At 36.7% G+C, this 60,948-nt stretch overlaps 2 protein-coding genes and 1 pseudogene across 2 annotated transcripts in view; 1 reads left to right on the forward strand and 2 right to left on the reverse strand.

Moving 5' to 3' along the window:
* LOC132544107 (cytochrome P450 2J6-like) overlaps window positions 1–840 on the reverse strand; it is a 6,282-nt gene extending 5,442 nt beyond the window's left edge. Inside the window, exon 1 of the mRNA XM_060207678.1 lies at window positions 495–840. Coding sequence (XP_060063661.1) covers window positions 495–840 — 346 coding nt within the window. The remainder of the gene's footprint in view (window positions 1–494) is intronic.
* An 8,472-nt stretch (window positions 841–9,312) lies between these two features.
* On the reverse strand, window positions 9,313–14,184 carry LOC132544118 (cytochrome P450 2J4-like; annotated as a pseudogene).
* Window positions 14,185–49,089: 34,905 nt separating this feature from the next.
* LOC132543822 (heat shock 70 kDa protein 12A-like) lies at window positions 49,090–57,499 on the forward strand. Its single transcript, XM_060207342.1, has 6 exons — window positions 49,090–49,398; window positions 50,684–50,766; window positions 53,092–53,422; window positions 55,502–55,738; window positions 56,008–56,158; window positions 56,427–57,499. The coding sequence occupies exons 1-6, from the start codon at window positions 49,090–49,092 to the stop codon at window positions 57,497–57,499; spliced, it is 2,184 nt and encodes a 727-aa protein (XP_060063325.1).
* Window positions 57,500–60,948: the final 3,449 nt, after the last annotated feature.

Consider the following 60,948-nt stretch of genomic DNA (forward strand, 5'->3'; position numbering starts at 1 on the left):
GCGTAATGTAAATCACATGCGCATTGGTATAAAAATGAAGGAATGGATACAGAAAAAAAGTCTCATAATGACAATGATTTCCAATGAATGATTAAATCAAGACTTGATACCGAGTAATAGCATTGTTGATAAGCAACATGTTCCCTCTAGATTTCTTTTAATATATATTACTCATGAAATCCGCCAAAACTAAAACTACAACTTAATTATAATATATCACACAGACAAATGAATAGAAAGATTAAGAGTATCCAAGAAATTAACGACACTTAACCCCTAGGAAAATGAAAGAGGTTATTAATAATAGCGCGTTTTATAGACTTATAGACGTACAAGATGAAAACTGGTTTATCAATACCATATACTAATTTTCTTTGCTTTTGACTAAGACATTTTACCTCGAATAGATTTAATACACATTAACCGCCAAAAACCTCAGCGAGAAGAAATATATACTCTATTACTGTATACACTATGAGCTCTCTGGTACTTACCTTTGCAATTATGGGATCTTTTAGAAATGAGATCATCTACTGGTCGGTCAGAAAAGACATCAGCTCGTTTCACAAACGCTTCCTTCAAGGTCTCATAGCCATTGATTACCACCATTCGTTTGCTACCTAATTGTAGACTGAATACGTCACCGTAACACTGTCGTAACTGTTCAAATAATTTTGTTTTGCTTCCAGACAAAAAGAGTGGGAAATTTCCCACAAGTGGATATCCACGAGGTCCCGGAGGACCGTTGTTTGGAACATACACAAGCTTCAGAAGAAACAATAAGCCTAATATAACAAAGGCTAACGTGAAGAGATCGAAATTAAATAGAGCATCCAACATCCTGGACTAGTGATGTTCAGTGAGTGTTCCCCACATACATACCAACCCATATGATGTGATTAAGACTTGACGCCGATACGGCTTGTTATTGACCTTGACAAACACATTATCATCTGATATCTTGTTTAACACGTGACTGTGGGTAAATAAAAACAAGACTATGAAGAAATGACTTTACACACAGTAAGATTACTGTGACTATAAATTTCTAAACTGATATGCCGCTTGTCATACTATCAACATAATGCAATGTTTTAAAAAATTGGTACAAAATGGTACAAATATTATTTTAACGTAATTAATATATAAGTCAGTCTAAATAAAAGCAGTTTCTTTTTCCATTCATATATTACTATAGATGTTTCCTCATTCATTATATTTCATTTGAAATGCAACACAACATCTGAACGGTCAATGAAGATAATTTGCGACAGTATAACCACTACATGTCGTTCGTTAACTTTTCATCAGCAAATCTAGTCAGTGACCTAGATTGATCACAAGCTTATTGTGAAATTTTAGTGACGGTATCCAATTGAGTTTTACCATCGACGCGTAATGGAAACAACAGAACGGATATTTCCGAATACTTTGAACGTTATGCCCCCTTTTACACTATTTCATGTTAAACGACTCCATGTGAACCGTAGATATAATCAAGTATTTATCATAACAGCGGTTAATATTATCCTTGGATGACATATAGATTAGATAGCACTGTGTAAGTACAGTGACACAGAATATCACTTTATCTGAATTCATACAGCTGTTGAAGGACTTCCTTTTTCCTCCGATTATCATTTTCAAAATAACAGATATTTTTTATTTGAGTTTATAATAAATACTTCCAATCTGAAAACAACATACACTTATTTGCATGTTTTGCTTGTTCCCAATTAACGTATTTGGAATGCTATTGTAGAAGAAATACTAAGGAACACGGTTACAGTCGTACAACATTTTCCCCTTCTTTAAATTAAAACTTTATTGGCATGTCGGTATTTTTTACTAGTTTTAAAGAAAATTATGTCAGTACGGGAGAACCGTTTTATCTAAAATTCATTGAAATCAGTCGAAAGTTTATTTTGCCCTTGCTTTGTTGAATACAAGTTCGTATTATGATTATGTTGACGTGTTGGTATTTTCTAGAAGGTTATTCCGTCACCAATTTTGTACTAACATCTTCATTAAATACTAATTCCTTTTTCTGTAATTCTGATTGCCATTTTTTTGGTTACACATTCTGAGATAATAGTCACTTCAAAAATTATGTATGCAACTTTTACAAAATGGCAAATGTGTTGGTGTTACAAAGTATACTTACACATATTCCACTGGACTTCAATTACAGTTGATCATAAAAAGTAATAACGAAGAGTATTCGTCGCATTCAGTTCTGCAGTTGATTTATCTATCACGTATTTGAATATAAAAAAAATGTATTTTGAACAGTTATACCTTTCTTGCAATGATGTCATAAACAGTTGTCATCCAAGCATCATAAAACTATAATATGAGCACGAGAAAAAAAACATACCACGGATTACATCATGAATTGACGATTAAAAAATGTTCATGTATAATTACGCAATTAAAATAGCGGTTTCATAGATATAGCTGTATGAATGTTACTTTGTGATATTCAAAGAGTATCGATTGGTCACATAATATTGTATAGTAATTGGATTGTCCCTATATATATATATATGTATATATATATATATATATATATAGGAAAATCCCCTTCCTTATATATATATTCAAGCGTTGGAAGGTTTTTCTTAGTCCTCGGAAAGAAGTTTGAATCGTTGGATTAGGCTTAGAGAAGCAAGAAAATCTCTATCCTTCCTAGACTTCCACCAACACACACTCGTCTTCCTAGTTTATAAAATAATATATAATTTCCCATTCACGGATTAATCTGATATAAAGTTGTTATCATTGAATTGATTGCTTTGTTTTTCAAATCTTGGAATGCCGACATATACATTGAGTGTGATGTTTATATAAGTACGATTTTACAGTTGAGTTATGATAGTAACCCTTGATATCAGTATCAATATTATAACTACAGCAAATAACACCATGTATTTCTGTATATTTATTGATTTATCACCAGGAAATTTTGCGAAAGAAAGAAAGCATACCTATGCATAATGGGTTGAATATGTGGGGGTCTTCAATAAGGATTCGTCAAACAAAACAATCGAGGATAGGGTTAGTACTTCCTCTTTAAGTCAGGTGTACCGATTTAATGTCAAGTTGTGTTTGACTCCGTGCTGAAGGGCTAAAGGGGCAATATTACCCATGCGCAGAACCTCGTTAACCAATGCCTCGACATGTGTCATTTTCGGTTTGTCAGTCATAGACGAAAGTCAACCAAATCCAATAATGTCTTCTATCTCTTGGCGTTTGGTCTGAACATCCGGTTTGTGAAGGAGGAAAAGGATCGCCCACTTAGTAGCTGTATTCTTATAGCTACCTATACACATATTTATCAGTATGATCTGAAAACAGGATATATTAATCACCATAGGTTATCAATTACATTCACTTCAATTAAATTGCAAGAACAGTATGTATTTGTGATAATAAGCAAGAGAAAAACATGGTGTGTTTTAACAGCCAATAGCACATATACTAGCATTACATGTACGTAACTAGGCGCTTACTAATATAAGCAATAATGCGCCCTTTCATCATCATGATGGAGGGATTGATCAACCACATTTTTCTGATAAGGATGGCAAAGATTTCCAACTCATCAGTGCTGGGGAAATTCAAGCTAGCGAAGTCTTTGGTAGACTCAAAGGGTACGAAATTCAAAAAGCTTGGACAGTGCTGGAAAAGTGTGCCAAATGATATGGAATATTGAAGTTATCTGCATACACTTAAAAGGGGGGAATGAGGTATAGAATTGGGTAAGGTTACAACAACCGTGAAAACTGACTGAGCTGAAATCAGGAGAAAAGATTAAGAAGACGCCAGGGAAGAACAGGAACACTAATGTTGTGGAAATATGGGCACATTGAGCACGAGCAAGGCGGAGACAACAAATAAATATAACTATATTGGACACAGTTCCTTCAGAAGTCAGTGAATGACCTGCTGCAGAGGAGAACACACCCATATAGATCGCAACTGAGAGAATCCTTTAATAGTCCTTTGTGTACTAGGCAAGACGCCGTCGTTCTATTTGCAAGTAATGTTTCTCTCACTTAGAAACGATACTAGAGGGAAGGTGCAGATTTGTATAGTCTGTGTAGAAAAGACATCAAAATCCTTCTTAGATGGTCTGACAAATTGAATGTAATTGAATTAAAATATGAGAATTCTGCTACCGAACAGAAATTTCTTTATTTTGAATTTTGAAAAAAAAAAAAAAAAAAAAACATTTTTTTAAAACAAGTAAACCGATCTTCATATATGACATTTTATAACCGCGCGTAACTTATTACTATCGTTATCATATACCGTTTGTCGCGCTTTAGGGCATTGTCCTTTGTGTATGTACCACTGAAAATATCAGATTTCTCTGTCGGTCAATCTGGCTCTCCTTCCCATTGCTTTGAAATGTACCATATCTTTCGGTAGAAATCTGAAAATTGAATAAAATCAGTTGAATTTGACGATTGCATGACGAAAAAGAAAACAAGCCAGACACACCTGCAATCAGTTATACAAATACATAAATGTTATGAGCGAATAAGTCTCAATATTGAAAAGTATTGATTTTATCAAATCTATGTTAATTTTCTGTCAACTCAAGCGGATAGAAATGTATTCTTATTCACTGTGCCATAGGGGAGACAACCTTATTTCTACTAAATCTAGTGCAATAATAAAAGCTGTTTCTTTCCTATTATATGGATATTTTGTGCGTAATATGTGGCAACCAAACTTGTTTTCAATTTCATTTACTCTATCAAATAAAGAAGATGTTTGAACTCCTTGTCGACAGCTTCGCAACTCTCTCTAAACGAAACACTGTAAATAATGTTCGATATACTGGTCTGTGCGATGGCTCCGAGAAAAATGGCGCTCCATTTTTTTTCGGTTACAACATCTAGAATATAGATACTTCTTCCATTCGAGAGATTTCTTCCCAAACTCCAAATACTCTTAAGGAAAACGACAGAGTGTGTTTCCAGAACTCCCCACTACTAATGGCAATACTTATGAAGACAGATGTCTGTATAACTTGTCGGGCTAATTCATAGGAAGTTAATCATTTTTGGCATATTTCATATTTTTCTTACGTTTTTTACCAGATGTTGAAGCGCTTATGCTTCCGTTTATACTTTCATATTTCCTGATCACTATTAAAAGAAAAAATGTTTCATTGGGTAGCTTATTTTATCAGATGCATGTCTTGAGGTATGTGGATATAAATTCGGGTTATTTACAGGGTTAGTTTTGGCTGTCTACAGAGGCCAATGGATAGAAATAGGATTATCTGAAAAAAAGGTATTACTAAGATAAGACAAGTAGAAAAAATATCTTACTTCCAGTAAATGGTTGAAAATTGCATAAGACGTCTCAAATATCAAAAATAAAAGTAGCCATTCTTTTGAAGATTCTTTTTTCCAAGTTTCAAGTTTATTGATATCCTCGGATACATTACAAATGCATTACACTTAGTTATATACAATATAAACACAGACAAATGACAAAATAGATGATAAGTACACTACATAATGTTTACACGATTTTTTGCAATATTTTGGTTAAATTGCTTAATATAAGACAAATAGAATATATTTTTGTACATATTAACTCGTTTACTATTTCAGTATATTCATCTGTTTTAATTTGATCCTATTTCACGAATTCAACAGATTAAGGTTCAACAGGAAAATATTCTTTCGCAATATTTCCAACTTTTAATCAATACCAATATCCAATCAGGAATGGACATCAGAGAACATTGGGTTAAAGTCACAAATTTCAAAACTTCTTATAGAAATAACCATATCTGTACTGAACAGTAAATAATCTACCACACCCACTTCTTAACAAGTGGATGTTCTAAAAACTTTGCCTTTATTTAGCCTACTCTTACTTATAAATAGTGAATATCTTTTACACATATCAATAAATTTAGTACCGTACTTAATAGTGCGATGAACATCCTTGTTAGCTCTTTCAACAGGACTGTTATTGGATAATAGTTTTTTGATAGACCTGGATATTATCTATTTATATTTACCAACATTCATTTGATATTACCGAATGCCTTAATGACTACTCTTCCTCTATATTTCTACATCTTCTGATGACCTTGATCTTCTTCCTAATACCACAAACCGTCTTCCTTATTCTCTATAAAACTTAACAGTTATACAGCAAGACATGAAAGATCAACTTTTACTTCTAAATGGAAATAATTCAGGTGGACCTGATAGTGTGGTATCGAGAACAGTTTAAAACTCCAATTCCTTTCACACTTTACTCTGTAATTAGATGTGGAGTTATTCCCCTTTATTCATAATGTTTATATAAATGCTATCTACAAGCGGAAAGGTTTATTAAATTATTTTTTTCTAACTAAAGACACACATATATATTATTTCCTGTTTTAGGAAAACGTTTTGCAAATATATTTTAATGCTTGCACAAATATCCAAAAAGCCATGATATCATTAGTAAGTATTAATCAGGATCCATGCCTAGAGATTCTACTGTTAATCACAGCATGTCTATTGGTCACACTATACTAGAATACCCTGGCCAAAATAAAGACAACAAAACAACTGTATGACATTAAGCGCTTGTATGTGATTAACAATAATATGACATTAAAGGGAAATAACTCATTTAGCTTATAATCTCTCTAATTGATAGGAAACAAAGGAGTTTAAACACGTTAATGCAGGGATGCGGCAAGGCCAATTCCTCGTAAGAATAAAGGAAGGGAGATAACCCATCCCTTTGCATCAGGCCTCGTGAGCATGTAAAGAAATCAGACAACTCAGATGTATAACTGTGACTAACACAAAACTTTAAACCATCATTGAAAGATCTTACAATTTTCTACACTTTTCCTCTGACTCCACTATGAAAACAATTCAAAGACAATTTATTTCTATTTACACTATCAAAGGCCTTATAATAGTCAACAGAACAACAGTAAAGCTTTCAGTTATTTAAAAGCATTTTTTTTTAAATTACACCATGTAAAGCAAAAATAGCATCATAAGTTCCAAAACCAGACTTAAACTCGAATTGAGCATCGGTAACAATGCTGTACATCTGAGATCATTCTAGTAGTCTATTATTTGGTACATGATTGCTGTATTCACCAGTTTTCTTACGAATACTATTGGAGAAAAAATACATAATATAAAAATATCCTAGCTGAGCTTGGAATCCTTCAGTCAGTGTCCAAGCCGGATATAGACCGCCACTTACATCTAAGTATGTCTTCATTTGGCAATTACGTCACTGATGCAATTACCTTGGATAACATTCATAAGGATTATACAGGTTCTGCGAGCTGAGAGTACTTCTGAACAACAAACATTTGCTGGCGATTCACTGTTCAACATGGGCACCGCCATTTTGTACGTTTGAAAAACGTAGCAAACGTAGTTTCAGCATGATTTTGGAACTAAAACGTTATTTTGCAAAAGCGTGTCTTCGTGTAAAAGAGAAATTTGTTTGAAGATAAACCATATAACGTAAACATAATGAAAGTGAGAAAAAATGGTCGGAAACATTTGATATTAAATCTAAGCTAAGAGAGTTTATCATTGGAGCCTGATTGTCTAGCAGCTTTCATTACTGACACTTTGAAAAGCATAGTTAGCTAATATGTTAAGAAAGAAAACAGATGATCACAATTTAACTATATATTCCAAAAGGTAAACCTTGTACCAGTTAGCTATACTCGGATTAGTTGTTTGTTAGTGTTTACGATCATTATCATAACAATTTAGGTTATCATATTGATGCTAATTCGATTAATATAATAATTAAATAAAAGATAACGAAACATGTCATTTCAAAAGAAGAGGAAACACTTTATGCCAGGAAACGATTTTTTACCTGATTTATGTGTTCACAGGTTTCATAAGAAAAAGGTAGTAAGAGAGAAAAGGAAATGAAAAAGACATATAATAACAGAAAAAGCACAGTGTCCGGTGAAATATCAGATTGTTTTCTGAATATAGTCAATATAATTGGGGAAAAGTAAATGTTGATTTTACGCAAATGTCCATGTGCTTGCTCAATTTTATTTTCCTGTATTCTGACGGTATGTATAATACATTGTAATACAATCGACGAAGGAAGACAATTTATCTACGCCTCGAACTCGCGATCTACGGTACCATTTGTATAGCCAAGAAATTACAAACTGCCCACCTATGATGTTTGAAGTTGTACTGATAGATAGCTGGAAATTCTCAACATGATCGTGATAGCAAATTGTCTAATTACGTGATATGGACACATGGATTGCAAAGTATATATACATAACTATACAAACAACATGCATTCAACGCGGGTACAATTACGACAGATAATTCAAACACTGGAGTACAATTACATCTAGCATGCACGTTTTATTAAAGTTTCAACATTGTAAACATTCTAAAGTAATATTGCAATTGATGTAAAACTACATGTCTAAAGTAGAGAAAATAGGTTTTAGCACGCATGCGCCGATCACCTAGTATTTAGCGAGACGGTGTTTAAGTGAGACTGTATTGAAGTGTTTGAATTTAGACACAAAACAATTAGTGGTATAAATACTTGTCCCGCTTCAGTCCGTGCACGTATCAAATGTTTTAAAATCATTGTGTTTCCATTAAAAATCGTATTCATCCCCGCGGTATCATTGAAATCACCGCACTGACAAATCACAAGCTGATACGCTCCTTTGGACGAAGATCAAGGAGCGACATCCAACTTTAAAGCCATTACAATATATCGCTATGCCACCTCGAGATTCATTTATGTAAATCAAAGGATCAAATTAGTCTTTTGGTCTTTTCCACAAAGTGTGTCACACATGGTACCTTCAATTTTGCCAAGACACGTTCCAGGGGTTCAAACAGTGACAGTGATCGTGACCCCTGGAGTATCAAGGATGGGTTCATTGAAGAGGTCAACGGCATTTAAGCATTATAAAACTACTATGATACGTATATTGGGAAATGAAGTAAATATAGAGAATTACATATATATAATACAATCTACATACGTTTACGGTCCAATAAAACATATATAACAACGCAATTGATAGAGCAGTCCCTTAGTACCGTTGTATGAATATTGCTTGTAATATTAATAGAATATTACTTCATGTTGAACATAGGTACCGCAGATATGCATTCGTATCATTCATATGATTGGATATTTTGTCTTCGCCTTGAATTGGTCCTCTCATTATCAAGCGATCTGTTAACCTACTGATGTAGATATACAGCGATCTGACAACCTGCTGATGTAGATATACATAATTAAACATTATTTCAGCTTGACTGCTTTAAACTTGAACTCCTGGGGAGCGTTCGAAATAGTTACATTCGGTTCAAGCGTTGGAAGATTTTCGTCGTTCTCGGGCAGAAGTTGAAATTGTTGGACTAGACTCGTAAGAAACAAGAAAATCTCCATCCTTGCTAGACTTTCACCAAAACACACTCGTCTTCCTATTTGATAAAAAATACAATGATATATATGTTTCCGCTCTCAAATTAACGTACATGATTTCACATGAATAATTAGTTACTGTATCAGGAATATATACTGAACAAAATAAGTTAAGGATCATAAACTTGAAACAGTGCAGTTTTACATACAAATAATAATATGATTATATTTTAAATTTTAATGACAGAACATTCATTTTAGTCTTTAATTACACAAAACAAATTCATTTGTGGTAATTGCTACCAAGAGCAGATAACCCTGAGTAACAGCACCCTTGAAATCAAAGTGTAAGAGGAAGTAGAGCAAGTTAATCATGTAGACAAGGAAAACTCATCAAACTGCAATTGGCAGTTTAATAGGCAGTATGACCTCCGTTGACATCAATAACTGCCCTGCAACGTCTGCACATGCTCCTTATTAGTCGTCGGTGGCTGATCTGTGGGATGCGCTGCCATTCCTCTTGCAGAGCAATCATAAGCTGTTGGCGGTTCTGTGGCGGATTAGGTCGAGCTGAAACCCGGCGTTGCAAGGTGTCCCAAGCATGCTCGATAGGGTTCAGATCAGGAGAACGACTTGGCCAGTCCATGCGAACGATTGCTTCACGTTGAAGATAGTCGTTGACCACACGAGCACGGTGAGGACGAGCATTATCATCCATCAGAATAAAATCATGGCCAACAACTCCTGCAATGGGCCTTACTATAGGGTGTAGAATCTCGTCCCTGTATCGAACAGCTGTTAAAGATCCATTGTCTATGATGTAGAGGTCTGTATGGAAGTCAACACTGATCCCTGCCCAAACCATCACTGACCCACCACCAAAGCGATCATGCTGGACAACACAGCAGTCTGCATAGCGCTCTCCTTGGGTTCTCCATACCCTCCTCCTACCGTCATGGAAGTCAACACAAAACCTAGACTCATCTGTGAACATAACATTTCTCCAATGACGTAATTGCCAATTCAAATGATGAGTGGCCCATTGATGTCTGGATTGTCGATGACCTCTGGATAAAATTGGTCGGACTGCTGGTCTTCTAGCTCGTAAATTAGAGGCATGGAGTCTGTTTCTGATTGTCTGGGATGAAATCCTTAGATTTGTAGCACGCTGAAACTGAAGATTCAAGACAGGAGCACTCAAAAACCGCTGACGTCGTGCCGTGATGCAAATGAATCTGTCCTGTCGGGCTGTCGTACAGCGTGGTCGTCCAGATCTGGGGCGTTGACGGACGTTATTTGTCTGTTGATAGCGATTCCATAGCCTACTAATCACGCTCTGAGAAACATGAAGCTTTGCCGCCACATTTCGTTGAGTTTGACCAGCTTGAAGGAGCCCTATAGCTCGCGCGGCTTCCATATCATTTAAGTGTCTTCGCATGATTAGTTTTTCAAGTTTTCGTTACAAATTCATTAAATGTTTCCAAATTCAACTTTTTTTAGCTTAGAAGTAACAGAATCAAAACCTGCAAGATTCCTCTGTAGTAATAGACCAGTCTGTTTTTCACACCACCATAGTTAACTAGAGCGGAACGGCAAGACCTTCAGATGCACGTGCTTTCACCTTTGACATGACTTTAGGTACATATTGGAGAAACTACGAGTGCAATTACCGGCAATACATGATTTGAATTTTTAAAGATATTATGGTCACAATTTATGATCCTTAACTTATTTTGTCCAGTATATATAGAAATGCATTATATCGAGTTTGATATCTATCATAATACGAGGTTTTAGTTTAATGATAACAAAAATTATAAATTCATCAAATTATACAATGCATTTCAGTTTATTTATTGATTTATCACCAGAAAATATGCTAAAGTAAGAACCTACCTAACGAAAAAGCGAGAACGTTTCGCTCTTTTCCGTTTAATTTCCCATCCTCACCAATAAACCTTTCGGGGTTGAAGGTGTGGGGGTCTTCGAATAAGGATTCATCAAACATAACAGAATCCAGGTTCAGTTCCCCCTTATGTAACGTTAAGCCAGAATCCAGTGTTCTTGTTTGACTCCAATGCATTTCAGTTTATTTATTGAATCACCAGAAGAGCTAAGGGGGCGATATTACCCATGCGCAGAAACGTGAATATGCCATTTCCAGGTCTTGTCGTTCGCTCTTTTGTTTAATTTCCCATCCTCACCAATAAAGAAGAATAAGGATTCATCAAACATAACAGAATCCAGGTTAGGCATTAGAACGTCCCCCTTACGTAACGTGTAGCCATTTACTACAGTGTCTTGTTTGACTCCGTGCAGAAGAGCTAAGGGGGCGATATTACCCATGCGCAGAACCTCGTGAATGAATGCCTCGGTATAAGTCATTTCCGGTTTGTCGTTCATAGATGGTTGACGCCCGAACCCAATAACGTCTTCAATCTCCTTTGCTAAATTTGGCTTGAACATTCGGATTGTGAATGAGGAAGAGGATCGCCCACTTGATGGTGGTGGCTGTCGTCTCGGTGCCAGCTATGTACAGATTTGTCAATATTATCTTTAAGTTGTCATCTGAAAAAGAAAGTAACACCATTCATATGATGATATGCTAATCACTTCCGCTAGGAGATAGTTTCCTTAAAGAATCACGCAGAATGTAAATTGTGTATTTAAGATGACATTCTGCCATACAACCACTGGTGAACAGGAACATATACTAACAGAACTAATATAAACGACAATTGTATCACTTCGTACGACGAGACACGTTATTCGATCACTTTTTCACACTGATTTAACCTATAGTGTATCCTGTGTTTCGTCGTTATCATATGTTGTTATATTGAGCAAGCGAGTAGAGTTATTCAAGTATTGAGTGAAGTAAATGCACTGGTATTTGTCAATAATAAAAGGTGGAGATAGATGCAAATCTGAAATGAAAGTAATATCGTCTAAAATCGAATGTCGAAATTAAGTTAACAAAATAGATTTTTCTTCAAATTATCCACTGCATCGATCATGAAAAGCTATTTCGTAGTACATAAATGTTTTAGATTTTCAGAACCGGTACCAAACTGACCAAGATTTTTCGGGCGTTATTGTATACTGGCTGTTGTGCTTCAGGTCATTGCACTTACCGCACAACACATCAGATTTCCCCTGTGTCATCTCCTCCTTCAGGAAGGCATCAATAAAGTCTCTGATATTCTCTTCGTCAAACGTGGCCCTGTGTTGGTCAATCTGGCTCTGAAGATACGTTTGAATTTCTCTCATAGTCCTTAACATTTCTTTAAAATATGTCATATCCCCCGGTAGAAATCTAAAAATGATGAGAAAATAGGCAATGTAAGGCAAAAATACACGTGTTAAATAATAGTTGTGTTTGCAAAACACTAGATGCGATCGTTCGTGATCGTACACTTCTACTTACCACTTCATTCTCACATTTTCCCCACCCTTTACATATAAAAGCTGTCCAACTAAAACATACCTTAGAAATGGAAAGAAGTTAACAATCGAGGCCTTGGCTATAAAGAAAAAAGCCTGGTCAAGCAAATGCAGAAGATGCTTGAATTCCTTGTCGTCATGTTCGTATCTCGCTCCAAACGAAATACTGCAAATGATGTTTGAGACACTGGTCTGTGCAACAGCTCCGAGAAAAAAAGGCTCGCCATTTTTCTCAGAAACATTCTCCAGAAATACCGTTACTTCTTCTAGTACTTTTGACTCAAGTGATCTCTTCCCAAAACCAAACTCTCTTAGTGTTCCAAGGGAAAATGAACGAGTGTGTTTCCAGAAGTCCCCGGTACTAGCGACAATACCTGTGGATAAGCACACAAATGAAAATACTATTTCAACAAGATTGTATCTGATTGTTCCTATTTAATAAAATACTGCGTATATTACATGATGAATCTGGTTGTAAAGCAAGTTTTAAACTTGGATAAGCATACTAAAGATAAACAAAAACCATAAAGCTGATCTGGAGATTTATGTTTGCTTCATATATATTACTAATTAAGCTGTCATTTTGGAACCTCAGCACGATTTGAAATTAATTTTGTAAGTAAATCTATGTTAATGTGTCTTCCTGTTTGTAAATGAAATAAAGTCAAACGAAAAGCTAAGAGCTGATATAGACAATAACTGGTTATTTGTGTCCAAAATTTCGATGATGATTTTAGAATTTTTAAAATATCACGAATGGCGGGCTCTTACAACAAACATTGGTATGAGTATGCACACGCCGGAGAGAGAATGTGAATAAATAAACTAATATCACAACTTCAGTTCAAAATGCTGACCATCAGCCAAGGTCTCCGTGAGATTTCTCTCGAGTACAGAATATATTATAACACCAGACGCAAATTTTAAAACCCTCGATATTGACATTGGCGTACACCGACCTTTTCTGTTATTGCTAAGATGTTGGAAGACGACGTCCTTTGGTCTCTCTGACAAAGTATCACCATGCTTTACAAACGCTTCCTTCAGTGTGTCGTACCCATTAATAACAACTGCATTCACCCCTCCAAGCTTTAGACTGAACACATCACCATACTGCCGTCGTAGTCTCCTCAAAGTATTTGATCTGTTCCCCGACAAGAAAAGTGGAACGTTTCCCAACACTGGATATCCGATTGGGCCCGGAGGTCTGTTCCTTGGAGTATATGCAAGTTTCAGGAGTAACAGAAGCCCTGAAATCCCTAGGACGAAGGTCAAAGGATCCATGGTAAGGAGTACATCCAGCATTGTGATTGTTTGAATACTACCTGTACGTGTGCAAGATCCGCTAAATAACACTCCCAGTCTTAAGGGTCATGACCGATTGAGGGGGGAACAGAGACTTCTTATCACGTGGTACACATTCGTAAACAGCCAATGGATTAATGGGTGGTCGTCAAAGGTGTACACACAGCCCGATGAATGACATAATATGGTTTGACGCCTAAGGCAGTTCGATGGTTCATGTCATACAAGTTGTTTATCGTAGCATTTGGTCAGGGACCTAAATATTAACGTGATATCTACAATATCTACTCAAATCATCACATTTTATACGAGTTTGACGAACACAGAATCAAATAACACAATCCGTTAAAATATTAAAATCCACAAAGAAACAAACCCAAGCAATGCATTTACTTTGAAATGAAAACTGTGTATAAACACATATACATACATGTGTACAATGTATACAAATAAAGCGAGGTCACTCAGTCACCACGTGTTGTTTTGCTGTGATACGCGGGGTAATGGTCAGTTATGTGTCCAAGGTCAGTTAAGACCACTTGTCAGTACTGCTATCAGTTCACAGTGTGTACACGCTAAAAGGGCTGATAAACAAAACAAGTTACCTTGAATGATCCCAGTGGAATTCGCATTCAAAACGAACAAAGTTACTGATTACAATCTTACCTGGTGGGAGATACTAGACGGACACAGGTATTAAATTCGATCTTACCTTTGTCGATGTTGCTATGACAGATGAATGTTTCCCCTGAAGACGGGAAGATTTGTGGTTAGTCTCTGCTTAAAATTTCAGAAATTGCATCTTTAAAGGTACAAAATTCAAATGAACTGATTCATTCTACTTAGAAAGTTAATTTACTCTACGGATTTCATGTTTTTTAAATATTTTTCTTTTCGCAAAACTTTTCTTCTTTCTAATGAAATCTCTTATTTGACACTTAAACACTTTTGACATTTGAGGTCGGCATCTGATCAAGTGAAGAAATTATCGGTTATTTCCCGAAGTTACGACTTATCAACAGGTACAGGACTAATAGACCGGTTTGGTATTATAATGACAGTTCATTACACGGCACTATACAGACATCCATCAGAGGTCAGTCATCCATGAATGCCGTCTTCAGAGGAACTTGACGATGACAAGGATGTATACTTACAAACAACCCTGTCATTATTCTGCAAAAAATGAAGATGGAATGAAATATGTCATTTAAGAGAATATTGAAAAGATGAAAGAAAGTAATTACACGTTTGTGGAAAATTATGACGGAAATATTCTATATTTGATTTTGAAATCTTTGAGGTTGTAGTAGGCAGACTGTGCATGTGGATTATGGCATGTGATTTTTATATGTATTTTGTTGTATCTCGCTCTTGTATTCTATGACTAAGCCGTCTGTATTGTAATAATAATTACTTATTCCTGTATTCTATGATTTACATCACTATCGTGTCCCGTTTTATTTATATCCAATGCATGCAATACACACGGAATAGTTTTTAACTCTGGGTTTAAACTTATTCCGGTGTGTTCTTAAGCGTGATGTCATTTATATCGTGAATTGCCTTCACAAAGCAAGAATTCCCTTTCGTGTTGTATATAATATCATATGATAAAACAGTTAAGAAAATCGGTAAGATGTCTTTGCAGTCTTACATTGATAAAGAGTGTCATGGTTATATTGAAACCAGTCACACCCGAGTAGTTTACGTTCTAATCTCCCAGAGTTACTGCCCTTCGTTTTACTCTGTCAGACGGTATAGCGATAAGCTTGATAGCAGGTGAGAGCCGAGAATGGCCAGTATACTGATTAACACGAAGAACTTTATAGAATTGACCCCCGATAATCCGGACACCTTTGCCCCCGATCTCATTACGAATTTCCTATTTTAATCAACCAGCCAAATTAGGCGGAGTTAGCTCTCATGAGTACTTGAAAATAATGTTGCGATTGATTGTTTTCAGAACGTGTATGTAGCTTTTACCGTGAGTACAAGTGTTTAATAAATGTCTCCCAATGCCTAATTATGAGTGTTTTTCATATGCCTAATTATGAGTGTTTTTCATATGCCTAAGTATGAGTGTTTTTCATATGCCTAATTATGAGTGTTTTTCATATGCCTAATTATGAGTGTTTTTCATATGCCTAATTATGAGTGTTTTTCATATGCCTAATTATGAGTGTTTTTCATATGCCTAATTATGAGTGTTTTTCATATGCCTAATTATGAGTGTTTTTCATACATAATTGTAAATGAATTAAAATTTGCGAAGTGGCAGTTGTTATTCTTTGGATTCCAATATCGCGGTCGGGTCATTGAATGTGTGTTTTTTTTTTCAAAAATATTTGATAACCTTGCTTTCCAAATATGATATGCACTGTAGCTATATCACTATCAGTTTTCCATCAAGGTCACTGGCAATGAAAATAAAAAGTTAATTCTACATGAGCAATCATTAGATCATGTCTAAGAAAGTGATAGGTGTATTGCATGATGTACAGGTAGTACAACATCCACCTGTAAACACCCGAGGAAGTTAAAATATCTAGAGTTATTTCCTTTCTAAAAACGTTATTTTCATTCTGAAAGCCAAGGACAAGCATTGGTCGATCACTTGTGATGTCAATTCTGACACTTAGCGCATATAAATGAGAATCTTTTTATGAAGACTGTGTACTTTAGATCGGTTAAATTTTATTAGATAAGCATGCCCAGCGTTGTAAAAACGACTAAGAGATTGACTTTGTTATCAGATAAAATTGCGAGCCTCACGGTAGATAAACGATGTCCAGTTAGATGACTCAGGCGATTAATCGTATCGTGTCTTGGCAAAGATAATAGGCAATCGATATTTTGATGAAAGTCAAGACGAATTTAAGTTTTTTATTATATCTTCTGTTTGTTTACTGAACATCTACATTTACATATAAGTGACGACTGAAGACAAAATATCATTCCATACAAATTTGATCGTTTTGCGATTTTTGTCGTGTACTTAATTCAAAGATGTGAATCATATTTTCACTTTTGATTTTGTTTTGAAAATAAAAGTCGTTTTAATCTAAACACCAGCGTTTGGTAAAAGCAATATTCATCGCATTATTCATCTGTGTTAGGTCCCGAATACTTGAGGCTACCTAAGTCCACACCTACACCAGGTAACCATTGCCGGAAAACTGGCGGTCGGAGGAGATTAGTGGTCATGACAAGACACTAATTAATTGAGTGGACTGTGAATTCACTGGATTAGGCAATAAGACATCAGGATATCGATATATCAGTGAACTCATTCGGTAGGAAATTAATATCATTAGGCAAATCGACCGGGTTCAGAATAATGAATGGATGAATATTTTTTAACATTTTCTTCAGGTTGGTAAGGTCAATAGAATAGAAGTTCTTATAACACAACCAGTAGAAGATTAGAGTATGACGTTTCGACGACAATACGGTTTTCTTCATCAGACAAATGACCAGTGTGGAGCGGACTATTGTACACAGGATTATAGTGCAGCCAAAAAGTTGGTCGATTCCGTAACATCTCGTACATTAAATAAGCCAATGCTCCACATTGGTCATTTGTCAGGAGAAGGTGATCGTAAAGTCATCGAAACGTCACACTATAAGCTTAAACAGGTTGTGTTATAGGACCTTCTATTCTAATGAATGGACGTCATACAGAATATCAAACAGGTACTTTTACTTTCTTTAATTCTAACGGTACAAGCCTAATTGATTATGTACTTATTGAATGTGATAATTTTTCTGATGTTTCAGCATTTAGGTCTGGTAATTTTCCAGCCATTTCAGACCATCCCCTTGTTTTATAGTTTGAAAAAGTACTGCAAGTAAAGAGAAAGATATTCTCAAAAAGCAGAACCATGTGAGGAGTACCTGTGAAAGTGTTAAGTAGATAGAAAATAATGTTCATGCAATTAGACAAAGTCTTAATGTTCATAATAATCGTTTAACAGATATACGTGATTTATCTATAAATAATAAGTTTGATGTTGCACGATGTGTTAATCATGTTTGAATGGAATAACGTTACCTTTGTGTGATGTGCATTGTTTTAAAGTATCTCAAAATGATACAGACAAATCAAGAGGCAAACACAAAAATGAAGGCAAGCCCTGGTTAAATCTAATGTAAGCAAAAGTATAAGCTATACAAAACACATCACATGCTTTTAATATTAACAAATCTAGAATTAATAAGAGCACCTTGATAGAGAAACAGAGGGTATTAGAAAATGGAGCTGTGTATACCAACGTCATGCGTCATGAGATTGATATGATGGAGTATTTAAGAAAGCAAAATCCCAAAAAAATGTATCAATATTTTAATAAGCGAAAATTAAAACTTTCAGGCAAAATTAGTTTAGATAGTTGTTTAAACATTTTCAAGATTTAGCAATCATGATAGCATAGATAGCTGTATTCCAAAAGTTGACATGAACGAAAATGTAAGCATATTTAACGAATTGGATGAGATTGTCAATGAAGAAGAGGTTAGCCTTGCTATCAGTAAGTTGAAAAAGAAACAAAAGCCGTGGAGAAGATCAAATACTCATCCACAATTAATTATTGATAGAATGCAAAGTTAATTAAACGTTTACCATATTAAAACGGCATACTGACGATACAAATAATTACTGAAGGATCTCCTTGGTTAGTTGAGTGGGACAACTATTTACCTCTATATTAAAATATTGATAAAGATTATTCAATTGGGATAAGTAAAAAGTACAATTACAGACGCTCACTTTGGATTTAGACCTTGCTTCTCACCAACTGATGCAATTTATGTCCCTAGTTTTGATAAATAAATAATCGAGTAAAAAATGCTGCAGAGTTTATTGCTGTTTTGTAGACTAAAGCACGCGTTTGATAATATTGATAGCACTAATATATGGTGTAAATTAATATAACAATGTGTACGCTATAACATGATCAAATTATTCAGGTGTTTTCATATCTTTGATAAACACGAAGTTAGATACGATGGAGCTTATTCTGAATATTTCACTACCAACGTTGGTCTCTTTCAAGGGAAATCTCATCACTAATTTTTATATTCTATGTATGATAATAATTGTGATTTGTGATGTCGAGTGAGTCCAAAGAAATACAAACTAAACGCCTTTAATGAGTTCCTTTATTACATATACGTTCCTATAGCCATAGTTCACAATCATCACAAACACAGTGTAGGGGTTCTTGGTTGCATACTTTTAAAAAACTGAAAAATACAGAAATTAACCTGTCCTTAGCACATATTTTGCCTTTAGAGCCACAAAACAAATATATTTCAACAAAATTAATCAAATTTCAAACGTTTAAACCGTATTAAAGTTACCTCATGGGTACCTAAGCCTTGCTAAATCCGTAAGTCTGTTTCCTTTGGACTTTCACGTAAACATATCCCATGATGCATTTTTCCACGATGTACAAAGAATGAACTCTGAACCCTGACCTGACTACCAGAGCAGACGGACAATATAAAACTAGCGTTTCACTACATGATTTTTTAATGTGGTCCGTTGATAGAAATTAACATGATACTTTTTTTTCTTTTGACGAATGCAAACGACATGGTCTTATTTGCAGAATCGCCAGATAAATTACAAAGAATGTTAAATGAATTTTAAAAATATAATACCGAATATAGACTTATGCTGAACACAGAAAAACTATATGTAAAATAGTGATTTCTAGAAATGGCGATAGTATCAGAAATAATGAGAAATGGTTTTATAATGAAACAGAACTCAAGATTGTTTATCAATTTAACCATCTTGGTATGCTTTTCAACTATAATGGTTACCATGGTTACCAAAATGCACGTGGCTGATTAAGAGGAAAAGGCACATTAATATTTCCAAGGTAAGTTTTAAAAAATCACAAACTCAATATTCAGACACAGATATCTGTTTTTGACACATTTATAAATAGTGTTTTAAGTTACATTTCGGCAATTAGGGGACTTTTTCAAAGCGTTCGCTGTAGAAAAAGTGCGTATTATTGTTTGTAAAATACTTGGCATAAACAAAAGTACATGTGATAGTGTAGTATATTGTGAGTTATGACAACTACCACTTGTAACATATAGGAAGCTAAGAATATCTAAACACATTGGTTAAAGCTGAAGGCGACAAATAATTGTATTTTAAAATCATGTTTTGTCGACAGGGTAGCATCTAATAATAGACAGATATTAAAAGTTTCAGTCGAGCTGAACAAATTAGAATTAAATTCTTTATGGAAAACAGATTGTAATCAGCTTGATTAAACAAAATGAAATCATTATTTAGTCATCAGGAAGTATTATGTGGTATCAGTAATATTTCTAGAGGTAAACTCTATCAACATATTATTGATAATTTGTCTTTACAATTCTACTTGTGTAAGTCAGTAGAGGAACAACACAAAAACACACAGACAGATTTCGGTTAAGCTCACACAATCTTAACATAGAAGCAATGACGATATAGAAATCCGCAGAGAAAGCAAAGAACCTGTGTATTATGTCAAACAATATTAAGGATGTTTCATTTTATTCTCAAATTTGTATAACAATTTTGGAAGTGTATTCAAATTGATAAAATTATTAAGTGTTAAAATTGTAATTAAACTAAGTAAATTAGGTCAATTCCTTTACCTGGCCAAAACAATGTAATGAATCCATATAACTATATATCCTACGGTTACTACTAGTCAGTACTATAATGTTTGTATGTATATATTTTCATGTTTCTCAATACATCATTGAGTCTATTATCATCACCACTGTTTAAAAAAAAAATTTATATTTAAATGATGTTGTATTGCTAGAATACTCTGTACATCAATGCAATACGCTGTTTTGTCCATTATTACAATATGAATTATTGTCCATTATTACAATATGCTTTATTGTTCATTATTACGATATGAATTATTATCATTTATTATTACAATATGAATTATCATCCATTATCATAATATCAATTAATGTCCGTTACTATAATATTAATTATAATCAACGTAAGTGTTAGACTATTTTGTTATGTACGATATTTGTAATGTACTATCATTCTGCTTGTCACCTGTTTTATGTAAATACGTCATCTCTCCGATGTGTAATAAAACACAGAGAAATAAAAAATGAATGAAAATCGACCAGTTTTACCTGTGTTACGTAAAGGAATGAATTTCGTCTCACATTGTAAAAAGATGGAACAGAATAATTAGTGATTTTATTGTCGACAAAAATCACCAAACTCTCCATATGATTGCGTTTTTTCCTTGAAATATGATATCTGTGCTATTTTTTGCTATATGTTTCACTTAATTCATGTTTGCTGGCACATACTGTGTTACATAAACATATTGCTATTTCAGCTTACGGTTTGCTTTCATCATGCATTCTGCAATACAATTAAGCTACTTCTGTGATTGTCAGCTAATACGCCGTGTATAATTCTTTAGCTTCTGTTATTTTACCATGCTGGGCTATTTCGTTTTAGTTTTGTTTATAACTTGTTGTACACGTTTGCTAGTAAATTGCTCGTAAAGTTAAGTATCATATTTTGTACTCCCCCGTGCCCACTACTGCTCTACTCGTCCAGGCCAGGAAACTGAACACGAAATTCACGATCGAAAAAACAAAGAAAAACATAAAGCAAGTGTACAAACTTACACCGTAACATAGGCACACATACTGTTTGACATCTCACACATGTAGGACAATAAACGTGCAGATATATGCACCATATAATAAACAAGAGGTTAAGCATCATACACATTATCATAATGTTTGGTATTTGCGACTAGCTATATCCTAGAACAAAGAGACATAAATCAATAACAAACGTTAGGCCCAGTGTTAACGATAACAACAATGTATATGTTGTACATATTTTCAACGACAGTGTAAGAGACACTCTATAGATGCAACCAATGAGCAGGGGTCGGTGTATCTGTATGATACGCCCCTGCAATAAGTTAACTAATTATAACAATGAAATATGTAAGCGTGTATTTGGAAGAACATATCTTTAACTATTCTGTCTAAATTTTTTAGATGAAATAATCGATGTTTTCTCATTATGTGCTGATATACATATTAGTTAACATTTTGGTCTGTAATAATGATGCAATATTCATTCCATAAGTCTACTTAGCCTTAATAAGAGAATGTACAGGAAAATAACGTCTTGTGACCTAGGCACACACTTTCTCCAGGTGTGTCAAGTTGTTCACCAAAGCTTGTGTATGACATGAAATGGATATCAATACCTGTTGAAATTGATATGTGTCTTCCAATAAACATATATTTAAGAGTTCCTCTTAGCTGTGTGAGGTTTCACATGTTTATTTCGTGTCATTTTGTTTTTAAGAAGCTCGCATAAACATTAATGGGTTTTTTTCAATGCATTTTTATCACATTCCTACACAACACAGTGTACTATCACTGCTGAAATAAGACCGATTATAAAGCTACCATATTACATTAGACTCTCACTATGTTTACATCAGTAACTACCGTCTGGCGGAATTGACGTCACAGAATTTTGGTGCCGAAGATTCCCAAAAGCTAGCGGAAAATGCCGAAGCGCGTTGAACATCTAACTCACTTGTAGCTGGCTACAACCGTATCGAGACGGGAAATTTAATTTAGGTAACTACCCTTGGGATATCTATATCGAAATAAAAAGACCTGCAAAATAGTGCTGCTGTTGACCATTAAACTCCAATAAAGTTTTTTAAAGTATATTTATATACACAATCAGAGACATGGCCATCATTTCTTCATATACTGTTACATACTGATCTACTTGTACTATAGTAGCGGATGTGACCTCACTGAACGACATTACTATATACTGTTTCATACTGACCTACTTGTACTATAGTAGCTGATGTCACCTGATGTCACCTCACTGAACGACATTACTATATACTGTTACATACTGACCTACTTGTACTATAGAAGCTGATATCACCTGATGTCACCTCACTGAACGACATTACTATATACTGTTTCATACTGACCTACTTGTACTATAGTAGCTGATGTCACCTGATGTCACCTCACTGAACGACATTACTATATACTGTTACATACTGACCTACTTGTACTATTGTAGCTGATGTCACCTGTCACCTCACTGAATGACATTACTATATACTGTTACATACCGATCTACTTGCTGATGTCACCTTATGTCACCTGATGTCACCTCACTGAACCACATTACTATATACTGCTACATACCGACCTACTTGTACTATAGTAGCTGATGTCACCTCACTGAACGACATTACTATATACTGCTACATACCGACCTACTTGTACTATAGTAGCTGATGTCACCTCACTTAACGACATTACTATATACTGCTACATACCGACCTACTTGTACTATAGTAGCTGATGTCACCTCACTTAACGACATTACTATATACTGCTACATACCGACCTACTTGTACTATAGTAGCTGATGTCACCTCACTTAACGACATTACTATATACTGCTACATACCGACCTACTTGTACTATAGTAGCTGATGTCACCTCACTTAACGACATTACTATATACTGCTACATACCGACCTACTTGTACTATAGTAGCTGATGTCGGCTGATGTCACCTCACTTAACGACATTACAATATACTGCTACATACCGACCTACTTGTACTATAGTAGCTGATGTCACCTGATGTCACCTCACTGAACGACATTACTATATACTGCTACATACCAACCTACTTGTACTATAGTAGCTGATGTCACCTCACTGAACGACATTACTATATACTGCTACATACCGACCTACTTGTACTATAGTAGCTGATGTCACCTGATGTCACCTCACTGAACGACATTACTATATACTGCTACATACTGACCTACTTGTACTATAGAAGCTGATGTCACCTCACTGAACCACATTACAATATACTGCTACATACCGACCTACTTATACTATAGTTGCTGATGTCACCTCACTTAACGACATTACTATATACTGCTACATACCGACCTACTTGTACTATAGTAGCTGATGTCACCTGATGTCACCTCACTTAACGACATTACTATATACTGCTACATACCGACCTACTTGTACTATAGTAGCTGATGTCACCTGATGTCACCTCACTTAACGACATTACTATATACTGCTACATACTGACCTACTTGTACTATAGAAGCTGATGTCACCTGATGTCACCTCACTGAACGACATTACTATATACTGCTACATACCGACCTACTTGTACTATAGTAGCTGATGTCACCTCACTGAATGACATTACTATATACTGCTACATACCGACCTACTTGTACTATAGTAGCTGATGTCACCTGATAATACATTACTATATACTGCTACATACCGACCTACTTTTACTATAGTAGCTGATGTCACCTGATGTCACCTCACTTAACGACATTACTATATACTGCTACATACGGACCTACTTGTACTATAGTAGCTGATGTCACCTGATGTCACCTCACTGAACGACATTACTATATACTGCTACATACTGACCTACTTGTACTATAGTAGCTGATGTCACCTGATGTCACCTCACTGAACGACATTACAATATACTGTTACATACTGACCTACTTGTACTATTGTAGCTGATGTCACCTGATGTCACCTCACTGAACGACATTACTATATACTGCTACATACCGACCTACTTGTACTATAGTAGCTGATGTCACCTGATGTCACCTCACTGAATGACATTACTATATACTGTTACATACCGACCTACTTGTACTATAGTAGCTGATGTCACCTGATGTCACCTCACTGAACGACATTACTATATACTGCTACATACCGACCTACTTGTACTATAGTAGCTGATGTCACCTCACTGACATTACTATATATGTCACTACTTGTACTATAGTAGCTGATGTCGCCTGATGTCACCTCACTGAATGACATTACTATATACTGCTACATACCGACCTACTTGTACTATAGTAGCTGATGTCACCTCACTGAACCACATTACTATATACTGCTACATACCGACCTACTTGTACTATAGTAGCTGATGTCACCTGATGTCACCTCACTGAATGACATTACTATATACTGCTACATACCGACCTACTTGTACTATAGTAGCTGATGTCACCTGATGTCACCTCACTTAACGACATTACTATATACTGCTACATACCGACCTACTTGTACTATAGTAGCTGATGTCACCTGATGTCACCTCACTGAACGACATTACTATATACTGCTACATACCGACCTACTTGTACTATAGTAGCTGATGTCACCTGATGTCACCTCACTTAACGACATTACTATACTGCTACATACCGACCTACTTGTACTATAGTAGCTGATGTCACCTGATGTCACCTCACTTAACGACATTACAATATACTGCTACATACCGACCTACTTGTACTATAGTAGCTGATGTCACCTCACTGAATGACATTACTATATACTGCTACATACCGACCTACTTGTACTATAGTAGCTAATGTCACCTGATGTCCCTTCACTTAACGACATTACTATATACTGCTACATACGGACCTACTTGTACTATAGTAGCTGATGTCACCTCACTGAATGACATTACTATATACTGCTACATACCGACCTACTTGTACTATAGTAGCTGATGTCACCTCACTTAACGACATTACTATATACTGCTACATACCGACCTACTTGTACTATAGTAGCTGATGTCACCTGATGTCACCTCACTGAACGACATTATGATACTGATGTACTATAATGTAGCTGACTTGTACTGTGTCACCTCACTGAACCACATTAATATATACTGCTACATACCGATAACTATAGTAGTCACCTGATGTCACCTCGACATTACTATATACTGCTACATACCGACCTACTTGTACTATAGTACTATATAGGACCTACTTGTTATATGTCATGTCTCACTGAATGACATTACTATATACCATGATGTCTACCTGATGTCACTGATAACGACATTACTATATACTGCTACATATAACTATAGTAGCTGATGTCACCTGATGTCAAAATGACATTACTATATATGCTACATACCGACCTACTTGTACTATAGTAGCTGATGTCACCTGATGTCACCTCACTGAACGACATTACTATATACTGCTACATACCGACCTACTTGTACTATAGTAGCTGATGTCAGGGACTGATGTCACCTATATCACTGACATTACTATATACTGCTACATACCGACCTACTTGTACTATAGTAGCTGATGTCACCTGATTAATTCATTTAACGTGTTTCCATTTTAAACAGCTATAAACAGGTTCAGACTTTGTATTTTCTTGATAATCTACCATACCTCCATTTTCCATTATGTATCAAGTATGGCCGTTCTGGTTTTATTGTTTCGACACACTAATGTAGGCAAAGCGTTTATGTGATGATGAAGATCATAATAAACATTGTAGTGACGTTTTATGACCGAGGTCCCGACAAAGCCTTCAAACGCAACTGAGATATTTTATGTAGAAAATATCATTTTCAGTGTCGTAATATATATGAAAAAAAAAAAAACAAACAAAGTAGCTGGTCATTTTTTGTAAACACGATGTGATGTCTTTTGCCTTAGGATATAGCCCTTAGGACAATTGTGCAGTGCTACCATACTTATGTCGTTTTTACGTCAGACCACCACCTAGGAAGCTGTTACTGAGAGACAGATGTAAAAAACTTATATTTCAAAATACATTCATATAGGGCACTTCGGGTAATAACTTGAAGCCTCGTTTTCAGTTCCTTGACTAAGTGTACTAAGTAACCCTGTATTTCAGTTATCCAATTATCTTCTTACAAACGGATAAGTGTCTATATTATGACTATGTCAACAATAACAAGGTACAGTATCAACCTGTAGGGGTAACCGAAAACAACATTTATTGTATGTTTTGTGATAAAATTGCGCTAACCACGATATTCCTTTATAGATAACCACAACTCACAATTTGCTTTGGATCATTATCATTCAAAGGCATATCTAATATATATATATATATTTTCTTATTCTTTCTATAATTTTTGTTCTTTTTAATTCATCCTTATACACAAGTGAAGATAATAATTATTTTTTGAAAATTTGTGATTTCAGTCGGGAAATTTGTCATCGGAAATTGGTAACAACGATCTATATGCAATAACAACTTCAGTTAAAAACCCCTCCTTAGTAAATAAAATATTGCCCCGAACGAGATTACGTGTCCAGCTTTGTGGGATAGCGTTCCATTTGGCTACTAAAGCAGTTCAAACCCATGGAGCGTCATTGACTCAATATTTCTTGCAGAAAGCTGTCTGAAGTATGGCCGAACATCCTCAAAAGGATTTAGATCCGTAGAGCGAGCTAGACAATCCTATAAATGTTGCTCGGTGAATCTTGCTTTATGTGGCCCGGTATTACCTTCCATAAGACTGAAGTTCGGGTTATTATCTTCAGCGTAAGGTCTGAAATAAGCATCAGGGATTTCACTGCGGTATATCCGGGACGTAAGGGACCTTTCTGGGAGACATGGGGGTCAGTTTCCCTACTTAGTTTAAGCCTCCGCGCTCCATCACTTAACCTCCCCCATAGTCATAATCTATGACGTTGCCTGTCTGGAACCGTCATATGTCGGTGAAGTCCAGACGGAGAATTTGGACTTGTCAGTTGTACGAATAGGATTCCTTCATAAATTATTTAAATATCTTTTCCACCCTCTCCAATATCTTACATGGAGGGGAACTTTTACTGCTTGTATGGTATCCCATTGTACTTAAGACAAAGAAGACGGTTCTGAACTTTTTGAGTGATTACCCGGATACCAATACCATTTAGAAGGTTATTTCGCTGTCTGAGTGACTACCCGGGTACCAGAACCATTTAGAAGGTTATTTCACTGTCTGAGTGACTATCCAGGTACCAGAATAATTTAGAAGGTAATTTCGCTGTCTGAGTGACAACACGGGTACCAGAACCATTTAGAAGGTTATTTCGCTGTCGTAGTGACAACCCGGGTACCAGAACTTTTTAAAAGGTTATTTCGCTGTCTGAGTGACAACCCAGGTACCAAAACAATTTAGAAGGTAATTTCGCTGTCTGAGTGTCTACCCGGGTATCAGAACAATTTAGAAGGTTATTTGGTAAAGCTATAACCTGTGACGCCTGGACTGTATCTGCATGATTCGTTCTTTGCGCTGCACTGTAGTTCTAGAACTTTGGTGCGATTCGTTACAAAGCTAAAATAGTGTTATTTCAAATAGTAATGAATCCAATCCAACTCGTAACTTTCATAAAACCTTGTGTTGAATCAATAACTGTTTTGTTTATGGGATATGGACAACCTAGCATGTGTCCTAGATAAACCAACAATGGAGGGATTTACGACCGTATTGATTAATTAAAGGAACAAAACCATTAAAATGACATACAGATATTTACTTGATTTAACAGATAACGGCAAGGGTCAACATCCTGAAACTCAATGATAATTTACTACACGATTCATTCAAGCGGTACCGTTGTAACTGTTCCTATTCGAAGTGAAACGTTGTTGTAACTTGTTTAAATATAGAAAATGAGGTTTGTAAACATTTTGCCAATGTAAATATTTGCTATTTGACCATGTTTATACTGTTAAAGGTTACTATTGCAGAAGACAATGTTTCTCAAATGTTTGCAATATCATGACCTATATACACTCTACAGGCATACCAAATCTATTACATCTTTAACAATGGATTCCGGGAACTAGCACTGCAAAGGGAGCAATCTTTCTATCCTTGATATTAATTCTTCATGTTTGGGAATATTAGAATATTTCAGACTAGATAGATAAATTGAATACATTTGACTTGACCAGGACGGAATGGAATATTTTACCCAATGATATTAAGAATGCCCACTGTTTTTTTTTTCATTTTTAAAAAGAAAACTTATTCAACACCTTATATTTATGTCTTAGATCTCTTTGTGATATTTGACATTCTTATTCAACTTTTTTACCACCATATTGACCTAAATTTTAGACTATGTTATATTAGCGTATAGCTATATCAATTTTTATCTGTTTGCTATATTAGCATGTATGTATATTAGGCACCTGCCATTTAATTGATGAAATATTTTTGCATGAGTATTTGTGCATTCTGTGATAATTTTGATTAATGTCTGTGATTTTTTTTTTTTTGAAGTAGTGATGTAGTTTATAATGAATGGATAGGTCGCTTGAAATGTTCTGAGGTTGGACAGGTCAGGGCAGGATACATTAACCCTATTTACAATAACCTAGATAGATTCCTTTAACATAGATAATTGATAAGGTCGGTCATAAATTAACACTAAAACACCAGCATTCTTTCTTGGTTGACTTACCACCAGGTCGATGGTCTATCTGTATAAATGACTGCGCTCTATAAACTTCACGGCATGACTTGCCTTCCTTGGCACTTGGTGCTACATGTACTAATAAAGTCGGCATTTTGAGACAGAAACACGCCAAAGATAAAACAAAGAAAGTACCATGACTGACAAAAGTGAAAGTGACACACACCTGATGTTACTGACGTCAGTGACATCCGGTATATCTGTAGATGTTACTGACGTCAGTGACATACACCCGGTATATCTGTAGATGTTACTGACGTCAGTGACATACACCCGGTATATCTGTAGATGTTACTGACGTCAGTGACATACACCCGGTATATCTGTTGATGTTACTGACGTCAGTGACATACACCCGGTATATCTGTTGATGTTACTGACGTCAGTGTCATACATCCGGTATATCTGTTGATGTTACTGACGTCAGTGACATACACCCGGTATATCTGTTGATGTTACTGACGTCAGTGACATACACCCGGTATATCTGTTGATGTTACTGACGTCAGTGACATACATCCGGTATATCTGTTGATGTTACTGACATACACCCGGCATATCTGTTGATGTTACTGACATACACCCGGTATATCTGTTGATGTTACTAACATACACCCGGTATATATGTTGATGTTACTGCCGTCAGTGACATACACCCGGTATATCTGTTGATGTTACTGACATACACCCGGTATATCTGTTGATGTTACTGACGTCAGTGACATACACCCGGTATATCTGTTGATGTTACTGACGTCAGTGACATACACCCGGTATATCTGTTGATGTTACTGACATACACCCGGTATATCGGTTGATGTTACTGACGTCAGTGACATACACCCGGTATATCTGTTGATGTTACTGACATACACCCGGTATATCTGTTGATGTTACTGACGTCAGTGACATACACCCGGTATATCTGTTGATGTTACTGACGTCAGTGACATACACCCGGTATATCTGTTGATGTTACTGACATACACCCGGTATATCTGTTGATGTTACTGACGTCAGTGACATACACCCGGTATATCTGTTGATGTTACTGACGTCAGTGACATACACCCGGTATATCTGTTGATGTTACTGACATACACCCATTATATCTGTTGATGTTACTGACATACACCCGGTATATCGGTTGATGTTACTGACGTCAGTGACATACACCCGGTATCTCTGTTGATGTTACTGACATACACCCGGTATATCTGTTGATGTTACTGACATACACCCGGTAAATCTGTTGATGTTACTGACATACACCCGGTATATCTGTTGATGTTACTGACATACACCCGGTATATCTGTTGATGTTACTGACGTCAGTGACATACACCCGGTATCTCTGTTGATGTTACTGACATACACCCGGTATATCTGTTGATGTTACTGACATACACCCGGTACATCTGTTGATGTTACTGACGTCAGTGTCATACATCCGGTATATCTGTTGATGTTACTGACATACACCCGGTATATCTGTTGATGTTACTGACATACACCCGGTATATCTGTTGATGTTACTGACGTCAGTGACATACACCCGGTATATCTGTTGATGTTACTGACGTCAGTGACATACACCCGGTATATCTGTTGATGTTACTGACATACACCCGGTATATCTGTTGATGTTACTGACGTCAGTGACATACATCCGGTATATCTGTTGATGTTACTGACGTCAGTGACATACACCCGGTATCTCTGTTGATGTTACTGACATACACCCGGTATATCTGTTGATGTTACTGACATACACCCGGTAAATCTGTTGATGTTACTGACATACACCCGGTATATCTGTTGATGTTACTGACATCAGTGACATTCACCCTGTATATCTGTTGATGTTACTGACATACACCCATTATATCTGTTGATGTTACTGACATACACCCGGTATATCGGTTGATGTTACTGACGTCGGTGACATACACCCGGTACATCTGTTGATGTTACTGACATACACCCGGTATATTTGTTGACGTTACTGACATACACCCGGTATATCTGTTGACGTTACTGACATATACCCGGTATATCTGTTGATGTTACTGACGTCGGTAACATACACCCGGTATATCTGTTGATGTTACTGACATACACCCGGTATATCTGTTGATGTTACTGACATACACCCGGTATATCTGTTGATGTTACTGACGTCAGTGACATACACCCGGTATATCTGTTGATGTTACTGACGTCAGTGACATACACCCGGTATATCTGTTGATGTTACTGACATACACCCATTATATCTGTTGATGTTACTGACATACACCCGGTATATCGGTTGATGTTACTGACGTCAGTGACATACACCCGGTATCTCTGTTGATGTTACTGACATACACCCGGTATATCTGTTGATGTTACTGACATACACCCGGTAAATCTGTTGATGTTACTGACATACACCCGGTATATCTGTTGATGTTACTGACATCAGTGACATTCACCCTGTATATCTGTTGATGTTACTGACATACACCCATTATATCTGTTGATGTTACTGACATACACCCGGTATATCGGTTGATGTTACTGACGTCGGTGACATACACCCGGTACATCTGTTGATGTTACTGACGTCAGTGTCATACATCCGGTATATCTGTTGATGTTACTGACGTCAGTGACATACACCCGGTATATCTGTTGATGTTACTGACGTCAGTGACATACACCCGGTATATCTGTTGATGTTACTGACGTCAGTGACATACATCCGGTATATCTGTTGATGTTACTGACATACACCCGGCATATCTGTTGATGTTACTGACATACACCCGGTATATCTGTTGATGTTACTGACATACACCCGGTATATCTGTTGACGTTACTGACATATACCCGGTATATCTGTTGATGTTACTGACGTCGGTAACATACACCCGGTATATCTGTTGATGTTACTGACATACACCCGGTATATCTGTTGATGTTACTGACATATACCCGGTATATCTGTTGATGTTACTGACATACACCCGGTATATCTGTTGATGTTACTGACGTCAGTGACATACACCCAGTATATCTGTTGATGTTACTGACATACACCCGGTATATCTGTTGATGTTACTGACATCAGTGACATTCACCCGGTATATCTGTTGATGTTACTGACATACACCCGGTATATCTGTTAATGTTACTGACGTCAGTGACATACACCCGGTATATCTGTTGATGTTACTGACGTCAGCGACATACACCTGGTATATCTGTTGATGTTACTGACATACACCCGGTAAATCTGTTGATGTTACTGACGTCAGTGACATACACCCAGTATATATGTTGATGTTACTGACGTCAGTGACATTCACCCGGTATATCTGTTGATGTTACTGACATACACCCGGTATATCTGTTGATGTAACTGACATCAGTGACATTCACCCGGTATATCTCTTGATGTTACTGACGTCAGTGACATACACCCGGTATAACTGTTGATGTTACTGACATACACCCGGTGCATCTGTTGATGTTACTGAGATACACCCGGTATATCTGTTGATGTTACTGACGTCAGTGACATACACCCTGTATATCTATTGATGTTACTGACATACACCCGGTATATCTGTTGATGCTACTGACATTCACTCTGTATATCTGTTGATGTTACTGACATTCACCCGGTATATCTGTTAATGTTACTGACATACACCCGGTATATCTGTTTATGTTACTGACGTCAGTGACATATACCCGGTATATCTGTTGATGTTACTGACATCACTGACATACACCCGGTATATCTGTTGATGTTACTGACATACACCCGGTATATCTGTTGATGTTACTGACATACACCCGGTATATCTGTTGATGTTACTGACATACACCCGGTATATCTGTTGATGTTACTGACATACACCCGGTATATCTGTTGATGTTACTGACGTCAGTGACATACACCCAGTATATCTGTTGATGTTACTGACGTCAGCGACATACACCCTTTATATCTGTTGATGTTACTGACATACACCCGGTATATCGGTTGATGTTACTGACATCAGTGACATTCACCCGGTATATCTGTTGATGTTACTGACATACACCCGGTATATCTGTTGATGTTACTAACATACACCCGGTATATTTGTTGATGTTACTGACATACACCCGGTACATCTGTTGATGTTATTGACATATACCCGGTATATCTGTTGATGTTACTGACGTCGGTAACATACACCCGGTATATCTGTTGATGTTACTGACGTCGGTAACATACACCCGGTATATCTGTTGATGTTACTGACATACACCCGGTATATCTGTTGATGTTACTGACATACACCCGGTATATCTGTTGATGTTACTGACGTCAGTGACATACACCCGGTATATCTGTTGATGTTACTGACATACACCCGGTATATCTGTTGATGTTACTGACGTCAGTGACATACACCCGGTATATCTGTTGATGTTACTGACGTCAGTGACATACACCCGGTATATCTGTTGATGTTACTGACATACACCCGGTATATCTGTTGATGTAACTGACATCAGTGACATTCACCCGGTATATCTCTTGATGTTACTGACGTCAGTGACATACACCCGGTATATGTGTTGATGTTACTGACGTCAGTGACATACACCCGGTATATCTGTTGATGTTACTGACATACACCCGGTACATCTGTTGATGTTACTGAGATACACCCGGTATATCTGTTGATGTTACTGACGTCAGTGACATACACCCTGTATATCTATTGATGTTACTGACATACACCCGGTATATCTGTTTATGTTACTGACGTCAGTGACATATACCCGGTATATCTGTTGATGTTACTGACATCACTGACATACACCCGGTATATCTGTTGATGCTACTGACATACACCCGGTATATATGTTGATGTTACTGACATACACCCGGTATATCTGTTGATGTTACTGACATACACCCGGTATATCTGTTGATGGTACTGACGTCAGTGACATACACCCGGTATAACTGTTGATGTTACTGACGTCAGTGACATACACCCGGTATAACTGTTTGGGACGCTATTGACATACACCTAATTAATCTGTTAGTGTGATTGACGCTAGTGTCTTACTCCACGTATACAATGTAAGGTGTTTAAATATGTATTCATTCTAAAAGATGAGCTGAATTACACAGTACATGAACAATGCATGTTTTAAAATCTATGTCATCCGTCTGGACCAAGTTGAAGTGCTATTGTTTTAATTACCTGAATAATTACCTCGAGTATTGATTGATCTGTGCACTTGTCTGCACAACAAAACCATTCTAATACAGTTTTATTGAAGTTTTGTTGTTAATGGTTAAGTTCTGTGTGGGAAAGCAAACATACATCCTGATCAAATTCATTTTAAACCAATCGAAAATTTGTTTATAAATCTCTTTGGGGATGAAAATGTTGTCACGTGATTTGATATATATGTAATATATTTTTCTTGGGCGTCCCGTCAGATTTTTCTGGGCTACAAATGTATAGTATTGTTCCCAGTAAGTGCATGGTAACAATTCTAGAATGCTATAGAACGAAAACCGTGTCAAGATCAATACCTTCAATGTTATGTTAGAAAAAAGGATCGATTTCTCATTGATCAATATTGCCGCTTAAGCTACTAACGGGTATGTTGATATGCTGTGTATTGGTGGCGAGGTTGTTGTAAGCAGTGTGTCACGAATTTCTCTCGGACTTGTTCTTATGACCAGTTCGGATACACAGCATTCTAAGCAGAAATCAACATGCGCTTAAAACCGTGAGTATCAAACATATCTATTTATGATACATGTATCATTTAGGTATGAACAGTACAGCTGTAATATTTGCTGATTAATAGTGTCGTAGTTAATACGCTTTTGTGTTAATTCAATAGGTCCTTTCAATGACTGATTTATGGGGGCGACGGAGCGCTGATGAAATCTGCTTAAATAATAGCGATATTATCTTTGATTTAAACAAGACAATTTCTACAGAGTTAGTATAGTTACAGCTTTGATTTAATGTTTGTCAAAATTACTATTCCACTGGTGAAAAATATAAATGCGTCATTTCTTGTATGAGAAATGTTTTCAATATCTATCAATTGAAAAACAAACATACTTAACTCCAATCTAATTTTGCATGAATAAAGTATTTGTTTTTTCAAACAAAAAGAGAGAATAAAATGGGATGTAATGATACAAAAATAGTTACGAATTAAAAGAAAATGGAAGTGATTACTTGAATCGATTTGAAATAAGGAATTTCTGGCCGATTATAAATCAGTACCCTTTTCGATTAACTTTTATAGGTCTTTTAGCTGTGAGATACGTCTAGAGATGTTGAATGTTCTGAAATCGACCATGCTAGTTTCTCCTACTAACAAGGTATCCCAGGTGACCGCCCTCCTTCTAACAAGGTATCCCAGGTATCCGCCCTCCTTCTAACAAGGCTCCCAGGTATCCGCTCTCCTTCTAACAAGGTAACCCCGGTAACCAACTCTCCTACTAACAAGGTATCCCAGGTATCCGCCCTAATTCTAACAAGGCACCCAGGTATCCACCCTCCTTCTAACAAGGTATCCCAGGTATCCGCCCTCCTTCTAACAAGGTATCCCAGGTAACCGCCCTCCTTCTAACAAGGTATCCCCGGTAACCATCTCTCCTTCTAACAAGGTATCCCAGGTATCCGTCCTCCTTCTAACATGTTATCCCCGGTATCCGTCCCTCTACAAAGATAACAGCAAAAACTGTCCCTCCTTCTAACAGCTTATTCCAGGTATTGTTCCTCCCTCTTCCAATGTATCTTCAGTAAAAATTCGTCCCTTTGTCGTCTGTATCCGTCTTTACTCGTCAATCCTTAGAAACTGTCCCTCCCTTTACCTGCATATCCTCAATAACCGCCCCTCCCCTCACCCGTCTATCTTCAGTAATCGTCCCTCCCCTTACCCGTATATCCTCAGTTACCGTCCATCCCCTTACCCGTATATCCGCAGTTACCGTCTCTCCCCTTACCCGTACATCCTCAGTTACCGTCCCTCCCTTACCCGTATATCCTCAGTTACCGTCCCTCCCCTTACCCGTATATCCTCAGTAACCGCCCCCCTTACCCGTATTTCCTCAGTTACCGTCCCTCCCCTTACCCATATATCCTGAGTTACCGCCCCTCCCTTACCCGTATATCCTCAGTAACCGCCCCTCCCCTTACCCGTATATCCTCAGTTACCGCCCCTCCCTTACCCGTATATCCTCAGTTACCGCCCCTCCCTTACCCGTATATCCTCAGTATACCGCCCCTCCCCTTACCCGTATATCCTCACCCGTATATCCTCAGTAACATCCCCTACCCGCCCTCCCTTACCCGTATATCCTCAGTTACCGCCCCTCCCTTACCCGTATATCCTCAGTTACCGTCCCTCCCCTTACCCGTATATCCTCAGTTACCGTCCCTCCCCTTACCCGTATATCCTCAGTTACCGTCCCTCCCTTACCCGTATATCCTCAGTTACCGCCCCTCCCTTACCCGTATATCCTCAGTTACCGTCCCTCCCCTTACCCGTCTATCCTCAGTTACCGTCCCTCCCCTTACCTGTCTATCCTCAGTTGCCTTTTACAATGTAGACATTTAAACAATGATGCGACAGCTAACATACCACTGGGACTAATTCATCGAACTTTTAATATCTTTCCAATACCTGTCTACATGTTTAAGGATGGAACATCATCACTAACTTTCAACTGTACAAAATAATTAATTTCATATATATATATATATTATATTATTAGTTACACATTACACATTAAGTATCAAGTGCTAATATGAACCTTCATAGTTGCGAAGACTTGGAGTAATACCGATTTTAATTTCCCTAAAGGGACAGAGTACTAACTTAACAAGCATAATATATTGATAGAAAAGGTTTCGCTTGATCTGACTTCGAAACTAGTTTATGCATGATGTAAACTGCGTTTGAAGCAGCCTTGTAGTGACGACTATCTTCGGTACCAGGGCAAATCTGCAATAAAGGCACAATGAAAACCAGACACTGTGAAAAAATGTACTTTCGCTTTCAATTAAACTCTCAATTAGCTCCTAACAAAAACCACTCATTACAACTCATTTCCAATAAATGTAATTACATAGCCCATAACCATCACATCTGCTTTCTGATATTGTTGTTTACGTTTCGGATATCATGAACGGTTGAATGATTCCCAATGTGTGTATTCATGCTTAAAGGGTGTTTGTATTTGTTTCGATATAAATGATAAATTATCACAGCATTGCCAGGATTGTAAATTTATTTCCTGTAGACTTACAACTATATTATTAATGTTATATCGTTATATAACATCGGCTTAATACATTACAATACAAACTAATATTCAGAGATCAAAGAAAAGCGGAACAGCTCACAAACTATCTGATGAAATCAGGTTATTAACTTACTGAGAAAATAAATACTAGCCGTGATTGCTTGACACAGCAAAGTATCGGTAATTGTGAAAGATGCTAGTTTTAAAAGTGAATTTCTCGGAGTGGAAAAGGAGGTGTGGTGACGGTGTAATTCTAAACCTTGTTCTCTCCATGAAGTATCAGAAGCAGGTATTGGACTAGGGTCCCAGACACATCGCTTCCACGTGTTGTTGTCGCACGTGAATGGCACGCGTTGGCACCTAGAGAGATCGACATAAAGTAATATACCGCTAATCGTGATACTCAATAAATAATAAATACTGATATTTACCTGCTGATAGCAATTTAAACACTACATGACAGCATTCATAATTAGATGTTGTCGCTTGTTTATTTGTTTCCAATCAATTTACTCTCCCATGTCATACATAATCGCTGACTTAGTGGAACCCAGTTCCATAGGGGAAACTTTCTAATTTCAACATCATTCCCGAGATCGGGTTTACATCTTTTTCGAACAAAAGAAAATCTTACATAGATTTATTAATACAATTATGATGCCATTTATGAAATTTCATACAAAGGAAACACCCATCTCTGTACCATAGAACAGCAGTTTACATATTTACGATGCGACTGAATGACTGAAAGACCACAATATACACAGGAGTTGTCTTTCTTGATGATATATATATATATATGTGTGTATGTAGACAGTTACGTATAACAGATTCCGAGTGTAAGATATTAGCATGTTTTACCATGCATCCTAAACCTGTTGACACTAAGGAATAATTCAACAAATTACATACTTCACCAATCAAACACTCTGTCCGAATTGTCGTCAGAAAAGTAAAGAGATTCTAAAGCCCATATAATACATGGTATGATCAAATGTCAAAATATTGAAGAATTAATCAGATGAAAAACCAGTTATCTGATATCAGATTTAGACCAAAGCAAGTGAAATTTCAAATATCCATTTATTTTTCGATATTTGTAGAAATCATTAAGGAATTCGAAATAATGAAAAGTTCCGATTTTGATAACAGAATTCGCAGTTGATACATTCCCGTTTTACATTTCGTGGGTACTTTTATTTCATCAGATATTTACAACGCTATCTCAGTTTAAACAAAAAAACAAAACAAACAAAATAACTTATTGAATGTTGAAACCAATTCATGCCCCGTGCAAATTAGTGTTTTATATTCATTAAATAATCTTAGTTTTTTTAGTAGGACAACCAATTGAATATTTCTTTTCATTGTAGCTTCTGTGTTTCTGTGTTTTTTATACCAATGTTGATTTAACAAAAAATCAAATGATATGGACAACAGTCATTAATATGCAAAGTGACGTATGTTACCAGCTACTTTTAACCGGAACCTGTATGGTACCCTTTACCGCCATGAATAGACACTCTATACTGTCCCTGAATGGTTCCATATACCGCCATAAATAGACACTCTAAACTGTCCCTGAATGGTACCATACACCGCCATGAATAGACATTCTAAACTGTCCCTGAATGGTACCATACACCGCCATGAATAGACATTCTAAACTGTCCCTGAATGGTACCATATACCGCCATGAATAGACATTCTAAACCATCCCTGAATGGTACCATATACCGCCATGAATAGACATTCTAAACTGTCCCTGAATTGTACCATATACCGCCATGAATAGACATTCTAAACCATCCCTGAATGGTACCATATACCGCCATGAATAGACATTCTAAACTGTCCCTGAATAGTACCATATACCGCCATGAATAGACACTCTAAACCATCCCTGAATGGTACCATATACCGCCATGAATAGACATTCTAAACTGTCCCTGAATGGTACCATACACCGCCATGAATAGACATTCTAAACTGTCCCTGAATTGTACCATATACCGCCATGAATAGACACTCTATACTGTCCCTGAATGGTATCATATACCGCCATGAATAGACACTCTAAACTGTCCCTGAAGGGTACCATATACCGCCATGAATAGACATTCTAAACTGTCCCTGAATGGTACCATATACCGCCATGAATAGACACCCTATACGGACCCTGTATGGTACCATATACCGCCATGAATAGACACTCTAAACTGTCCCTGAATGGTACCATATACGGTAATGATTGGACGCTCCGAACTGTCCCTGAAGGGTACCATACACCACCGTCAATAAACAGTTTCTGGCGGATTCTCTATACTGATGTTGTTCTGACCACTATCTTCAACTTCATGTTATGCCAACTAGAATATTTCTTTTACGAATAATATTACGCTAGACAGACATGAACTAGATCAACTCTCACACAACCACGTGGGATAGGATAAGGTATTATATACAATTACACAATCATTTCACGGGCTCAAGCATCAACAATATGTACAGTTCTAATTAAGGTAATCAGTTATTCAGATGTGGCCCATTAAAAACGCAACATTGATCACAGAAGCACATTGGCTGATCACAGTTGCCTTGGCGCTTCAAAATAGATCAATACAAACAATACATTGGATACACTGAAATTCGATTCACTTATTGATTTTTTATGAATAGGACTACTTTAACAGTTTTGACCGATAATATTTCAACTATAGATAATAAAACAATACAAGGGTTAATGGAATACAATAGTAATCAATTGTCACCGTTGGCAGAGTTTAATTTCCCGGTGTCGATTTCAATAGAAAATTTGACCTGATAAGGTAACTGTAGATCAATACCAGGCTGTGTTTGTATAGGAGAAAGCCGTAGAAACAATGGCGAACAATGGCGGACAATCCCAGTGGCACTCCTCCAGTGCATTGTTAATGTCGTTACGGGAATTGGTGCTGGACAAACGGGTTTGTCTTTGATTGGTTCCTGTTGTTAGATATTGGCCCGGGAGTAGATCATTTGTTTGGACAGTCCGATGCCATTTCCCCTATTGAACAAGTCAAGTAACGGTACACACTTCGGGCACAAGATTGCCAACAACGAATTTAACATGCAGGATCACTGAAAACTATTTTCGTGTGTTTTTATCTAGAAGTAGTGGGCATTCATTAGTATCAATAACCAAAATTCAACTATTGTTCTTCCCGAACACCCACGCCCTGTTCTGTTGACACACTCCAATCCATGTTCTATTGTCAGCTTCCGGGTCTTTTTTATTAACAGTCTCCTTAACAACGTCAGTGGATTCTCTCCCTTTCATATTAAGGTGTATGTACCTTACTCCAATGAAAACCTTCGTGCTGTACAGTGTTGGCAGTCAATGATCTTGGCTTAATTGATTGATATTCTATACTCTATGTACATTGCTCTGTTTCCAGCTTTCGAAACCTTGTTGCATTGACAGTCTCCGTAAATCACCGTTTTAACTTTGCCGCATCGTACTTAAATGTATTGACAGATTTCATATGTAATTATATTGACAGCCTTCTTGTGTAATTATATTGACAGTGTTCTTGTGTAATTGAATTGACAGCCTTCGTGTGTATTTGTTTTGACAGCCTTCGTGTGTAATTGCATTAACAGTCTTCATGTGTAATTGTATTGACAGCCTTCGTGTGTAATTTTATTGACAGCATTCGTGTGTAATTGTATTGACAGCATTCGCGTGTAATTGTATTAACAGTCTTCATGTGTAATTGTATTGACAGCCTTCGTGTGTAATTTTATTGACAGCATTCGTGTGTAATTGTATTGACAGCCTTCGTGTGTAATTGTATTGACAGCCTTCGTGTGTATTTGTTTTGACAGCCTTCGTGTGTAATTGTATTAACAGTCTTCATGTGTAATTGTATTGACAGCCTTCGTGTGTAATTTTATTGACAGCCTTCGTGTGTAATTGTACTAACATCCTTCGTATGTAATTGTATTGACAGCCTTCGCGTGTAATTGTATTCACAGCCTTCGTGTGTAATTGTATTGACAGTCGTCGCGTGTAATTGTATTGACAGCCTTCGTGTGTAATTGTATCGACAGCCTTCGTGTGTAATTGTATCGACAGCCTTCGTGTGTAATTGTATTGACAGCATTCGTGTGTAATTGTATTGACAGCCTTCGTGTGTAATTGTATTGACAGCCTTCGTGTGTAATTGTATTGATTCTATAAACAGCCTTCGTGTGTAATTGTATTGACAGCCTTCGCGTGTAATTGTATTGACAGCCTTCGTGTGTATTTGTTTTGACAGCCTTCGTGTGTAATTTTATTGACAGCATTCGTGTGTAATTGTATTGACAGCCTTCGCGTGTAATTGTACTAATATCCTTCGTATGTAATTGTATTGACAGCCTTCTTGTGTAATTGTATTGACAGCCTTCGTGTGTAATTGTATTGACAGTCGTCGCGTGTAATTGTATTGACAGCCTTCGTGTGTAATTGTATCGACAGCCTTCGTGTGTAATTGTATTGACAGCATTTGTGTGTAATTGTATCGACAGCCTTCGTGTGTAATTGTATTGACAGCCTTCGTGTGTAATTGTATTGACAGTGTTCTTGTGTAACTGTATTGACAGCCTTCGTGTGTAATTCTATAAACAGCCTTCGTGTGTAATTGTATTGACAGCCTTCGTGTGTAATTGTATTGACAGCCTTCGTGTGTAATTGTATTGACAGTCGTCGCGTGTAATTGTATTGACATTCTTCGTGTATAATTATATTGACAGCCTTCGTGTGTTATTGTATTGACAGTCGTCCCGTGTAATTGTATTGACAGCCTTCGCGTGTAATTGTAGTAACATCCTTCGTATGTAATTGTATTGACAGCCTTCGTGTGTAATTGTATTGACAGCCTTCGTGTGTTATTGTATTGACAGCCTTCTTGTGTAATTGTATTGACAGCCTTCGCGTGTAATTGTATTGACAGCCTCCGTATGTAATTATATTGACAGCCTTCGTGTGTAATTGTATTGACAGCCTTCTTGTGTAATTGTATCGACAGCTTTCTTGTGTAATTGTATTGACAGTGTTCTTGTGTAATGGTATTGACAGAATTCGTGTGTAATGGTATTGACAATCGTCGCGTGTAATTGTATTGACATTCTTCGTGTATAATTATATTGACAGCCTTCGTGTGTAATTGTATTGACAGCCTTCGCGTGTAATTGTATTGACAGTGTTCTTGTGTAATGGTATTGACAGTCGTCGCGTGTAATTGTATTGACAGCCTTCGTGTGTAATTGTATTGACAGCCTTCGTGTGTAATTGTATTGACAGTCGTCGCGTGTAATTGTATTGACAGCCTTCGTGTGTAATTGTATTGACAGCCTTCGTGTGTAATTGTATTGACAGCCTTCGCGTGTAATTGTACTAACATCCTTCGTATGTAATTGTATTGACAGTCGTCCCGTGTAATTGTATTGACAGCCTTCGTATGTAATTGTATTGACAGCCTTCTTGTGTAATTGTATTGACAGCCTTCGTGTGTAATTGTATTGACAGTCGTCGCGTGTAATTGTATTGACAGCCTTCGTGTGTAATTGTATCGACAGCCTTCGTGTGTAATTGTATTGACAGCATTTGTGTGTAATTGTATCGACAGCCTTCGTGTGTAATTGTATTGACAGCCTTCGTGTGTAATTGTATTGACAGTGTTCTTGTGTAACTGTATTGACAGCCTTCGTGTGTAATTCTATAAACAGCCTTCGTGTGTAATTGTATTGACAGCCTTCGTGTGTAATTGTATTGACAGCCTTCGTGTGTAATTGTATTGACAGTGTTCTTGTGTAATGGTATTGACAGCCTTCGTGTGTAATTGTATTGACAGTCGTCGCGTGTAATTGTATTGACATTCTTCGTGTATAATTATATTGACAGCCTTCGTGTGTAATTGTATTGACAGTCGTCGCGTGTAATTGTATTGACAGCCTTCGCGTGTAATTGTAGTAACATCCTTCGTATGTAATTGTATTGACAGCCTTCGTGTGTAATTGTATTGACAGCCTTCGTGTGTTATTGTATTGACAGCCTTCTTGTGTAATTGTATTGACAGCCTTCGTGTGTAATTGTATTGACAGCCTCCGTATGTAATTCTATAAACAGCCTTCGTGTGTAATTGTATTGATAAGCCTTCTTGTGTAATTGTATTGACAGCCTTCGTGTTTAATTGTATTGACAGTGTTCTTGTGTAATGGTATTGACAGCCTTCGTGTGTAATTGTATTGACAGTCGTCGCGTGTAATTGTATTGACATTCTTCGTGTATAATTATATTGACAGCCTTCGTGTGTAATTGTATTGACAGTCGTCCCGTGTAATTGTATTGACAGCCTTCGCGTGTAATTGTAGTAACATCCTTCGTATGTAATTGTATTGACAGCCTTCGTGTGTAATTGTATTGACAGCCTTCGTGTGTAATTGTATTGACAGCCTTCGTGTGTAATTGTATTGACAGCCTTCGTGTGTAATTGTATTGACAGCCTTCGTGTGTAATTATATTGACATCCTTCGTGTGTAATTGTATAGACAGCCTTCGTGTGTAATTGTATTGACAGTGTTCTTGTGTAATGGTATTGACAGCCTTCGTGTGTAATTGTATTGACAGTCGTCGCGTGTAATTGTATTGACATTCTTCGTGTATAATTATATTGACAGCCTTCGTGTGTAATTGTATTGACAGCCTTCGTGTGTAATTGTATTGACAGCCTTCGCGTGTAATTGTACTAACATCCTTCGTATGTAATTGTATTGACAGCCTTCGTGTGTAATTGTATTGACAGCCTTCGTGTGTTATTGTATTGACAGCCTTCTTGTGTAATTGTATTGACAGCCTTCGTGTGTAATTGTATTGACAGCCTCCGTATGTAATTATATTGACAGCCTTCGTGTGTAATTGTATTGACAGCCTTCTTGTGTAATTGTATCGACAGCTTTCTTGTGTAATTGTATTGACAGCCTTCGTGTGCTATTATATTGACAGCCTTCGTTCTTTGCTGAATTGGCAACCTTTGTACCTTTCCTTGTCGACAACCTTCGCATATTAATGTGTCGATAACCTTCTTACTTCTTAGTGTACGAAATGGTAAAGAATCGGCCAACTGATTCGGCGGTACAGTTATCCCATGTACTCTAAGGTAGAAAATGGTGTGACGATATGGAAATAAAGATTACATAAAAAGTACACAAGATGGTAACAATGGACTGCAGTCGACGATATCTCGTAATAGATTTGAGAGTCTGACCAGCCGCGTGTTTTCCTTGCCGAATATTTTAGTATTTACCATGTCAATTATATGATTTTGTTTGGAATTATTTGTGAAAGCCAATTTATTGAACCAGGACTGAAAATGCCTGAGCTCTGATCGGATGAATATATTTTCTTTATAGAATTCGGACTCCGAATCTCCTGCCTGTTTCTCACATATACGAAGTGTTGCAGTTCTCGAGTCCGTTTTGTAAACGCATTCTACCTCGTTCTGTTTGAGTGTTTTATCGTGGTTGGGCGCGAATATTTAGGAGATCCTTGTGAGGTCTCATGGTTGATGCAATATCCTGACTACGGTAAAAGATCTAATTGGTTTCTGACAGACCCGTAAGGAATATTCCCTCCTTAGTGTGACGTCACTCGGTCTTTTCTTCGCTTTGTAGTAATTCGTTGTTAGAATTCTAATTTTTGTTTAAGTGACGCCACAATGCTTATGATGGTACAAAGAAATAAGTTGATGTTATCAATGGACCAGCAAGCGGAGACATGATAGCGCACTCTCCGTTCACCTGACTGACCGGGCTTTGACTCGTCGAGCGAACGTGGAGAGTCATGGCGTCTAAGTCCCTAGGTATTGCGGTTTCCTCTGAGCCTACTTGTACACATGTCTCCTTGCACATATATGTACGTATATGCTAGAAGGAACTGTGACGGTAACAGGGTACATTCTTCTATGTAACAAATATCTTTAAATGTCAATGTTACAATTGGGTATAAATGTCTATTTGCCACTGTCCGTGCTGGTTTGTGCAAGTTTGGCCGTTTGTACATGTTTCAAGGAATAGTGTTATGTTCTTTGCGTTGCTGTTTCCTGTTAATAGATTGGGTCCGGTGTTTGAGATTCATCAGGTCCATCCTCCTGTTGAAACGAATACTATACACTACAGTAAATAGATATGAGTTACGTGTGTGTTTAACGACTGTACCGTTAAGAAACACAAAGGGACATCAGGGTAATTTTTTTCAGAAAAAGAAAGGGCACCCACTGTTTTGTTGTTGAGTTATGTATCGATAACAACATGCTAGATTTTGATAAATTGTCATTTCAACACACTCGAGATGATCTCCGCGTGTTAAAGTTCAAACTCAAATTCAGAAGAAGAGTAAACAAATAAGATTCATTATGAAAACATAGAGCAAGGAGAATAAGACCAGGTGTTCAGTAAGGGTTAGTGTCGTCTTCTTCAATTCTACATAAAACTATTCAGCGACGTTAAGATTACCTCTCTAACATGCTAAATAGTTCATATACATTGTACATAGTTTCTGACGTCGATTACTAGCTAATCTTTTTTAAGTCTCAGATTTAGACCAGATCTAGAAAACGTCATGGTTCTGTCATTGTTTTTTTTTTAAACATTCCCCTATGTCCTGCTAGAAATTGTATGACTGAGCTTATATCATTACTAAACTATACCGTATCTTTTTCTAACTTTGAACTGAAAAATGAAGTTCAATTGCGTGTCTTTTGTACAATCCTGTAAAGTCGCGCAAGGATACAACCTAGTATCTTTTATTCAACAGTCGATTTCTATTAAGGTATTAGGGATACCGGGAACAATCCCTTCCCTTAGAGTAAATATAACTACAGTTTACATGCTAAAATAAACTTTGTACAGTACACATTAACTAGGTCAATCAATAATACAGCTATTTAAACAAAGAATTTTACTATTTCTTTGTTTGAACAGGTTAAACATCTAAACATCATTGGCTGCCTTTTTCTGATACCGCCTGATAAATATTCGCTTCTAGATGTCATCTTTCCTGTAAAGACTTTGCATTATTTAAACAAATTGATAAATAATATTGCTTATTTGTAACCTAGAACAATTGTAAATGGTTTTCTAGATAATTGTGAGGCAGATAATGGGAAATATAATAGCTTGGTGTATAGAATTCACGTTCGGACCTTTTTCTAGGCCAATCAGCTAATACAACAGGGCTAAGTATATTGTGTATTCAATAGAACAGTACTGAATTTATGGTGCGTATGGATGATTGAATTTCTGGGTTACAATACGTTCGTTGTGTTTGGTGTCAAATCTGCTACTGGTGACCGCTTTTTGCATCTGTCTGTCTGTCCGTCCGTCCGTCTCTCTCTCTCTCTCCTCCCCCCCCCCCCCCTTCTCTCTCTCTCTCTCTCTCTCTCTCTCTCTCTCTCTCTCTCTCTCTCTCTCTCTCTCTCTCTCCTTCTCTCTCTCTCCCTTCTCTCTCTCTCTCTCCCTCTCTCAGTGAAATAAATAAATAAATAAAAGAGCTTGCATACAAGTCCTTCACAGTAAGATATTTGTCAAAAAACTGAATGTAATGTCCACTATAATCAGATGTATTTGAATGACTACAAAATAAATTCTAACAAGACAGAGAGTTAAAGAATAACATTTTTTAAAATTCCCAATTTTAAAAACAAATCGTGGTAGAAACTCCATGCACATGAACGCCCAGCTTTGCGTGATCATCGAAGCTTTTTGCTTATAATGCATAATTCAGTGTGTTCCAATCAATGTTTTTTGTTTAAAATGAGTCGCTGTAAGCCTAATTGGAATAAACATACGGATTGAAGAGTGAGAAGTCGATAGCTAAATCAACCAATCAAGCTATACTGACTGTTGTCTGCGAAATGTGACATCCGGGTACATCTGTGTCCAACTCAATATACAGACACATTTAGAAAGTCTTGGAGAATCACTAACCCAGTTATCTTGTCCTAAAGACAAGCCTTTGTTATATGTACTTAAAATGTACATTGTTTAAGCTATATCATATTTCATCTTTCATGTAAGTAACATGCCGACGATAAAACATTTCCAAGAACTGATTTTCAGTCGTATCCAATCCATTTGAATTGATGTTTTTAAATCCCGATTATCAACCAAGAAAGCAGGTTACAGCGAAGTCAATAGGGGATTGCCTCCGATAATTTTACGTTCATTTTTACCATCAGCACGAGCGGAGGGAATATCAAGTGAACATACAAGGACATATACCACAAGCATGCGCATGTGCTGAACACATTGCACAATGTATGTTTCGTGTATAAGCGTTTACATTATGAATATTTCATTTGACACCATTACCATGACTTGTAATGTTTAGTTACGGTTTCGCCATTTTAATGGGTGGGTGACGTGAAAAACTCTACAAAGTCTCGTGTTTCTTTTTAAAAACTACAACCTTTATGGAAAGCTTATTCATTTTATTCTCTAAAGGGTGGCCCTGAAATAGACGCAGAATTGGATACCTTTATTCAGTCATATTATTCATCACCAAGTCACGCATATTAATGAACGAATTAAGTGCATATGTGTTGGAAGAGGAACCAGAATGTATCATGTTTCTTTTGCTTTGCTGTGGTTAAACACAGAATGGTTCAGCGAGAACATTGTAGGAGCTACAATAGGTTCCATCACAAGTGTCATCCACTTATCAACCACAGTTACCAACATACAAGAACGCATGCAAAATTCATGGCATGCATAAAGGATGCGTTGAATATAGATAGGTACAGAAGTTTTGTCTGGACCAGAGTAACAAGATAACGACCTGGGGTGTGGAATAGACTTCACAATACCTTCATTTGGAATCCTTCTTCTCGAAAAGCGGATTCTCATTGACATTACCGTCGTAAAAAGTGATAGTGTTATCGGACAGCCATACGGGGTCAAAAAAGCGTGCCTTGTGAAGTAGTCTGCGTATGAAATATGACTTCCGAAGTATAATCAAGATAGGAAACGCATTTATTCTTTCCTCGCTGAAAATATCTGCTGCCTAAGTTACAGACCAGACACCACAGATACCGGTGGTGGTGCCGTAACATCCGCTCCTCCATATACAAAATGCCGCTGAAGGGTGGAGCTACGATTAAACGGAAAGAGTCCCAGAAGAATCTTAACAAGTCATCGAGACCTAATAGTGAAAACCCGAAGAAAAAAACTGTGAAAAAGAGAACCTCCAATCTGAGTACTAACTCCGTCGTTTACGAGGAACCAATAAATCTCAAACCACTACGAAAAAAGAAGTTTAAAAATAACAACACCACAGCAGAGCCTACTGACGACCAGTTGATGTTTGAAAATGGGGGAGACAGTGGAACACATCGCCCCGATGATAACCAGTATATGGAGAGACCAGACTGGATTGATGAGGTCTATTTACAATATTTGGCGTTTTTAATATTTGGAAACGAGATCGATGTTAGAATTTTAGTAATGGTCATAACTTTCAAACTTATTTTGTTATTTTCATTATCTTAAACATAAACCATATGTATATAAATATATATCTGTGGTGTAAACGTTTAGGTTTTGTAATAGTTATCATCTTTATATATTAATGTCATACTCGTTTTGAATCAAGTTCTATGATGTAAACTTGAAATTAATTAGCGGCTCGAACCATATAGTCAACCACATGAGTTTCAGACTGCAGAGTTGATTATGTTTTGGAATATTTACTTTAAAGTGTATGACAACTTACATTTACTGAAATTATTTATATCATGAGGTGCTGTAATAAGAATACTTTTTGTTGTTGGATGTTGTCGATGCCTGTTAGTATGACAGGGGTTGTTTCCTGAAGCAGAAGACGCTTACTCATCTGGAACACCTCTTATTCTCCTTGCATTTGTTCAGGAGTCTTCGGATCACCTTTCTTTTGTTTATACTTTGTCCTAGTTTTATTGTTTTTAGAGTTTGAATTAAGATTATGTTTTTCACTTAGTTTAAAATGATAAATTAAAGTTCAATTTGAATTCGGATTTTAAAGTATCAAACCTGTTTATAAGTGATCCTCGCATCTGAAGCGACGTAGGGACATGCCGTTATTTTCACACGCCATAAATGTATGTCTATTGGAGTATGTCATCTTTCGTGATATTATCTTTTTTTATTACATTCCTTTTTTACGTTCAATACCGACTTTCTTCTCTTGAAAGATATGCTGTTGTATACATTGCGACTCGTTTCAAGTTTACACTTCCGTCTTCTGTCATCGCATTCTGCATTTCTTTGTTCTTCTGACCTTTCATGTGTGTGTGTTTTTGGGGGTTTTTTTTCTTTCAAATACTATGGTGGTATATGGAATTTTCATGTTCTGAAATGACACTAGAATGCTTGTATTGGCTCGATAGTAACTGAACCGAGTATAAAGCAAACGAAGATAGCATTGAAACCTACCTAACCGAAAGACTTCATGAAGGGATTAAAATATTACGGTAATCTGCAAAATTGCAGGATTTATCAACGTCCTTTGGATTTAGTGGGCTTTTGTTAAGCTTGTCAGACAAACACAGCTCACTCTGATCTGCTTTCCTGATGGAACCTTTCAGATTTCTGTAGTTCATCACTATCTACTTTTTATCTTCCTTAGCAGTTCCTTTATCGTCTATTTTCCTATCGATCTTAAAGATACATTTTCTGGTTTTTTCTTCAGACGATTCCTGATGATGCTATACCAGATGCAGAAATGAGGCAGCATAGATCGGTTGACTCCGGAGGGCGAGAATCCCTCGCTAGGTAAGGTCATTCTATTTCATCCTATATTCTAGAACTTTACTCAATGAATAAATAAATAAATGTGTTTGTGTAGCTATTTCTTCTCAATCTCGAACACCCGTCCCAGATCTACATAATTTTAAAAAGACCATATTATCCATGTTATCATATATGTAATCAAGTGTAGCCATTCACATCTGTATAACTAAGTGTACCCATTGATATTTGTATAACTAAGTGTACCCATTGATATTTGTATAACTAAGTGTACCCACTGACATCTGTATAACTAAGTGTACCCACTGACATCTGTATAACTTAGTGTACCCATTGACATCTGTATAACTAAGTGTACCCACTGACATCTGTATAACTAAGTGTACCCATTGACATCTGTATAACAAAGTGTACCCACTGCCATCTGTATAACTAAGTGTACCCATTGACATTTGTAAAACTTTATGTACCCATTGACTTTTGTATAACTAAATGTACCCATTGACATCTGTATAACTAAGTATACCCATTGTCATCTGTATAACTAAATGAACCCATTGTTATCTGTATAACTAAGTGTACCCACTGACATCTGTATAACTTAGTGTACTCATTGACATCTGTATAACTAGGTATACCCATTGCCATCTGTATAACTAAATGAACCCCTTGACATCTGTATAACTTAGTGTACTCATTGACATCTGTATAACTACGTAAACCCATTGACATCTGTATAACTAAGTATACTCATTGACATTTGTATAACTAAGTGTACCCATTGACATTTGTATAACTTATTGTACCATTTGACATCTGTATAACTAAGTGTACCATTTGACATCTGTATAACTAAGTATACTCATTGACATCTGTATAACTTAGTGTACCTATTGACATCTGTATAACTAAGTGTACCCATTGACATCTGTATAACTAAGTGTACCCACTGACATCTGTATAACTTATTGTACCATTTGACATCTGTATAACTAAGTGTACCATTTGACATCTGTATAACTTAGTGTACCCATTGACATCTGTATAACTTAGTGTACCCATTGACATCTGTATAACTAGGTGTACCATTTGACATCTGTATAACTTAGTGTACCCATTGACATCTGTATAACTTAGTGTACCCATTGACATTTGTATAACTAAGTGTACCCATTGACATTTGTATAACTAAGTGTACCATTTGACATCTGTATAACTTAGTGTACCCATTGACATCTGTATAACTTAGTGTACCCATTGACATTTGTATAACTAAGTGTACCCATTGACATTTGTATAACTAAGTGTACCCACTGACATCTGTATAACTAAGTGTACCCATTGACATCTGTATAACTAAGTGTACCCATTGACATTTGTATAACTAAGTGTACCCACTGACATCTGTATAACTTATTGTACCATTTGACATCTGTATAACTTAGTGTACCCATTGACATCTGTATAACTAAGTGTACCATTTGACATCTGTATAACTTAGTGTACCCATTGACATCTGTATAACTTAGTGTACCCATTGATATTTGTATAACTTAGTGTACCCTCTGACATCTGTATAACTAAGTGTACCCATTAACATTTGTATAACTAAGTGTACCCATTTATATTTGTATAACTTAGAGTACCCTCTGACATCTGCATAACTAAGTGTACCCATTAACATTTGTATAACTAAGTGTACCCATTAACATTTGTATAACTAAGTGTACCCGTTTATATTTGTATAACTTAGAGTACCCATATATATTTGTATAACTTAGTGTACCCATTGATATGTGTATAACTAAATGAACCCATTAACATTTGTATAACTAAGTGTACCCATTGACATCTGTATAACTAAGTGTACCATTGACATCTGTATAACTTATTGCACCATGTGACATCTGTATAACTTAGTGTACCCATTGACATCTGTATAACTTAGTGTACCCATTGACATCTGTATAACTTAGTGTACCCATTGACATCTGTATAACTTAGTGTACCCATTGATATTTGTATAACTTAGTGTACCCATTGACATCTGTATAACTAAGTGTACCCATTTACATTTGTATAACTAAGTGTATCCATTTACATTTGTATAACTTAGAGTACCCATTTACATTTGTATAACTAAGTGTACCCATTGACATCTGTATAACTAAGTGTACCCATATATATTTGTATAACTTAGAGTACCCATATATATTTGTATAACTTAGAGTACCCTCTGACATCTGTATATTGACGTCGTTTTTCCCTGTAGCACCAGTTTGTTTGTGATTACAATATCATCATCGACAAGATAGACCAGTTTAATTGTTAAATATTACAACGTTTCAGGGTGCGCTGCTCTCCCGCCGGCCTCACCAATGGAGTGGCGGATATTATCGCCGCCATTGACATAGGCTCCACCTACTCTGGCTACAGTTTTGGTATCGTTGATGATTTGAACAAAGACAGAACAGCCATGTTTATGAATAAGACATGGATTTCAGGGAATCCTCGCCTGACTACCATGAAGGCACCAACATCCGTCCTGTTCACCCCCGAGAAACGGTTCCACTCATTTGGTTATGAGGCAGAGTGGAAGTACAGTCAGCTTTCAGCCGACAAGGTCAATGGCGGATGGTACTACTTCCGGCGATTTAAAATGGCGCTGTTGACAGATGAAGTACGTGGTTTTTAACCGTTGTTATTATCTCTGATATTTGTATTTTATCTTATTTTCTTTATACAATTTTACATATTCATTATTGATTAAACGGACGCTTTGGTGGCTAGATCTCGACAATGTACAGACAGTGGAATTAGATGAAGCATGCCCCTAGCATCACTGATACGTTCTATAAGATTGTACAAAATACGCACAGGTGTGAATAACACTTTTCAATACTGATTTAGAATCAGTTACAGAAAAGTCATGGAATGAAGTAAAACTGCATCAAACAGCTGTTTCGTCCGTCTATGACTCGTCAGTGATACTTCGGGCCTAAATCGTTGAAACATAGGAGATGAATGAAAATTAATCGACAAAAAACATCTGTATATGATGAGGAATTAGATCAATTACTCAATAAATTTTGATATTTCTGATAATTCCAAAAGAATGTCAAGCACGTGTGAATATTCTGAACCGTTCCACGAGTCCAATTGCTTAAAACGTGCCAAACAATCCGAACAGCTGTTTCATGCATTTTAAACTTTTTTTATTTGGCAATTTATTGTATATATTTAAAAATTCTATTGGAAAGTGTTGTTCTCGTGTGCATGGTTTGTACAATCTTTTGTTATATGAACATATGTCATCATATCCGGGACAAAAACATAGGTGGACGATTTAACAAATACTGCAAATCACTTATATTTCGCGTGGGACTTATTTTCGCATTTATACGAGTCAATCCCGAATTAAAATTCCTTGTGATTGTTTGTACGAAAATAACGCGTGTTGATTCGGTTACTGACATAGGAGTCTTGAAGAATGTCTCTAAAAGCTGACAATTTGCGAATTTTCAGTCATTTCTAGATCAGCTTCCGCGAAATCCAGTATTTGCGATTGTGTCTGAACAAGTAAGTTCGCGAAATAAGTTGTTCGCGAAATCTAAGTAATTTCTAGTAATTCTTATGGATGTGATAAGATGTTTGATTTTTGTGTAGATTCTGTCTGTAAGAAAAGCATTGTTATAGTTGACACGATGTGTTAATACTGTGACACGTCTTTAACCTTGTCGGTACTGAAGCATTCAGATTATCGATGATCACTATTCCCATGTGGAACTAGAGACTCACTTGACATGGCTGCATTATTTAGGTGGATTCGTCATTGTTATACAAACGACTGACAGTGAAAGCTCCAGCACCCTGGATACGGATGCTATCTTCATACACATCACTGTGCATAACCACGTTCTAATATCGTGACAATCAATACTAGGCTGGGTATCTACATTACAGTGTCTAGGTCGACCACAAGTTTCCGTGTCAATAATCCCTTGAATCTAATTCTTTACCTACACTATGTCAATGTCGCACGTACTTTGAAATCTTTATTAAATAAAAGTCTCATTTTAAATGACCGCTACTCTTTATTCAGCGGTTCTTTCATTCATTCTGGTCAATTTCCCACAGCTTATAGTTTCCTGAATATTATAGCTGGGAAGGAAATGACTGTGATAGCTCAATTAATTTTTAATGTTTAATTCCATCCCGATGTTACATAGTGAGCCCATTAAATGTAAAGGTTTTCACCCTACATATATCCCCATGACTAACATAAAGTCACTGTCTTCTCTATAATTTATTTGTCTGTCCTACGTATTTCTACACATCACCTTGGCTGTTCATATCCATTTTCCACCTGGTCGTCATTATTACATCAGCTTATTAATGCCTTCAAATCCCCCCATTAGCTAAATGATTTTGTAGTCAATGAACAACGTACTGTTTTATAACTGTGATACGTCACATGATTCGTGACATTTTTGATAATAACGAAACGTCATACTTCATAGTTGAGTCAATAATGGAAATTGACAATGAATTACTGTTGTGTATGGCACAGCAGCTCTTTACAGGGGAAAAATTGAATTAAATCAAATTAAATCAAATCAAATCAAATCAATTTATATGAAAACCAATTCATTAAAGGTAAAACAGACACTATAAATGGACATTTTTGTTGATGTAGTTGTCATGTAACTGTAAAATTCGATTTTATTTATTTATTTATTTATTTATTTATTTTTTGCAGAACCTCAACTCGACTTCAAGTATTCAAGATGATACGGGGAAACCTCTTAGGGCGGCCATGATCTACGGCACTGTACTGAAGACTTTGAAGTCAGCCTTGGTTGAGAACCTGGCCACAACGATGAAGGGCTGCACTGTTCAGTGGGTCCAGGATAATTTCGCCTTCCGGTGGGTGATCACACATCCGGCAGAGTGGTCAGACGACGCCAAGCAGTTTCTTAGACTAGCCGCTAAACAGGTAATAATTGTACACGTCATTATATATATGTAAGCTTATTAAGGGCATGCTATGAAATTATTCGTATACCAGATTTAAGAAAAAAAATTTAGCTGTCGATTCGTGCCATTCTCAGCGATATTTCTCTAACGATTTAGAGAAATCACGATTTCCCAAAAATTGGGCCATTTAGCTAGGCCGACAGAGTTACACACCTTGTTTTTAGTATGAGTGTCTATCGGCAGAAGAGGCTGGTACCTGTGGTAAAAGGATACTTTCTTTTCTTCTAGGCTAGTATACCGGATGTAGTGCTCGTACCGGAACCGGAAGCAGCGGCAATGTATTGTCAGATCAGTAACCTGCATCGTATTAATACACGGAATGGTGAAATAATCTGCATTCAGAAACAGGGTCTTCACTACATGGTTCTTGACATGGGTGGTAGGTTCACGTGACTTAACAATAAAGCATTCCAATAAGAACATCCCTGAAATTTAAATTACACGACTAATGTTAACATAACACCACAAGCAGATCATTGCATTTTTCTTTTCTTGTTTTCTGTCTAAACTAAGCTAGATAAAAGTTTTCCATTACTATCTGTGAGAGGTTTTGTAATACTTCATTGACACTCCGGAAGCAGGCTGATTATACTGTACTGCTCATATTCTTAACCCGCTATACAAACTTGTCTCTACATTTCCTATAGGTGGAACTGTTGATACGACAATCCACGAGTTTGACGAGGAAAACAAGATTAACGAACTTCACACTACCTGTGGTGTGGTGTTTGGCGGTATACGGGTAGATGGCGCTTTCGTCGAGTTCCTGATGAAGGTTATTGGTTTCGAGGTAATGGACAAGTTTGCTCAAAGTTTCCGCGGGGATTTACTAACACTTCACAAAGAATTCGAGTCAAAAAAGCGTGTGTTTGATCCCACCTCTACAGATTATGTTTCAATCAAAGTACCAGCAATACTGCGGAGGATATATGAAGTGAATGAAAAAAAACCCCTTCAACTCAAGGTAGACAATTCCGAGTTCGGGGATCTGGTGAAAATGCACGGGGATAATATTACCATTGATCCAGATATCTTCAATGGATTTTTCAAATCTGCTGGAGAGCAAATTTTGACACACGTCATGAAAGTTCTTAGTTCTAAAAGAGGCAGGAACGTGAAGACAATCGTCATGGTCGGTGGTTTTGCTCAGTCGGCAAGCATCCAAGGCTTAATGCGGAGGAAGTTCCCAGATATGACCATTCTTATGCCGAATGAACCGGAAATGGCTGTGCTGAAAGGCGCCGTTTTATATGGACATGAGTTTGCACCAATAATAAAAATGGACGCAAAACACTCGTATGGATTATCCATAGCATTACCATTCCATAGGCATGACCATCACGAGGACAAAAGATTCAACGCCAGTGGGGTAGATCTGTGTACCGATATATATAGTGAACAGATTGGCAAAGGGGAAACTGTGCGCATAGGCGATTTCGTGACAAAAATGAGTTTGTATGTCAATAGAAAAGGTCAAAAGTGCCTGTCTCTTCCCATGTTTCTAAACACAGGTGACATGTCTCCATTGTATACTACAGATGCAAACTGTCACTTTCTTGGCAAGATGCAGATTTCGCTTGCATCTGATAGAGATATCAATGCACCTATTGTGGTCAGAATGGGACTGACGTATTCGGAACTCCTCGTAGAGGTAGTTGACGAGAGCAATGGACGAACAGTAAGAGACACGTTTCTAGACTCACCGTTAAAGAACGACTGAACACATTGCTGAGTATATAACCAGCGTTAGACAACTGTAAATGGGTGATTATTTATTCCAGTGCCTCCACTTGGATTCGAACTCGTGACCTCTACAAGTCGAAAGAGCTAAAGAGAAGGGCGGTATATTGAGACTAGTATTTACCAAGGTGACGTATATTTTTCCGGAAAAATGCAAGAAGTTTCATACAGGTTTTACATGAAACCGCAAAGTACACAAACAGGACAGTAGTACACTTGTACTGTTTTTTTAAGTGCAGTGTACAAACAGATAAGTTTGATGGTGTCTATTAGGCGTAGATCTTAATTTCTACAGACCCGCTTGTTACTAGGATCAGCTGTATACCAGAATGACAACGTTTCAAAGGATGAATACAAATATACGGATTAGAAAGAAAATGAAGTGTCGAGGAGACAAAATAATCAAATGGAAATTTCAATACGGTACAGCGTTTGATGTATATATAAATTATTATACATTTATTAATCAATGTCCTGTTCACATCATGAACACCGTTGGATGGATTGGTGTCTGAAAGACCTTTTTCATGAGTATTGTGGCTTCGTTGACAAAGGACTTACGATCAATATCCTGTCATAAACAGTCTTCTGGGTCCATTGAACACAGAAGGTATTGTTTATGACAGAACATTCGTTTACTAGACTTTTTAACTTTCCACTCCTTGAGCATAACCAATGTCTTGAAATGATAATAATCAATAATTGTTTAATAATTGAAGTTCACGGCAATTTAAAGCATCTGGAATGTATATATATATACATATGTAATATATCTACAACGCTTATAAAATAAATAACTTACCTCCAAATAAGAAAATCTCACCGCAACCGTATATATATATATATATAGATACAAAACGTTATGTTTTAAGTATCAAAACATGCTTTGAAAATTGAATATATTAAATTGAAATTAAGGATTTAGAATGAAATGAACTGAATTAATTAAGAAGATACGTATGAACCGTATTGTGACATACATCCTACAACCTTGTGATATATCAATAATCAAGATAAGTTAATGGTGAATTATTTTTGATGTTCAATATTGTCGTTACATCATATCATATTAAGCAGATCATGTTTTTGTATTTACACGGCTCGTCCTGATTGTTTTGTATGTGTATCTTTCGCAGTACGTGCTGGGGTCATTATTAAGAAGATACGCTATTCAGAGAACACTTTTGTAAATATTTCTCACCCGCGGTTGTTCGCGTCATCAGCAAACTGTGATATATGTTGATATGTACTTAAATATGACAATTTTATTTTATCGTGGACATAAGCATTATTCGTTTTCTGCATCCCTATATCTTCCCTGAAATCTCTCTTCATCTGAGTTGTCAATTTTTTTTTCGGAATGGTTTACTTTTTGAAAAGTTTTTTTGTGTTATCTCAGAATTGGTAATATACCCGTCACTCGTACGTTTAACTGTACAAGTAAAATTTTTTTCTAAATATTTGCTTTTCTTGTAAATGATTCGTCAGATTTTGAAAACTATCGGTACGTCCTTATAGACTGAATTTCTCAATATGTTACATTCTTTATGAAGGTACAAACCGAATTTTGTATTCTGTTCGTCCGCCATCACAACAAACCACACCATATATAACATGATGGACCTCGAATCTTGTTTTCTGTTCGTCCGCCATCATAACAAACCACAACATATAAAACATGGTGGACCTCGAATCTTGTTTTCTGTTCGTCCGCCATCATAACAAACCACAACATATATAACATGGTGGACCTCGAATCTTGTTTTCTGTTCGTCCGCCATCATAACAAACCACAAAATATATGAAATAGAATGGACCTCGAATATTGTTTTCTGTTCGTCCGCTATCACAACAAACCACAACTTTCTTTTTAAACACTGGATTCGCCATTTAATACACAAACAATCTGTCTTGTTTCACATAGATCTTTGATCGTACATGATTATTTTCATTAGCGTTTGAGTGATCCTGATGGACGTATCATCTAAGCGCTTGTCCTCACATTCGTACAGAATTATTTTCATTAGCGTTTGAGTGATCCTGATGGACGTATCGTCTAAGCGCTTGTCCTCACATTTTATCATGAGTGTAGTCTGATCAATTTTGACCAACGAGTACGGTGTCTAACACTGTACACAAACTCGATTTATGTCAAGTTTACTAAGTCTAGTAAAGATTGTCCCTTTTTTTTTACCGATTACAAAATTCCCTTTCAGCTTAAAAAAATAATGTAATTCAATGTGTATAGTATCTGCCTGTCAAATAGATACTACAGACACATAATGGTGTTGTCAGCAATGGATTTGTATCGACACGTTCTAGATAGAATAATGTGTATTTCAGGGTATTTTAATATTGTTTGTTTGTTTTTTGTTTTTGTTTGTTTGTTTTTGTTTTGTTTCCTTTTTTCGGAATAGAAACAGCAATCGAGAAACAGGACGTTTCTGACTTAACAGCTTTGCATTTCCCATTATCTCTAGTGTTTCCTTACTGTAGTGTACGTTTGCATTTATGGTATAAACATTTCTGTATCACCAACTATCCAAGAGAGTTTTAAGCATCAGTTCATTGATATAAGTTCAAACAGTGCATGATCTGCACTGATCAAACGCCAGCAATTTCATAACAAAACATCCATTTGCAGAACGGCAGTTCGAATTATTATAATGAGTTCAGAACATTGTATTTGTTAGGAAAGAATGAGATTCTTGTTTCTCAAACGCGTCTGCCATCACATACCGGGTGGAGTAAACACTTCCGTTACGTTCTTTGTTTCAGAAATGTCTTGAAACTTGTATACTTTCGTTTGTAAGTTAGGATAATCCTTCCTGAAAGGTAGAGACTACACGTAAAGGTAGAGCCAACACGTAAAGGTAGAGCCAACACGTAAAGGTAGAGACTACTTGTAAAGGTAGAACATACACGTAAAGGTAGAGACTACTCGTAAAGGTAGAGACTACACGTAAAGGTAGAGACTACACGTATAGGTAGAGACTACACGTATAGGTAGAGACTACACGTAAAGGTAGAGCCTACACGTAAAGGTAGAGCCTACTCGTAAAGGTAGAACGTACACGTAAAGGTAGAACCTACACGTAAAGGTAGAACCTACTCTTATAGGTAGAGCCTACATGTAAAGGTAGAGACTACACGTAAAGGTAGAACCTACTCTTATAGGTAGTGCCTACTCGTAAAGGTAGAGCCTACATGTAAAGGTAGAGCGTACTGGTATAGGTAGAGCCTACTCGTAAAGGTAGAACATACACGTAAAGGTAGAGACTACACGTAAAGGTAGAGACTACACGTAAAGGTAGAACATACACGTAAAGGTAGAGACTACACGTAAAGGTAGAGACTACACGTAAAGGTAGAACCTACTCTTATAGGTAGTGCCTACTCGTAAAGGTAGAGCCTACATGTAAAGGTAGA

Source organism: Ylistrum balloti, unplaced genomic scaffold (genome assembly GCF_031769215.1).
Source record: "Ylistrum balloti isolate Yb309-2 unplaced genomic scaffold, AGI_CSIRO_Ybal_v1 Utg369586, whole genome shotgun sequence".
Taxonomy (NCBI): Eukaryota; Metazoa; Mollusca; class Bivalvia; order Pectinida; family Pectinidae; genus Ylistrum; species Ylistrum balloti.

What these genes read in the sequence shown, in the direction of transcription:
- LOC132543822 (XM_060207342.1), top strand. Translation starts at nt 49,090, where the DNA reads ATGCCGCTGAAGGGTGGAGCTACGATTAAACGGAAAGAGTCCCAGAAG. An exon ending in GACCAGACTGGATTGATGAG is followed by an intron (nt 49,399 to 50,683) that starts GTCTATTTACAA and finishes TTTTTTCTTCAG; the next exon opens with ACGATTCCTGATGATGCTAT. An exon ending in GGGCGAGAATCCCTCGCTAG is followed by an intron (nt 50,767 to 53,091) that starts GTAAGGTCATTC and finishes ACAACGTTTCAG; the next exon opens with GGTGCGCTGCTCTCCCGCCG.